The sequence below is a fragment of the Marmota marmota genome, unplaced genomic scaffold, assembly GCF_001458135.2.
Source record: "Marmota marmota marmota unplaced genomic scaffold, marMar, whole genome shotgun sequence".
Classification (NCBI taxonomy): domain Eukaryota; kingdom Metazoa; phylum Chordata; class Mammalia; order Rodentia; family Sciuridae; genus Marmota; species Marmota marmota.
In genome coordinates this window covers 58548705-58614917 of record NW_026000174.1, presented here as the reverse complement: position 1 = coordinate 58614917, position 66213 = coordinate 58548705, and the positions used below count along the sequence as shown (strand labels likewise).

General features: G+C 32.7%; 6 protein-coding genes across 6 annotated transcripts; 3 read left to right on the top strand and 3 right to left on the bottom strand.

The window, feature by feature from the left end:
• Positions 1 to 12790: 12790 nt before the first annotated feature.
• Positions 12791 to 13735, top strand: LOC107135322 (olfactory receptor 10AG1-like). The gene has a single exon (XM_015477207.1). The coding sequence runs from the start codon at positions 12791 to 12793 to the stop codon at positions 13733 to 13735; it is 945 nt and encodes a 314-aa protein (XP_015332693.1).
• A 7812-nt stretch (positions 13736 to 21547) lies between these two features.
• On the top strand, positions 21548 to 22492 carry LOC107159287 (olfactory receptor 10AG1-like). Its single transcript, XM_015505864.1, has one exon. The coding sequence runs from the start codon at positions 21551 to 21553 to the stop codon at positions 22490 to 22492; it is 942 nt and encodes a 313-aa protein (XP_015361350.1). The 5' UTR covers positions 21548 to 21550.
• Positions 22493 to 31197: 8705 nt separating this feature from the next.
• On the top strand, positions 31198 to 32142 carry LOC107135321 (olfactory receptor 10AG1-like). Its single transcript, XM_015477206.1, has one exon. It carries the CDS (start codon positions 31198 to 31200, stop codon positions 32140 to 32142), a length of 945 nt encoding a protein of 314 aa, XP_015332692.1.
• Positions 32143 to 39944: 7802 nt separating this feature from the next.
• LOC107135320 (olfactory receptor 5W2-like) lies at positions 39945 to 40883 on the bottom strand. Its single transcript, XM_015477205.1, has one exon. The coding sequence runs from the start codon at positions 40875 to 40877 to the stop codon at positions 39945 to 39947; it is 933 nt and encodes a 310-aa protein (XP_015332691.1). The 5' UTR covers positions 40878 to 40883.
• A 13396-nt stretch (positions 40884 to 54279) lies between these two features.
• LOC107159276 (olfactory receptor-like protein OLF2) lies at positions 54280 to 55218 on the bottom strand. The gene has a single exon (XM_015505856.1). It carries the CDS (start codon positions 55216 to 55218, stop codon positions 54280 to 54282), a length of 939 nt encoding a protein of 312 aa, XP_015361342.1.
• A 4998-nt stretch (positions 55219 to 60216) lies between these two features.
• On the bottom strand, positions 60217 to 61140 carry LOC107135318 (olfactory receptor 5W2-like; the record flags this gene model as incomplete). Its single annotated transcript, XM_015477204.1, has 1 exon — positions 60217 to 61140. A coding segment is annotated over exon 1 (921 nt), but the record flags the coding sequence as incomplete, so codon positions are not given.
• Positions 61141 to 66213: the final 5073 nt, after the last annotated feature.

Sequence of the window (66213 nt, the reverse complement as noted above, 5' to 3'; positions counted from 1 at the left end):
GATTTGCATTTCTCTGACTGCTAGAGATGGTGAGCATTTTTTCATGTACTTGTTGATTGATTGTATGTCCTCCTCTGAGAAGTGTCTGTTCAGGTCCTTGGCCCATTTGTTGATTGGGTTGTTGGTTATCTTATTGTCTAATTTTCTGAGTTCTTTGTATACTCTGGATATTAGGGAGCCTACATCCTGGGAACAAATCTTTACTCCTCACACTTCAGATAGAGCCCTAATATCTGGAGAAGTCTATTTATGTATCTTTTCTGAAGACCTCTTAATGATAAAATTTTTAAATTTTACTTCTTCCAAATTCTTCATTGATCCCTCAAACCATTAACTTTAACCAATGGATAGGTACCCAATAAGACATCTGGCCATTTTCCTTCAGAACTAAATGAACAACCAGAAATTCTGCTCAGAGTTCTTCCCCCTGGGGACATATCTCTGCACCAGTATCTTTCAGAGATGTCCCAGGAAGTGGCAACACTGTTGCATAGGTCAGTTTTGGGATGGCTTCAGAATGTCACACAGAAACAGGTAAACTAGGCCTATTTTTTATTTTGTTAAGTCAGCTTTCATGAGGTCATTAATATAGAATCAGGGAGAAAAAAATGTAGAAGGAGAAAGGACCCTGAGAATTTGGACTTTTTTCTCAAGTAATTACTTGTGTCAACTGGACCTGTTGAAGTCATTATACACCACTTCCATATGATATTTAGTGACCAGTCTTTTAGATTAAAAAAATAATGTTCAATTTTTTCTGCTAGTTAGGTATACTATACAAATTATCTATTTCATCTTGAGAAATGATAATATTTTGGGATTTTAAAGAATTATTTTTATCTAATTGGCATACTTTTAGTTTGAAAGTTATTAGGAATATTTTTATTAGTACTTCAATAATGTCTATGAGTTTCGATGTAAAATTTCCTTCAGATCCTCATATCTACATTTGTGATTTGTCTCGTTTTAACTTTATCAATCATAATATACATTCATATATATTACTGTACATCATAAAAGCCATACTTATAATTTTTTTGTTTTGATTATCTTTCTTTCTGTAAGTTTCCACATGTATGTATGTTAAAAAATATGTAGAATAAAGAACAATAGATTAGAGGAAGCCTAATACATAAAGGAGGAGGTGAAAGAAAGAGGAGTCACTAGGAACTCAAATGGATGGAATTAAATTGATGCTAGTATGAGTGTATCAAAATAAACCAACTATTATGTATTACTATAATTCAGTAATAAAAGCATTAAAATTGGTGAAATACAAAAGTGAATGTGAGAAGAAAAATACAATCATTAGTGAAGCCCTCTTGTATTTGTCTTTTTATGTGTAGAGATTTATTGATTTTTAATTCAATTGCTCATTAGAAGTTTATGTAAATATTTGATTTCATATTATTGCCCATCATTTTGGAAATGATGTCATTCTAGAAGTTGATTTGTCTGACTAATTGTTTTCTATAAAATTGTTCATATTATCTTTTACAGTAATTTTAATACTTTCAAAATCAGTTCTAATATATACAAAATCATAGGTTTAGATTGTTGTTTTAAAAACTACTTAAAGTATTTTAAGAGGAAATAAAAAATATGCAAATGCCATGCTTTATAATCACTGGTATAATTAGCTTCACAAAGGCTCTCACTTTTTTTTTATAATTTTGACTTGATCTATGATATCACTTCCTGTCAACTCAAAGACTTTATTTCATATTCCTCATAGCACAGGACTCCTAGCAGCAACCTGCTATTTTCAATGTTATTGATTTTGTTTCTTTGTACAAGTCATACTTTCTTGTTTCATTACATATCTTATAAAGTCTGGCTAACACTGAAAAATTGATTTAACATATTTCAGCAACTCCAGACTTTAGTACCATTTAGAAAGGGGTGTTGTTGTTATTTGTTTGTTTGTTTAGTCTCTTGCCTGGGCTAATTTCGTGAAAGCAACTTATGTTGTGAAACTATTGATAAAATCTGGTTGTTATTGTTTTTGTTGTTGTTATTATTTCAGTGCCTTAATTCCTAAGTATTTCTCATTGGTCAGTATAGCTTAGTGACCAGCCAATGATATTTATTGTATATTTTAATAGCCCTGCCAAGAAGACTTCCAACAACATTTATTTATAAATGAACTTGTGGCTGGCTTGGAAACTTGGAAAATGTATTAAAATTTCAGAAACTTTGCAAGTTTTTGATGGATTATACTCCCTGCATTTACATGGTCACATTCACTGGGGTCCCTCTTGGGACAGCCATGAGTGTATATGTTGCCTTGCACTTGCACCCAGTCATTCAAATCACTATGATAATTAGGATTTCAATAGTACCCATTTTATTTTCTCATTCTCCAGAAACTCCTGTTAAATTGTTGGCTAATCTGTACCGAAGTCTATGCACACCCCAGCAGAGCTATAATTTTGGCCCAACCCCGACAATGACTTGCTACTTAAGTTGACAGCATTTGTAATAATTCTGGAAATTTCTTTCCAATATGCTGCTTGAAATCACAGGAACCTCCCTCTGAAAAGATTTGAGAGCTGCTAACCTGTCTGGCATACAGTGTCCAGGTAGATCTTCCGTTCCATGTAACTGAAAGTGGCAATGGAAACTGTCTCATACAAAACACAGTGAATTTTTACTATTCTTATTTAGTTTGGTTTAATTTTCATAAGCATTTTATTATTGAAACTTAGTTGTTTGAGAAGGATGCAAAGAATTTTCTTGAAAAAATTGAACTTCTATGCAGAAAACCCTAAAACTAAAATTCTTGTCTTAAGAAATTATTGACTCCTTATTATTTACTTAGCTATATAGAATGTTAAAAATTCTTAGTGGTTGGAAGAAAATGTTTCAGAAAATATGCATGACCCTGTATAGGCATATATCAATGTTTCCAAAAGCACAAACCTTAAAGGAAAACCTTTATAAATCATACTTCATTGATATTAAATATTTTGTTCAGTGTCAACATTGTCACGAAAATAAAAATATAGGCTACAGACTCAGGAAAATATTGGCAAAGCACACATCTCTCAAAGGAAATATACATAAAATACATGAAGATCTGTGTAACTGAACAGTGTGAGAAAGACATGGCCTAATTAAACAATGTACAAGAGTCAAGTGAAATTTAAGACAAAAATTAATAATGCATTTTAAAAATTCTGATTTGTTATATATGACAGCAGAATTCATTACAATTTATATCATACATATAGAGGGCAATTTTGCATATGTCTGGTTGTACACAAAGAGAGTCACACCATTTGTGTCTTCATACATGTACTTAGAGTAATGATGTCCATCTCATTCTACTGTCTTTTCTACCCCCCATGTTCCTTCCCTTCACCTCACTCTCCTTTGCTCTATCTAGACTTCCACTAATCCTCACATGCTCCCACCCCAAACCCATTATGAATCAACATCCTTATATCAGAGAAAACATTTGGCATTTGCTTTTGTGGGACTGGCTAAATTCACTTAGCATTATATTCTCCAATTCCATCCATTTATCTACAAGTGCCATGATTTTTTTCTATCTTAATGCTGAATAATATTCCATTTTGTATATATACCACATTTTCTTTATCCATTTATCTACTGAAGGGCATCTTGGATGCTTCCACAGTTTAGCTATTGTGAATTGGGCTGCTATAAACATTGATGTGGCTGTGTCCCTGTAGTATGCTGTTTTTAAGTCCTTTGGGTATAGACCAAGGAGTGGGATAGCTGGGTCAAATGGTGGCTTCATTCCCAGTTTTCCAAGGAATCTCCATACTGTTTTCCATATTGACTGCAATACTTTTGCAATCCCACCAGCAGTGTATGAATGTGCCTTTTTCCCACATACTCGACAACAGTTTTCGTTGTTTGTATTCTTAATTCTGACTGGAGTGAGATAAAATCTTAGAGAAGTTTTGATTTGCATTTATAATTGCTAGATATGTTGAACATTTTTTCATATATTTATTGATTGATTGTATACCACCTTCTGAGAAGTGTTCAGTTCCTTGACCCATTTATTAATTGGGTTATTTTATTTATTTATTTTTTTTAGTGTTAAGATGTTTTAATTCTTTTTATATCCAAGAGATTAGTGTTCAATCTGGTGTGTGTAATAAAAATTTGCTCCCAAAATGTCAGCTTTAAATGCACCTCACTGATTGTTTCTTTTGCTGAGAAGAAGCTTTTTAGTTTGAATCCATCCCATTTATTGATTCTTTATTTTAACTCTTGCACTATAGGAGTCTTATTAAAGAAGTCAGGGCCTAATTCCACATGATGGAGATTTGGGCCTACTTTTTCTTCTAAGAGTCATAGTGTCTCTGGTTTAATTCGAAAGTTCTTGATCCACTTTGAATTGAGTTTTTGCATGGTGAGAGATAGGGGATTAATTTCATTTTGTTGCATATGGATTTCCAGTTTTCCCAGCACCATTTGTTGAAGAGGTTATCTTTTCTCCGATGTATGCTTTTGGCTACTTTATCTAATGTAACTGTAGTTATGTAGGTTTGTCTCTGTGTCCTGTAATCTATACCACTGATCTACAAGTATATTTTGGTGCCAATACCATGCTGTTTTTTGTTACTATTGCTCTGTAGTATAGCTTAAAGTCTGGTATACTGATGCCACTTACTTCACTCTTCCTGTTTAAGATTGCTTTACAATTCTGGGTCTCTTATTTTTTTCAGATGAATTTCATGACTGTTTTTTCTAATTCTATGAGGAATTTCATGGGGGTTTTGATTGGAATTGCATTAAATCTGTTTCGTGCTTTTGGTAGTATGATCATTTTGACAATATTAATTCTGCCTATCTAAGAACAAGGGAGAACTTTCCATTTCTAAGGACTTCTTTTATTTCTTTAGCATTCTATAGTTTATATTACAGAGGTCTTTCACGTTTTTCATTGTTGATTCCAAGTATTTTATTTTTTTAAGCTATCATAAGTGGGATAGTTTTCCTTGTTTACCTTTCAGAGGATCTGTCACTGATATACAGATATGCCTTTGATATATGTGTGTTGATTTTATATCCGGATACTTTGATGAATTAATTTGTTAGTTCTAGAAGGTTTCTGGTGAAAATTTTGGGTCTTCTGGATGTAGAATGATATCACCAGCCAATAGGGCGAATTTGAGTTCTTCTTTTCTTATCCATATCCCTTTAATTTCTGTCATCTTTTAGTTGCTCTGGCTAGTGTTTCAAGAACTATGTTAAATAGAAGTGGTGAAAGAGGGCATCCCTGCCTTGTTCCAATTTTTAGAGGTAATGTTTTTAATTTTTCTCCATTTAAAATGATGTAGGCCTATAGTTTAGTATAGATAGCTTTCACAGTGTTGGAATATGTTCCTGTTATCCTGAGTTATTCTAGTTTTTTGAAGAGGTGCTGTATTTTGTTGAAAGATTTTTCTTTATTTTTGAGATGATTCTTACCTTTAAGTCTATTGATGTGATGAATTACATTTATTGATTTCCATAAGTTGAAACAACCTTTCATTTCTGGCATAAACCCCACTTGATCTTGCTGCACTATCTTTTTTATATATTTCTGTATTCCATTTACCAGAATGTTATTGAGAATTTTTGAACATATGTACATTAGAGATAATGATCTCAAGTTTAATTCCTTTGATGTGTCATTGCCTGGTTTGGGAATCAGGGAAATACAGGCCTCATAGAATTACTTTGGAAGTGTTTCCTCTTTTTCTATTTCACAAAATAATTTGAGCAGTATTGGTATTAGTTATTTATAGATCATGTAGAATTCAGCTGTGTATCCATCCCATTCTGGGAATCTCTTTGTTAATAGGCTTCTGATGGTGTCTTCTATTTCATCACTTGGAATTGATCTACTTAAATTGTCTGTATAATTCTGATTCAATTTGGACAAATTATATGACTCTAGAAATTTGTTGATGCCTTCAATATTTTCTGTTTTATTGGAGTACAGGTTTTCAAAATAATTTCTAATTATCTTCTGTATTTCTGTAGTGTCTGTTGTGATAATAAATTTTTCATCACATATTTTAGTAATTTGAGTTTTCTCTCTTTTTCTCTTCATTAACATGACTAAGGGTTTGTTTTATTTATTTTTTAAAGAACCAATATTTTGTTTTGTCATTTTTTTCAATTCTTTCTTTTGTTATAACTTCATTGATTTCAGCCCTGATTTCAGTTATTTTTCTTTTTCTGCTGCTGTTTTGGTGTTGATTTGTTCTGTTTTTTAAGGCTTTGAGATGTAATGTTAAGTCATTTATTTGTTGACTTTTTCTTCTTTTAAGGAAGGAAATTCATGCAATGCCTTCATAGTGTCCCAGAGATTTTGATATGTTGTAGCAGTGTTCTCATTTACCTCTAAAATTTCTTAAACCTCCTCCTTGATGTCTTTTACAACACATTGTTCAACCAGTAGCATATTACTTAGTCTCCAGATGTTAGAGTAGCTTTTATTTCTTATTTTATCATTGATTTCTAACTTCATTCCATTATGATTTGATAGAATGAAGGGTAGTATCTCTACTTTTTTATATTTGCTAAGAGTTGCTTTCTGGCATAATATATAGTCTATTTTAGAGAAGGATTCATGTGCGCTGATAAGAAAGTATATTCATTCATTAAAGGTTGAAATATTCTATATATGTCAGTTAAGTCAAAGTCATTGATTGTATTTTTGAGTTCTATAGTTTCTTTGTTCAGCTTTTGTTTAGAATATCTATCCAGTGGTGAAAGAGGTGTGTGAAAGTCACCCAGAATTATTTTGTTGTGGTCTGTTTGACTCTTGAACTTGAGAAGAGTTTGTTTGATGAAAGTAGATGCTCCATTTTTTGGAGCGTATATATTTATAGTTTTTATGTCTTGTTAGTGTATGGTTGCCTTGAAAAATTTAAAGTTTTCTTCTTTATCCATTTTGAGTAACTTTAGCTTGATGTCTACTTTATTTGAAATGAAGATGGAAACCCCTGATTGTCTCTGTAGTCCATGTGAGTGGTCTGATTTTTCTGAACCTTTTACCTTTAGTCTGTGGATGTCTTTTCCTATGAGATGAATCTCTTGGAGGCAGCATATTTTTGAGTCCTTTTTAAATTCAATCTGCTAGTCTATGTCTTTTGATTGGTGATTTTAAGCCATTAACATTCAGAGTTATTATTGAGACATGATTTGTATCCCTAGCCATTTTTGTTTATTTTTGGTATTTCAATTGAGTTTGTTTCTCCTCTCTTTAGTTTTTCCTTTAGTGTAATACCTCTCTCTGCTGATTTTCACCATTGTTTTTAATTTCCACTTCATGGAATATTTTACCAAGGATGTTTTGTAGTGCAGGCTTTCTAGTTGTAATTTTTTTTAACTTTTGTTTATCATGAAATGTTTTTATTTCGTCATCAAATATAATGCTTAACTTGGCTGGATATAAAATTTTTGTTTGGCATCCATTTTCTTTCAGAGCTTGGTATATGTTGTTCCATGATCTCCTTGCTTTGAGTGTCTGGGTTGAAATATCTGCTGAGATAAAAATTGGTCTTCCCCTATATGTAAGCTGATTCATCTCTCTTGCAGTCATTAAGATTCCATCCTTTCATTATAATGTGCCTTTGTGTAGAGCAATTGTAATTTTGTACATTTGGTGTCCTATAAGCTTTATCTATTTGATCTTTCAATTCATTTCATGTTTGGGAAATTTACTGATACTATCTCATTGAAAAGATTGTATATTCCTTTGGTTTGAAACTCTGTGCCTTCTTCTATCCCAATAACTCTTAGATTTGGTCTTTTGATGCTAGACCATAATTCTTGAATATTCTTTTTATAGTTTCTAACTTTCTTCACTGTATGGTCAATATCTTCCAGATTGTATACATTGTCTTCATTATCTGATCTTCTTTCTTCCAAGTGATCTAGTCTGTTGGTTATGCTTTCTAATTAGTTTTTTATTTGGTTTATTTTTTCTTCACTTCAAGGATTTCTGACTTTTTTTTTAAAGAATTTCTATCTTTTACTTGAAGTAATCTTTTGTTACCTGCATTTGCTCTTTTATCTCTTTGTTGGAGTGATCAGTTTTTGCCTGTATTTGATCATATAGGTCATTCTTTAGTTCACTGATAATTTTGTAAACATTCTGGACTCCTTTTCTGACATTTCATCAAATGCATTCTCCATTGTTTCTGTTCTTGTAATATTTTGGTTTGTTAAGGGCAATTTCCTACCTTGTTTTTTTCATGTTGTCTATGTGTCTTTCTTGCATTATGGATCTGAGATATTACAGTTTCTACCCTATAATGTTGTAGTATCCACACAGATTATATGCATCTCATCTTGATATTGGGATTCCAGACTCTGCTGGTGTCCCACAATGTCTGCTACCACAACTAAAGGTGATTGTGGTAATAGTGTGGGTAACTCGAGATAGCAGTGCAGGTGCCTCAAGATGAATGCATTCTCTCTGAGATGGGGCTGAAAGGGTGAGCCTTACATTGGCTTTGGTATGTCTGCTCCAAGATATAGCTGCTTCTAGGCCCTGTCTGTTGTGGTAAGGTAGAGGCTACTGCATGGGGAAGGCTATGGCAATGGCTGCAGTGTCCCAAGATGGAAGTGTTTTAGGCCTGGGCTCCCAGGTGGAGGGGGGTGGCAGACTCGAACCTACCCTGGGCCCGGACTCCCAAGCAGATCGTCAGTGGAGGTGGATCTGCATGTAAATTTTAATGTTAAATTTAAATTAATCACAAATATTATCACTCAAAAATAGGTAGGTACATATATAACCCTTTAATAGTTATAGCTTTCAACATCTGGAAATGAGGAAGACATATGTTCTAAAGTATATTTTCCATTTATGTATTCATTATTCCTTATGTTTATATGCATATATTCCAAGTTCCTGTGACTTCATCTTATATTGTCTCCCTTGAACCTGTGAGTGTGTCTAAGTGTGCTTGTGTGGATGATTGGGCAAGTTATAGATACTTATCTTATTAATTAACACTCAATTTGAGGAGCTCCTTGAATCAATAATCCAGCAATAACATCTTAAAATTCTAGATTTTGGCAATTGAGGGCAACTAATGATAAAATAGTAAATCATACTTGGTTACCTGGCAATCTCACTAGAAGTTACATTTTACAGCCTCTTTTCCAGGTTGTTGTACTCCTGTCACTAAATTTTACACTGGGGATTACTTCTGGAAAGTCTGCATGACTTTTCCAGTTAGTGCACCTGAAAAGATAAAGTGAATACTAGTCTTAATTCCCCTTCTCCTTTTTCCTTTGTGTGGGGGATGATGAGGTCTAACTGTCCAATGCAGATTTACAGGAGACATACTTGTGTTGACGATGACAGGAATGTCTGAAGAATCTTGAACCTCTTAAAAAACTTTTTTTTTTTTTCTGGTAGTTTTATGCTTGGGAGGCAAGCACTCTCTCTACCAACAGAGCTATAGCCCCAGCCCTCTTGAAAACATTTACTGGCACATAAAAATATTTCTAATTGAAGGCACTGACCATTTGCAGTTTTGATAAAAAATTTTTGTTTGAATCATAACTAGCAGTTATTAACTGTAGATGTTCTAATGTTTATATTTATTAATAAGCACAAAAAGGAAGAGAAACTGAGAATATAAGGGGTGGTATAACCAGGCATGTTGTAGTGTGTTATATTAAACTCCTTGAATATCATGAAAAGTTTTCCTCAATTAGGAAGTTACATGGGAAAAGACTTATCCCCAAAGCAGGCACTATTTCCTACCTCAGGAGCACTGTTTTTTTTTTTTTTTTCTTCCTGGGATAGAATATATATAGACAATGCTTACCCTTTGATACAAATGCAGGTAAATTTCTAAAATACAAAAAGGACACACTTGTTTATTATTTTGGTCTTTTGCCATCATTAAAGGTAAGCATTATGTCTAACCCAATCCTAAAATGGATAAGCATGGAGTACTTTGACAAATATAGCATGTATTTTCATGGCTACTTTTAAGAACATGAGCAATTAAAAATATTTAAAATTTTAAAGGAACCATTTGTTGTTGCTTACTTTTTCAATTCCAAGATGCTCTTTCAGATAACATTTGTATTGCTGTGATTTTTGCCATTTTTAGGTGAACTGAAAGCAAAATGAAAAAATCTTTGCAATAAAAAGAGGCAGCCTCAAAGTATTTTCATCATCTTCTTTTGTGCTAATATTTGCTAAATAATTATGTGATAAGCACGTTTTAAACTATTTTACATCAACAAGACCTGGACTTCTTATCTGTTTCAAACCAAATTATATATATAGGTGAGCAAAATATTCAATAGAGTATTAAAATGGCTCTGCATTCTACTACTAAAAAAGTTTCCTGTTTTAATGGTCAAATCCATGATAAATGAATCTAAAACTGCTAGAGAAATATTAACATTTTTGTATATTTTTATTTTCAGAATCCAGGGGTACCCAACCACTTAGCTTCATACCCAGGGCTTTACTCCTTTTTATTTTGAGAAAAGTGTTGCTAATTTTCCCAGGCTGATCTCAAAATTTTCCTCCTCCTGCTTCAGCCCTCTGAGTAGCAGGGATTATAATATTCTTTCCTTTATATATAGTTGGACACAGACAATTACATTAAATACTCATAAAATTGTTGGTTCATTTTATTAATGGAAATTTAAGTCTCTCTCACCTAGGAAAAAGAAAAGAAAAGAAATGGAAAAGAAAGTTCACATTTCAGTAGGTATAAATAGAGCACAAGTTGTGTTCAGAGTGCTTTTTTTTCCTTATTAAATTTTGAAAACTTGGTTGTAATTTGCTTTATAAAAGTACCCTCCTTCTTGAACAGAGGGAAATGAGAGCAAAAGGAGATTACAATGTGCAAAAAGAATAAAAAAAATCGAGAACTAGTATAGCAAAAAGATAGAAGAAGGTGGCAATTTCTAAAAGTTAAGGTTAGATAATCAAATGTGGGCTCAAATATATCATAGTCCCCAATAAATTGTTGATTCAATCAATGGTTTTTATAAGTGTCAATTTATTGAGTTCTCAGGCTAATTAAATACAAGAATAACTGCTTAAAATTTTTTATGTTGAAAAATAAAATACTTTGTGTAAGAGTTTCACAACCTTATTATCGCAGTAAAGCCACTTTGAGTCTCAGTTACACATTTTTATATTGGAATATCAAATTTTCATTTAGAGTAATTTTATAATTATTGAAGAATTTTGAAGTACCTTTAGGATTTCAATATTTTGTAGAATATTGTAGATGTAGCAAGAAATTCTTATGTAACTTTGCCATGTTCAATTACGAAGTCCACAGGATGCCCAAGTTCAGCATGAACTGTTGATCTTTCCCCATTTGCAACTGTTTTAGAAGCTCAAATCCTGACAACTGTGCAAACTTAAAAATCTTATAATAAGATTAGAGGTATTCGTCATTATTGCATATAGTCTCTTTGCATTTAAATTATTTATTACTCATATGGAAATAACTTAGCAAATAATGAGATGATAGACTTCTTCTGAAAGAGTTAATGAGATATAATAATTCACACATAACCACAAAAAATACAAACACATGTACAAACACACACACACACACACACATACACATATACACAAGGCATGCATAGAAACTCAGAAATTCAGGAACATGTACTTAAGTCTTAGGCATTACTTAAATTATTTGACTCATTTTAATTTATCCAAAAATTCAGCCAATGAAAAATGTTTGGAAAACTATACTGTACCACATATAAAATAGTGTTTATAATATCAAATATGATATATTTCATAGGTCTAGAAATAAAAGGAATTCATTCATAATGTAAATAAATAATAGCATACAAACACACTCATATAAGAAACCACACATAAAGCAAGGGAATAGACTGAATGGAGCAAATGAACTCAGTAGAATAGCAGTCATTCCTGAGTAGGTGAGTGATCTAGGAAAATGTCCAGGAGAAGAGATATGCTAGATGTCTTTTTTATGCATAAATCTGCATTCAGAATAAAGAGGTGCGTAATGTAGCTAAGACCTGTTTCCTGACTGCAGATGTAAATGAAATTGCTTCTTGACTATTGAGCTTCCTTCTTTAGGAAAATCATGTTAAGTGTCCCTCATCCTTCTTGAGATCCTCAGTATCCTTCTGAATGTCAATTGTACTAGAAAATCTGAACAAAATTTGTGATTTCTGATTTCATAAACTTACAGTTAAATTAATATACAATTTTAAAGATTAAATAGTATTGCATTATATTTCATGGAAAATTAATCATTATTTTTTAATGGATTTTACAGAATATCAAAGCTAAAATGGTCTTAGAAAATATACAAAAATCAATTTCAAAGATTAAATACACTCTTCCCTAAATTTATTAGAAATGTCTTAAAGAAAATATTCTCATAAATTTAAGATAATTTTGAATTGATCATTGTACACTAAAGAATGTTGGGAGAGCAGAAAAATATAAACTAAATGAGTAGAATTTTTGCTCCACTTGAACCTAGACTCAGATTTTTTGAGTATTCAAATGAAAATTTAAGTGACACGCCTCATCACAGAAACAGAAAAAATCTGTAATAACCTTCAACAGAAAAAAAAAATACAACTTTCATGTAGATATACTTAGGAATAATTTTTTAAAAAAATATTTATGACAATTTCAGACCAAATAGAAGACATAGGTCTTTATCTTAAAGGTAACTGGGAAATTTGAAATCAGGCCGTCTTCAGTGTACACATAAGAAAACAAAAGGAAAATGTAGTTAATTTTCTACTTTTGATTGACTCTTCCCCATAGATGAAGCATGAAGAGATAGTAGTAGAAGAGAATGTCTCCACAGTGGTACGGTTTGTCTTGCTGGGATTTTCTGAATTTCCAAACATCCAAGGTTTCCTATCTGGGTTTTTTTCCATCATTTACATGGTTGTCCTCATTGGGAACTTCCTCATAATCATAATAACCAGGCTGGAACCTGCACTGCACAAACCCATGTACTTTTTCCTGGGACATTTTTCTTCACTGGAAATCTGTTATGTTTCAGTCACTCTCCCGAGGATTCTGGTCAGCCTTTGGACTCAGGATAGGAGCATCTCTCTACTGAGCTGTGCCACACAAATGTATTTCTTCCTTATGTTTGGAGCAACAGAATGTTTCCTCCTGGCTGTAATGTCTTACGACCGCTATGTGGCCATCTGTAACCCTCTGCACTATCCTCTAGTCATGAACCCAAAGAAGTGCCATCAACTGGCAGCTGGCTCCTGGTTTGGGGGAATGCCAGTCCAGATAGGGCAAACATGGCAGATATTCTCTCTGCATTTCTGTCATTCCAACCAAATCAACCACTTCTTCTGTGACATACCCCCCATTCTCAAGCTAGCCTGTGGGGACACTTCTGTGCATGAGGTGTCTGTCTACATAGTAGCTATGTTGTTTGTTGTAGTCCCTTTTATGTTGATACTTGCCTCTTATAGCAAAATTGGACTCACAATTCTGAGGTTGCCAACAGCCCAAGGAAGGGCTAAGGCATTCTCCACTTGCTCCTCCCACCTACTGGTTGTGGTTTTATTTTTTGGATCAGCTTCCATTACCTACCTTAGACCTAAATCCAACCATTCTGCAGGAACTGACAAAGTACTCTCTCTTTTATACACCATAGTGACTCCTATGTTTAATCCCATGATATACAGCCTTAGGAATAGGGATGTGATTGCTGCTCTGAAAAGATTCATGCTTAAAACATAGTATCACATATTTGTGTATGAATGTTTGCATTGCTGATATAAAAGTTATCAGAGAAATATTTCAGATCTTACATTTCCCCTTTGACATGCCAATCACTTCCATCTTAGCATCTATTTGTTTTACTTCAGAACACTAGCCTGAAATTTACTCAACCTGGATGTATCTTAGGCAAATCAATTTATTTTCAATATTACATATCTAAGGAAAAGTATTTTCTCATCAATGAAATTGCAGTGTACATCATATATCCCTTGAAAAATCTATTATCAGAATCCAGTACTATGACTTGTGACAGAAATAAACTGGCCCAATTTTTGCCTGAAAAAATTCTTTTGTATTCACAGCTGTAGTTGTTAGTTTTCCCGTTTGATACTTAACACCTGGAGTTGACAATTGTGGTTGAATATTAAATATTTATTGAGTGAGTGATCAAATTAGTGACAGTGTACTTGCATACTTCTTTTCCCTACCTCAAATTCCTGGCAAACTCTAGAGATTTTACAGCATTGCTCAGCTCTGATAACACTTTAACTCATTGTGTGTCAGTATACAATCCATTCAGAGGCAATAACAAAAGAAAATTTTATGAGCATTCAATTATCTTCATTAACACTTTCTATACTAGTACATAAAATACAACATGCCTATCTGGTGAGTTATTTACTGACTTAAACATCAAAAGCCTTTGATTAATATGAACTCTTTAGAATTTATTCCTCTATAACCTATGACTGACTGAATGCATGCTTTATGATGCATCAGTTAATTATTTTAACATTTAAAGATCTGATCAAATAAAACATTTATAGTAGTCATTCAATTTCACTGGAATATTGTGACAGACTAATGGTCCCCCAGATATCACCTGGTTCTAATTCATGGAATATGTGAATTCAATGATTTTATGACAAATAAAACTTTGCACAGGTATACCAGATTACCAGCTGTAAGACTAGGAAATTATCCAGGTAACACAACTGATGACATGAGCCCTACAAAACAGAGAGAAGAAAGAAGAATTTGTCAGAGAGGCAATGACAAAAGAGTAAGGAAAATTGCTGCCTTTCCAGTAGTAGACTATATGCCCAAGTAGTGACTTTGAGAAGTCACCAATGGCATTTAACTGACATTCATTGAGATAGCAGGGACCACAATTCGTGACCTCAAAGAACAGTATTCATAATAACATAATTGAGCATGAATGGATTCCCCAGGATAGCCTCCAAGCCTCCTGAAAACCATGCATCTTTTAGTTAATTTAAATAATATGTAAGCACAAAGTTTACATATTAATTGGGTACCATGTAGGATTTTGATACATACATAAATCATGTACTTTTACATTATGATGAATGTATCTATTTCCAAAAGCTTTCAGGATTTCTTTCTGGGAATAATTTTAAAATCACTTTTTTCTAAATATGGAGTATAGTATCGGTGTCTCTAGTCACCCCAATGTGCAACAGCACACCAGAATTCTTTCTCAAATGTAAGTGTAACTGAGAACACATTAATAAAACTTTGCCTTTATCTCACAACTTCCTGCTCTCCCTGAGTTCTGCTAACCAGAAATGTACTCTTAATGTTTGTGAGATCAACTTTTTTTAAGATTCGACATGTGAGTGAGATCATGTGGTATTTGGCTTATCTCACTTGGCTTATCTCACTTAATATAATGATCTATAAATATAACCACACTGTCACAAATGACAGCATTCTACTCTTTTAGTGGCTGACTCATAGTCCATTGTGTATATGGATCATATTTTGATTACTAATCCATAAGTTGATGGACACTTAGATGGTTTGTATTTCTTGGCCGTTGTGAATAGTACAGCATTAAACACATAAATGCACATTCCTTTAAATACTGTAGTTTATTTCCTGTCGAGATTGGTGACAGAGAATGGGACAGCAGTGCCTCAGATTGGAGTCTCTGATGACCTCATGCATGTGGCATACCTAGTGCCCTGGTATATCCCTTTGCAAGGGTGCAGGATGCCTAGCTGCTATGGCCATGTCCTGCAAGAGGAGTCTCTGCAGAAGAGTCTTATGAGCTTCAACTTTGATCTCAGACACATAGTTTTGGGAGTAGAGAAACTTCCTTGTTAGACAACCACAATGTTTTCACCAACTCTTACTTCTGAAGGTTCCTGCTTAACAGTAATATTAAAAAAAAATGGACTTTTTATTGGAGATCTACATAAAGCTCCTTGCAAACTATAGATTGTAACTGAGAAAATAATACACCTTACCTAAGATTTGTCAAGAGGCCAACTCATCTAAGTTAAGACTCTGCCTCTCACATTCCATTGTTATGAAAACCACTCATGTTAATTTATAGTTAAGTTTAAAAGAAAGATTTTTTAATTAAAATTATTGTAATCCTAAAATAAACAAAAAATGTAAATGTTTCTAGCCCTATAACTTTCTGAGTACAAAGAATAAACCTTGCATGACATGACCTTTAACCTGATGAGGAGACATATATAAAAAAAAGATTACTGGCATAACTTTTTAGACCTCCTTCTCCATCAGAGAAGTGTTCCCCCAAACCCCGGCTTTATCATCAAAATTTTTCACATGTGTGAGTCTTTGTTTTTTCCTCTCCCCCTTTGCCCCTCACTGAAACTGCAAGTTTGGCAGCTCTTGTAGCTCCATTAACATCCAGTGTAAAAAAAAAAAAAAAAGGAAATACAAGGTCCAAATAAGGGGATCTTTATGTGTCTATCCTTAAAAGTATGCTTAAAAGAAGAGCTAGTTCTATTAGAAGAGCAGAGTTGTTACAATTTATGAACTTTATTTCTAAAATTAGCCTTTGGTTCCCTACAGAGGGAATGGTAAATGTAAAGACATGGACAACTGGCACCTTACTTAAAGTAATGCTTAAAACTTGAGGGAAAATAAGAGGTGGGGCTCCCCAAGGAAAACATAAACTATGAAACCATACTGTAAGGGAAGAAAAAAAAAATGGTTACTACAATTGCACTTACTTCTTCATTTCTGCTGGATGTCTAGTTCTCCTAGGCTTATATTTAAACTAGAAATTACAGATCCAAAACCAGTGAAGACAAAAGAAAAAAAGTATCCCTTTTAAATCAAAACTGCTTGGCTACCAATCTTATCTGTTTTCAGACAGTTTTCTTAACCAGTTTCTCTCTATTGATATAGCACAGAATGACAAAATGTTCTATTTTTGATGTTTTGAGGAAGTTCCATACACTTTTTCATAAGTCTGCCCTAATTTAGAATCTCACCAACAGTGTGCAAGTGTTCCCTTGTCTCTACATCTGCACCAATTGCTATCTTTTGTCTTGTTGATCACAGTCATTTCTACTGAGGTGAGGTGATGTTTTAGTTTGCCTTTCTGTCATGGTTAGTGAGGTTGAGTATTATGTCATATAATTTTTGACCACTTTTCTTCTTTTGAGAAATATCTATTCAGGTCTACTGTCCATTTTTAATTGGGCTATTTGTAGGATTTGCTATTTGGGAGTTTCTTATATATTCTCTTTACCCAGAAGTAGGTAAATAAATAAAAAAAAATACTAGCATCATATATTCTTTGACAATTCATCACAAACTCTCAGTCAATTATGTATTTTGGGTGTATATTGTAGTTATTAGTTTTTACACTATTTCATATTTCTTTGTTTTTTGTTCTTCTTCCACTCTATGTTGGTGACACTTGCTGATATAGTCGATATGCAGGTAATTAATTCCCTTTCATTTCTGTGTAACATTCCAATATAAAATGAATCATAATGTTACTTATGTAATCAAAAGCTAAAGTCAGCACAATATGGCAATGCAATTTTTAAAACTCAAACAAGAAGTTACTAATGCACTGTTTATTTCTGTTTATATGATAGAAGATAAACCTGAGTGGCTGTGATAAAGTTCAGGGCTGCAGACCCTAACATATATGCATGTGTGAGGTCTGGTTTCAATTCCCAGCACTACACACACAAATGCACACATGCAAATACCTCTTCAGAAGATAATTTTTAAAAAATGGATATGTGTTAATCTATGGTATTGCTCAGTGCCCAATTCATATTAAGAAAGAAATGTACTGTGCACTCTATTCCATAGGGAACCTAAAGGGAATGTATTCTGGCTACAGTGAGAGTTATCTGGGCAAAATTAAATAAAGCAAATAAGCAGAAGCCTAAGAGCTGCTCTTAATTAGAAATTTAAATGTGTAGGTGAAAGAAGTCCTTGGAGTAGACAAAACAGCTGACATTTAAACCGCACTTTGTAAAGAACAATTATCTTAAAAGCAGAAGGAATATCTATAATGACATAAGGGGTCTCATTTTAAGCAATTTAAATATCAAAAGAGTTAAGCTTTACAGTGAGGGAAAAAACAACCCATTCAAGAAAGGTAAATATGAACTCTTTTATCCTGATAGCAAAATTTAATTCATAAGACAAAGTAAAAATTGATATTTAAAATATACTGAGAAGATATATGTTTTATGATAGCAATCAATATATAGTTCTTATTCTATTAAATTTAACTTGCAATGAAATAATAATTATAAGTTTTCTTACTTCATATAAAGTTTATGTGAAGTAAGAAAACTGTGCTGATTGTTGTGTTTTTAAGCATAGATAAAATCATTGGAAAATTTAATTTCAAGCTAACACCTTGTAAAAAATAAGGCTCATATATGTGTATTCAGTCTAGGTTACACTTTAATAGATGATTTAAAGTAAAATAATCTATGAAAAAAACTTAGAATCATTGAGGAATACAATAAATAGTACTATAGATGTGTAATTTTTAAAATAATTATTTATGATATAAAATCTTAGAGGATCAAATTTTTCTTTAATTTTAGTTTAAGGTTTAAGTTGTTAATGTACAAAAAATACACACAGAGAGAAAAGCTTAGGTAGCATGTAATAGTTGGGTGAATTTAAACATTATTACATAATAATTTAGTCTTTTGGATTTTTTGAGAAAATAAGGACCTGAATTTAAAATAGAAAAATTAAAACATTAAGATTTTTTACTTTTGGTTAAGGAAAACATAAATATTTGCCAAAAAAAGAAATAAAATCTTATTTGAAGATATTGAGGACATTTCTTCTCTTTCTACCTTGCTCCCTTTGAGTACAATAATATTTAATTTATGTACTAATTATTTCATAAAAAATGTTTGTTTTGTATTACATTCAATTATATTTTATTTATCACTAAAAATTATTTTAATAGTATAATTATTTTTTAAATATTGCCATTCACCATAAAAATACATAAAGTTTAAATCATTGTCCTTTTTTCTCTTCAGAGGGATAATTTTAATAGTATCTCTTACTTTGAATAATTTCTGAAAAATTACTGAGCACTATACAAGGTGGACAACATTTTTGAAAGATTAGGCCAAATTTCAACACACTGGGCTGAGGAGTGATTTGTATTTTGTATACCAGAACCACAGAATAAAGATGAGAATATAAACAAAATGTGACAGAGGACTACTGGATATTTCATCTTGAGACTCTGGGAATTTCAATTTATAAGATTGCTATAAGATCTCTCTCTATTCTTACAATAAACATATCATATAAATAAAAAATGATTTATATAATATTTTCCCATTGCCTGAAACAATTAATAAACTTGAGAGAATATTAATAAGTAGCATTTATATAGATTTGCATAAATGCCATAACCTCTTACAGCTGTCTTACATATATCTGGGTACAATTCTTAGCCTGCTTTTTTTGTTGTTTGTTTGGCTTTTGTTTGTTTGTTTGTATTTTTTTTAATCCTGTGTCACAGGGAATATAGTGATTTGTAAGAATCTCACAGCCAGCAGGAAAAGGATCTGTAATTCAATTCCAGGTCTTCTTAGTAGGATTCTGTCCCTACTGTGTGTGTGTGGGGGGGACCAAGTCCAAAGCACCAGGTTTGGAGGGATGATAAGCAAGGCTGGGATTAGTAAAGAGCCAGAAACCTTGGGTGCAATATCTAAAGTAGGCTTCACTTTCAGAATTGTACACTAACTAAATGCACCCTGAGAATGAGTGAGCCCTTCTTAAATATTTTATCAAAGAGTCAACTTCAAATTTCCATCATTGTGACACAAAAGAAAAATAAATAAGAATGGGATAAAGTACATAAAAAGCAGATAACACTATGCAATAAAAATTTCTAAGCAATGTGTTATCAACTGGGGGGCTAGTGACATATTAGCCTAATAAACAATAACTATAGTGTACACAATTATATGTATAGAACCATTACTAGATGACAATTCTTCAAAAGGGATCATTGATATTTTGCCAATAGTATATCATTTACTTGTCACAAATAAGGTAACTTAGAAATGTTAAATAGCTTTTTCTTATATCATAGAAAAAAAATAGTCAAGTTAGGATTCAAACCCAATTTCAATAAAAAAAAAATTCAATGAGAAAATGAAAAAAAAATTGTCTATTCTTATTGAGCCTCAATATGTTAATTTCTAAAAAAAAAACCATGAAAATAGAAAAGTTTGTAGAGTTTTTTGGTTTCTTTGGGGGTTTGTGTTTGCTTTATTTTATTTTTCTTCATGGAACAGCAAAGACTGGCATGGCATCTTGAAAATGGAGTTTACATTAGTGGACAGTATATTTTTTTTCATTTGTGCCACACATATACACCCTGTTGCATACCTCACTGACCACCTTGGTTTACTTCAGTACATTCTTAATTGATTCTATCTAGATCTATGCTGCAATACTAAATAAAATCCTCCAACTTTTCCCATTTACTATCCTACTGCAGGATACATTTTCCTTTTGTCAATAAACCATTCTCTATTTTTTCAAATCCATGTAATTATGAATTCAGTTAAAGACATTTATGTTAAAATCAAGTGATGGGAGGAGATGGAGAGGTGAAATATCCACCTAAAAATGTACTCTATATTTTAAAAAGTATGAATGAATGATCATGAAATTTTTTAAAATAAGGAAATAATGCTTTGAGAAAAAAATATGTAACATGATTTAAACATTACACAATGTACACATGTATGAAAACATACATGTACTCCATTGATATGTTTTAGAGGGGAGAGAAAGGAAGGGGAGGGGGTATGAGTGTAGGAAGTATAGTAGAATGAGTCAGACATCATTACTCTATGTTCATGTATTATTCCATTACTGGTATAATTATATATCATGTACAACAGGGAGAAGGGGAAGTCATATGCCATTTATATATGATGTGTCAAAATGCATATTACTGTCAAGTATTACTAATTAGAACAAATTTTAAAAAATGTTTTTAAAGTGAGGGCTGGGAGTGTAGCACAATGAACATGGGCTTGAGCCTAGCAGTACTAAAAAAATAAATGAAATTTATTTTTAATAGTGTGGGAGAAGATAATCTATGATACAGTCCTGTTGACAATGATTGAGAAAATTCATGGAGACATGCAAGAAGAGGATTTCTAAAAATGTAATTAATTTAACCTAATTAAATTTACTTAATTAAACCTAAGATACCAGGGCAGACCTATAGATTCATCTTTAATGTTGCCAATTGTACAGCTGCCTGTGCATAGTATGGATTATGCTGGGCTTTAACAGGAAACATCTGCAGTGATTCTCAAGCAATCTCAGGGTAATGTGTGCTGTGATCATGCATAGTATCTAATGCAATAAAAGGTGGAATGTGTAAGGAGTCATATTCTTACAGTGCAAACAATCACAGTGGTCTTGAGCATTGATGTGGATGACCAGATTCTTTTAGAGAGCAGGCACCTATTGCTGAAGGTCTATGAGAAGCACACGTTCCGTTTTTGCTTTCCACAGATGAAACACCAGGGAAAACCCCCAGAAGGAAACCTAACTGCATGGAAGGAATTTGTCCTTTTGGGGTTTGCTGAGGTGCCCCAGCTCCAGTGGTTTCTGTTTGGACTGTTCTTTGTCATCTACATGATCATCCTGCCGGGCAATGGAACTATTTTGGTAATAACAAAAGTAGAGCCTGCTTTCCAGACTCCCATGTATTTTTTCCTTGGCAATTTTTCCTTTTTGGAGATCTGTTATGTTTCAGTTACTCTCCCCAGAATGCTCGTGAATCTCGGGACCCAGAGAAGGACCATCTCTTTGGTTGCCTGTGCTACACAAATGTGCTTCATTCTTGTACTGGGGGCCGCAGAATGCTTCCTTCTGGCAGTGATGGCCTATGACCGCTATGTGGCCATTTGTAACCCTCTGCAATATCCTCTGGTCATGAACCACAAGGTCTGTATCCTGCTGGTGGCTGCCTCCTGGATCAGTGGAATTCCTTTTCTGGTAGGGCAGACTTACCAGATTTTCTCCCTGCCATATTGTGCTTCCAATGTAATCAACCACTTCTTCTGTGACATCTCCCCAATACTTAAGCTGGCCTGTGGGGAAACCTTCACAATTGAGCTGATGGTCTATGTGGCTGCTCTGTTGTTTGCCTCGGCCCCGTTTCTGTTAATACTCATCTCCTATACCAAAATCATCTCCACAGTCCTTAAACTACCATCAGCCACAAGCAGAGCCAAAGCCTTCTCCACCTGCTCATCTCATCTTACAGTGGTGGTGTTATTCTTTGGATCAGGCATTATTACATATTTAAGACCTGAGGCTAGTCATTTAGCAGAAACTGACAAAGTGCTTTCTCTTTTCTATACTGTTGTGACTCCCATGTTCAACCCCATGATATACAGTCTAAGGAATAAGGATGTTATAATGGCATTGAGAAGATTATTAGGTAAATAGTTTACTTGATTCAATGTAAGTTATATTTTTAAGACTTATTTTTGTCTGTATCTGTAATAAAATCTTCAGTGGTATCCATCTTTAGCTCTGTGTCTTAAGTATCTCTTCAATGGAAACGCTTTTTAAATTAAACATTATTTGTGATGTTGAGAGAAGCTATATAGGTGACATGTGTCACAAAATTCCAAATCATATTTCATTGATATTTTTTAATTTTTGTGTGTGTGGGAAACATGTTTTCTAATGTACTACTGATAGCTTTAATTATAATTGTACTAATAATATTACAGACTCCATCCTATCACTTTTTGAAAATCATGTCATTCACATCCATAGATTTGTGACAACTATATTTAAAACAGGCACAAAGTGGACATTAAATGAAAAATACACAAAGTGACAAACACACATACCCACATATGTTTTGACCAACAATGACCATTCCGTGAAACCACTTGTTCTAGAAAAAAAAATTAGTTTCATAAATGATGTTGGTGAATATTATACCTGGCTTATGTACTTTTAAAGTTAATATTCCTATGTAGTAATCATGATATGTTATAATAAATCTTACTAAAACCACACAAATAATATGGAGAACTGGGAAAAGGAAGAATATTGTGAATAACTGACAAGTATTATTTTATTGAATATTGAAAAGTTATTGTTTTTCAAGTTAAAATTTTCTTGGGGAGATAAAAGATACAGTAGAATTAAGGAAGAGGATTTCATATTTTATAAAGCATGTATTTAATATAAAATCACAGATACTTCACACATACTTTTGCACAATAGTCACTGAAAATGATGAATTAAAACCTAATTAAAGTTAATGGTAGCTATCTCAGAATAAATTTTTGTCTTATGTCTCTTTTATTTCACTGATATTTAGAGCTTTTGCCATTAATTGGTGTTATTTATGTAATAAATAAAAGTGAATTGTAAATTGTATACACTGAGGATAAGAAACATGTAAAAAGTTTCATGTGCTATTTTCTCATTCATATTCACATAAGTAAACTTATTATTATTACTATACACAAAAGTAACATATTTCTGAGAAATTTGTCCTGTTAACAGATTTATGATTAAACAAGTATGTTGTAAGGTTTGCACCTGCTATTAAAGGAATTTGTCTTTAAGTAAGTAATACCTGTTCTTATCACACTTACATGGAGATAGGTATCACCAAGGGGAGACAAAATGTGGTACTACTTTCTGACTAGCAGAAGATATTCAGAATATGTGTTAATAAATCAAATGATATGTCCAAGAAATCTACCCCAGCTGAGATCAAAGAAAGGCATGAATAAATCACCCATAATTTCACATAAAGCCTCTATCAGAAGCTACTAAAACCTAACATAAATGATTGGTAATAAAAGAATGTTAAAAGAAAGAAAAATATACTAATTATTTTTCCAGGAAAATAATTTCAAGACAGAAATTGGACAAACCAGAAGCTATTGCATTTAGAATTAGATGAGGTAGAAATTGAGGAGACTTTTTATTCTCAGTGTCCCTCCTGTGAAATACAGAAAAAAAAATATTGTTTGAAAGAAGTGAGTTTTGGAAGAAGCAAGCTCTTAGTAAGAACACAGTGCTTCTCTTTTTGTGATGGAATAGGTCCAATGTAATCAGCCTGCCATTAGAGAATTGGAGGGTCAGTGGAAGAAATGTTGTCGTATCAAGAATTAGATATTCCTCAGTGACTCTAATCAGACTGAGGATAATGATTTGAAGTTCATGTGTCTGTGTCCATTCATATCCTTACCCTACGTCTGCATGATCTCTTGGCACAAGAGCCAGTGGACAATGCTAACAGTAACTGGGGACAGAGCCTGGGTGGTAACCACAGAAGGGATTTTTCTACCCATTTGAATATCCAAAACTTCCTCAATTGAGGTCAACCTTTGATAAACATTCACATGGTTCACAAATATCTTCACTTTTTTTGATCATTAAGAAAAGTCTATTTATGTATCTTTTCTAAAGAACTCTTAATTATCATTTTTCAATTTTACTACTTAAAAATCCCTCACTGTTCTCTCAAACTATTACCTTAAGCCCACGGATGGGTACACAATTACACATCTGGCCATTTCTTCTTTCAAGCTAAATGAACAATCAGAAGTTCTGCTCAGAGTTCTTCTCCCTGGGAATACATCCTCTCACCAATCACCCTCAAAGATATTCCAGAAAGTGGCTACACGGTTGCTGAGGTCAGCTTTAGCGTGATTTCTGAATGCCACACAGAACCAAGTAAACCAGACCCATAATTTCTTTTGCAAATCAGCTTTCATGAGGTCATTAATGTAGAATTGGAGAGTAAATAATGTAGCAAGAGAAATGACCCTAAGAATCTGGACCTTTTTCTCATGTAAATTACTTGTGTCATCTGGACCTGTTGAACTCCTATATACATCATTTCCATTTGATACTCAGGCCTTTTAAATAAAAATTCAACTTCCCTGCTAGTTAGGTGGACTATGCACATTATCCATTTAATCTTGAGGAAGAATAGCATTTTATGGATTTTAGGAATGATTTTCATCTACATGCCATATTCATAGTTTTAAAGTCATTAGGAGTATTTTTATTAGTACTTCAATAATGTCTATGAGTTTTAATGTAAAATTTCCTTTTGATCCTCATATCTACTATTTATGATTTTTCTATTTTTATCAATCATTTAAAATACACGCATATGTTATTGAGCTTCATAAAAACAGTTTATTATTTTTTTGTTTTGATTATCTTTCTAAGTTTCCACATTTATGTATATTAAAAATATATAGAATGAAGAACAATAGATTAGAGGAAGCCTAATACAGAAAGGGGGAGGGGAGGGAATGAAGAGGCACTAGGAACTGCAACGGATGGGATTTAAATCCATACTACTATGAATATGTCAAAATAAACTCAACTATTACATATGAATATAATGCAGTAATAAGAGCATTAAAATTTATGACACAAAAAACTGAAAGAAGAAAAATAGTGAAACCCTCTCATATTGACTTTTTGTGTATAGATTTATTAATTATCAATTTAATTACTCATTAGAAGTCTATGTAGATATTTTATTTCATATTAATGCACATAATTTGGGCTATGATGTCATTTTAGAAGTTTGTTTGTCTTAAGATAATTTTTTCCTATAAAATGTTTATATTATCTTTAATAGTGATTTTAATCTTTAAAAATCAGTTGTAATATATACAATATCACAATTTTAAATGATTATTTAAAATTATTTAAAGGGGAAAAAATTATGCAAACACTTTGCCTTATAATTACTGGTATAATTTGCTTCATAATGGCTCTCTTTGTTTTTTTATTTTTTTTAATTGTGATTTGATATATGGTATCACTTCCTTTCAACTCAAAGACTTTACTTAATATTTCTCATAGTGCAGGTCTCCTAGCAGCAAACTGTGATTTTTTTCAATGTTATTGACTATGATTCTGTATATAGGTCATACTTTCTTCTTTCATTGCATATCTCATAAACTCTGGTGAAAACTGAACAACTGATCTAATATTCTTCAGCAACTTCAGATTCTAGTAGCATTTAGGAGGGGGTGTTGTTGCCTTTTGTTTATTCTCTTGCCTGAACTAATTTTGTGGAATTAGTTTACATTGTTGTTGTTGTTGTTATTATTATTATAAAATCTGGTTATTATTATTATTATCATTAGTAGTAGTAGTAGTAGTAGTAGTAGTGAATTTTTACTATTCTTATTTAGTTTGGCTTAATTTTCATAAACATTTTATTAGTGCAACATAGTTGTACATAGTTTTTTGAGGATGAAAAGACTTTTCACTAAAAAAAATGGACTTCTATGCAGAAAACCCTAAAACTAAATTTCTTGTTTTAAGAAATTCTTGACTTATTATTTACTTAGCTATAGAATGTTTAAAATACATAGTTATTGGAAGAACATGTATGAAAAAAATATGTGTGACCATGTATAGGCATTTATCAATAAATGTTAGCCAAACCACAAACCTGAAAGAAAAATCTTTATAAATCATACTTTACCAATATTAAATATTTTGTTCTGTGTTAACATTGTTAAGAAACTGCAAAATATAGGCTACAGTCTCCTGAAAATATTAGCAAAGCACATATTTCTCAAAGGAAACATACATAAAATATATGAAGACCTCCCTAACTGAGAAAGACATGGCCTAATTAAACAATGTACAAGAGTCAAATTAAATTTAAAACAACAAAAAAAATAATATTTCATGTATATTTTAATGCTAAAATTAAATTAATCCCAAATAATATCACTCAAAATAGGTAAGTACATATGTAACCCTTAAATAATCATAGTTTTCAAAGTTTGGAAATTAGGAAGCCATAGTTCTAAAGTATATTTTCCATTTATATAATCATTATTTATTATATTTGTTGACATAACATTCCAGGTTCCTGTGGCTGCATCTTATATTGTCTCCCTTGAACCTGTGAGTGTGTCTAAGTGTGCTTGTGTGGATGATTGGGCAACTTATAGAAACCTATCTTATTAATTTACACTCAATTTGAGGAGCTCCTTGAATCACAAATCAAGCAATAACTTCTTAAAATTCTAAATTTCTACAAGTGAAGGAAATTAATGATAAAATATGGAACCATAGTTGGTTACATGGCCATCTAGTTAGAAGTTATATTTTATAGCTCTCTGACCGGGTTTCTATAGTGCTGTCACTAAATTTTACATTGGGCATTATTTCTGGAAAGTCTGCGTGACTTTTCCAGTTTGTGCACCTGAAAAGGAAAAGTGAATATTAGTCTTTATTCCACTTCTCCTTCTTTCTAAATGGAGGATGATGAGATTGAACCCACCAATGTAGATTGATAGGTGGCAGAATCATGTTGAAGATAATGGGAACATCTGAAGAGACTCGAACCTCTTGAGAACTTTTAATGACAAAAACTTTTTTCTATTTGATGTCCTGAATATTGATAGAATATATTCATTTGTATCACAACTGCTATGCAGTTATAAATTGTAGTTTTTTCAATGTTTGTATTTATTAACAAGCACAGAAAGGTAGAGAGACTGAGAATAGAAGGGGTCGTATAGCCACGCATGTATTAGTATGTTATGTTAAACTCCTTGAATAAAATGAAAATGCTTTCCTCAATTAGTAAGTTACCTGGGAAAACAATTATCCCCAGGACAGACAATATTTTCTACCTCAGGAGCACTGCGTTTTTTTTCTTCCTAAGAGTAGAATATATATAAGGCAAGGCTTACCCTCTGTTACAAATGAAGATAAATTCCTAAAATATAAAAAGGACACACTTCTTTATTATTTTGTGTATTTTACCAATCATTAAAGGGTAAGAATTATGATTAACCTAATTCTGAAATAGATAAGCACAGAGAAGTTTGACATGCAGAATGTTTTTTATTGTCTACTTTTATCTTTAAGAACATGAGCAGTAAGAAATATTTAAAATTTAAAAGGAATCCTTTGTTTACTTTGGTTACTTTTTCAATTCCAAGATGTTCTTTCAGATTACATTTGTATTCTTATGACTTTTGCCATTTTTAGGTGAACTGAGAGCAAAATGAAAAATCGTTTTCAATAAAAAGAGGCAGCATTAAAATATTATCATCATCTTCTTATGTGCTAATATTTGCCAAATAATTACGTGATAAGCATGTATTTAACTATTTAAATCAAAAAAATCTAGACATATTATCTGTTGCAAACCTAATTATATATACAGGTGAACAAAATATCGAATACAGAGTATTAAAATGGCATCCTAGTACTATAAAAAAGCTTCCTGTTTTTAAAGGTCAAATTCATGAAAAATGAATCTAAAACTGCTAGAGAAATGTTAGCATGTTTATATCTATATCTATCTATCTATCTATCTATCTATCTATCTATCTATCTATCTATATTTAGTGATTTCTGTTAGAAGGACATGTTTCTGACTTCTGTACCCTTGTATCTTTTATTTCTTAGTTTTAAAGTGGTTCCATTAACTTACTATAAATATAATACATATGAGAGAAGCTCTTAATAATTGCACAATATTTACACAAAATGAAATAATTGTTTCATTGATAAAAGGGGGATAACAGTTAAATAAACAAGAAGTATATGAAACAACAACAACAAAAAGGTAGCTATGTTTAACTGAATTACTAATTACTTTCTCACTTACCAGTATAAATAGAAATTTCTAAAGATTTCCCAAAGTCAGAAATAAGCAAGAATATTGGGTGATTTGAATAAATTTGGTATGCCCAATTGTGTCTAGAATTTAAGAACAATTTGAATAATTGTAAGTAATTATATCATTTCTCTACTTTTAGGTATTGAGTCTTGAATCCAGGGGTTCTCAGCTACTGAGCTAAACACCCAGGGCTTTATTCCTTTCTATTTTGAGATAAGATGTTGCTAATTTTTCCACACTGATCTCAAAATATTCAACCTCTCGCCTCAGCCCTCTAAGTAGCAGGGATTATAATATTCGTTCCTTTATATGTATTTAGACATAGAGAATTACATTAAATATTCATAAAATTGCTGGTTCACTTTACAAATGAAATTTAAGAGTCTCACCTCTGAAAAAGAAAAGAAATGGAAAAGAAAGGTTTCATTTCAGTAGATATAGGTAGAGCACAAGTTGTGTTCACAGTTTTTTTTGTTCCTCATTACACTTTGAAAGCTTGATTGTAATTTCCTTTATAAAGGTACCCTCCTACTTGATTAGGGGGAAATGATTACAAAAAGGAGATTACAATGGGCAAAAAGCATGAAAAATAAGTGAGCTGGTATAGGAAACAGATGGAAGAAGTTGGCAATTTCTAAAGGCTAGGGTTTGATAATCAAATATGGTCAAAATATATGATAGGCACAATAAATTTTTGATTCAATCAATGGCTTTTACAAGTGCCCATGTATTAAGTTCTCAGCTTAGTTAGATACAAGAATAAGTGTTTATAATTTTTTATGTTGGAACATAAAATAACCTATGGTAGAGTTTCATTTCCTTACAATCACAGTAGAGTCACCTCTATCTTATAAGATAGTTTGTGTCATTGTAAAGTCTCAGTTACACCTTTAACATTGAAATATCAAATTCTCATTTAGAGTGATTTTATAATTATTGAAGAAGTTTGAAATACCTTTAAGACTCCAATATTTGGTAGAATATTGTAGATGTAGCAAGAAATTCTTATGTAACTTTGCCATGTTCTGTTACAAAAATGCACAGGATGACCAAGTTCAGCATGGACTGTTGATCTTTCCCCATTTGCAACTGTTTTTGAAGCTGAAATCTTGACACCCATGCAAACTTAACAGTCAGAATAAGATTAGAGGTATACAACCTTAATACATTTTTTGTATTTAAATTATTTATTACTTATATGGAAATTATTTAGCAAATAATGAGATGATAAACTTCTGAAAGAGTGAATGAGATATAATAATTCCCACATACCCACCACAAGTACAAACACATTTATACACACACACACACACACACACACACACAGCATGCTTAGAAACTCAGAAATCCAGGAATCTGTACTTAAATCTTTGTCATTAATTCAATTATTTGACTCATTTGTAATTAATCCAAAAATACAGCCAATGAAAATTTTTGGAAAAAGATACTCTACCACATATAAAATAGTGTTTATAATATCAAATATGATATGTTTCATAGGTCTAGAAATAAAAGGAATTCATTCATAATGTAAACAAATAATAGCATACAAACACACTCATGCATGAACCCACACATAAAAGTAAGGGAAGAGACTGAATGGAGCAAATGAACTCAGTAGAATAGCAGTCATTCCTGAGGATATGAGTGATCTAGGAAAATGTCCAGGAGGAGAGATGTGCTAAATGTCTTATATATGCTTAGATCTGCATTCAGAATAAAGAGGTGCGTAATGTAGCTATTACCTGTTTCCTGACTGCAGATGTAAATGAATTGTTTCTTGACTATTGAGCTTCCTTCTATAGGAAAATCATGTTAAGTGTCCCTCCTCCTTCTTGAGATCCTCAGTATCCTTCTGAATGTCAATTGTACTAGAAAATCTGAACAAAATCTGTGACTTCTGATTCATAAACTTATAGTTAAATGAATATACAATTTTAAAGATTAAATAGTATTGCATTGTAGTTCATAGACAGTTAATCATTATTTTTTAATGTATTTTACAGAATATAAAAGCTAAATTGATCTTGGGAAAATACAAAAACCAATTTCAAAGATTCAATGCACTCTTCCCTAAATTTATTAGAAATGTCTTAAAGAACATATTCTCATAAATTTAAGGTAATTTTTAGTTGATTATTGTACACAAAACAATGTTGGGAGAGCAGAAAAATATAAACTAGAAGAGTAGAATTTTTGCTCCACTTAGACCTAGACTCAGACTGTTCAAATGAGAATTAATGTGACATGCCTCATCACAGAAACAGAAAAAAATGTGTAATAACCTTCAGCAGAAACAAAAATACAACTTTCATGTAGATATGCTTAGGAATATTTTTAAAAAATATTTATGACAATTTCAGACCAAATAGAAGACATAGGTCTTTATCTTAAAGGTAACTGGGAAATTTGAAATCAGACCATCTTCAGTGTACACATAAGAAAACAAAAGGAAAATGTAGTTAATTTTCTACTTCTGATTGACTCTTCCCCATAGATGAAGCATGAAGAGATAGTAGTAGAAGACAATGTCTCCACAGTGGTACGGTTTGTCTTGCTGGGATTTTCTGAATTTCCAAATATCCAAGGTTTCCTATCTGGGGTTTTCTCCATCATTTACATAGTTATCCTCATTGGGAACTTTCTCATAATCATAATAACCAGGCTGGACCCTGCACTGCACAAACCCATGTACTTTTTCCTGAGACATTTTTCTTCACTGGAAATCTGTTATGTTTCAGTCACTCTCCCGAGGATTCTGGTCAGCCTTTGGACTCAGGATAGGAGCATCTCCCTACTGAGCTGTGCCACACAAATGTATTTTTTCCTTATGTTTGGAGCAACAGAATGTTTCCTCCTGGCTGTGATGTCTTACGACCGTTATGTGGCCATCTGTAACCCTCTGCACTATCCTCTAGTCATGAACCCAAAGAAGTGCCATCAACTGGCAGTTGGCTCCTGGTTTGGGGGAATGCCAGTCCAGATAGGGCAAACATGGCAGATATTCTCTCTGCATTTCTGTCATTCTAACCAAATCAACCACTTCTTCTGTGACATACCCCCCATTCTCAAGCTAGCCTGTGGGAAAACTTTTGTGCATGAAGTGTCTGTCTATATAGTAGCTGTGTTATTTGCTGTAGTCCCTTTTATGTTAATACTTGCCTCTTATAGCAAAATTGGACTCACAATTCTGAGGTTGCCAACAGCCCAAGGAAGGGCTAAGGCATTCTCCACTTGCTCCTCCCACCTACTGGTTGTGATTTTATTTTTTGGATCAGCTTCCATTACCTACCTTAGGCCCAAATCCAACCATTCTGCAGGAACTGACAAAGTACTCTCTCTTTTATACACCATAGTGACTCCTATGTTTAATCCCATGATATACAGCCTTAGGAATAGGGATGTGATTGCTGCTCTGAAAAGATTCTTGCTTAAAACATAGTATCACATATTTGTGTATGAATGTTTGCATTGCTGGTCCCACGGTTATCAGAGAAATATTTCAGATCTTACATTTCCCCTTGAGATGCTGATCACTTCCATCTTAATATCTATTTGTTTTACTTCAGAACACTAGCCTGAAATTTACTCAGCTTGGATGTATCTTAGGCAAATCAATTTATTTTCATTATTACATATCTAAGGGAAAGTATGTTCTCATCAATAAAATTGCAATGTACATTATATTTCCCTTGAATAATGTACAGAATCCAATACTATGACTTGCAACAGAAATAAACTTGCACATCATTTACCTAAATAATTTGTATGTATTTACAGCTATAGTTGTTAGTTTTCTCCTTTGATACTTAATACATAGACTTGCCAATTTTAGTTGAATATCATATGTTTATTGAGTGAGTGATTAAATGAGTGAAAATATAAGTGCATACTGCTTTTCCCTACCTCAAACTCTTGGCAAACTCTAGAGATTTTGTAGCATTGCTAAATACTGTTAGCATATTTAACTCACTGTCTGTCAGCATAGAATTACTCCAGAGACAATATCAAAAGGGAGGCTTATGCACATTTAATTTCTTCCTTAAATAAAACTTATGCAAGTACTTAAAATTCAACTCTCTTGCCTGGTAAGTTATTTACTCTACTAAACATATAAAGCCATTGATTACTATGAACTCTTTAGAATTTACTCCTAGGTAAGCTATGACTGCCTGGAATGCAATATCATATGATACATTAGTTAATGATTTTAACATTTAAAGATATGATCAAATAAAGCATTTAATGTAGTAATCATTCCATTTCAATAAGACATTGTGATAGACTAATGGTCCCCCAGATATCACCTGGTCCTAATTCATGGAACTTGTGAATTCAATAATTATATAATAAATAAAACTTTGCACAGGTACACCAGGTATCAGGTATGAGACTAGAAGATTATGTGTAGGGATTCTGATCGTTGAAATATAGAGGGAAGCATTCCTTTGGTGAGCAAACTCCTATGGAATAACAGGAACCCTGTTTTCCATGCTTAGGATGCTCTGCAATTTCTCTTATAACCAGTAAGATGACTAATATATGTGCATTGTCGAGCTGCTGTTGCAATGCCCTGCATGAAGAGGCTCTGCGGGGCTTGTCATTGATCTCAGGCATACAGCTCCTGGGAAAAAGGAACTTGCTTGCCAGATAACTACAATGTTTCACCAAGCCTGCTGCTCCTGGACCTGCCCACACTAACTTCTTATGTTCAGAGTCACTTGAGGCAATGGACTTTCTTGAGAGCTGCACAAACTACTAACTTTGCATTTTGTAACTATAGAATGTAACTGTAGAATAAGTAACCTTACCGAAACAATAAACAATAATGTAGTTATGGTACCAATGACCTAATGTAACCTATTGGTTTAAATAAAGGTGGCCACTTGGAAAAACAGCCATCTTTCCTGCCTCTGCATCTTGTCTCTGTGTCTCCTTTTTTATTTTCCTTATAATTATCCAGGTAACACAATTGATGACATGAGCCCTAAAATATAGAAAGAAGAAAGCAGTGTATTTCAGAGATGCAATGATGAAAAAGGAAGGAAAATATAGGGATAAGAAGAACCCAATTTGTCTTTGCTGCCTTTCCAGGAGTGGGATCACATGCCCAAGTGGTGACTTTGAGAAGCCACCGGTGGCATTTAACTGACATTCATTGAGAAATCAGAAACCATAGTTTATGTCCTCAAAGAACAGAATTCTTTAATAATACCATTGAGCATGAATGGATTCCCCAGGATAGCCTCCTAGCTTTTTGAAAACCATGCATCTCTGATGATACCTTTATTTAAAAATAAATAAAGCCACCTCAAAGAATTATAGAATAGATTAATTTCAACTCAGAGCTATAAAGTGATCAATAGAGTGAATAAACAACCTACAGAATGACAAAGAGTATTATCAAACCATAAAGGATTAATATCCAAAGCATACAGAGAACTCAAAAGCTCTATGAATGAAAACCAAGAATCTAATTTAAAAATTGGTAAAACATGAGCACACATTTCTGAAGGCATAAAAATGGACAGTTAGGTGAGATAAGTACTCAAGGTTGTTAGTTGCCAGAGAAAAACAAATTAAAGGCACAATGTGATATCTCTTCACTTTTGTGGAATGATGTCACCAAAAGGTGAAAGAAAAAAAAGCATTGGTCAAGATGTGGAGAAAATTAAACTTTGAACACTTTTATATAAATATAAAAAGAATATAAATTAATTCAGTCATCATGTAAAAGAACATGGTGGCTCCCCAGATGATTAAAATTAGAACTACCATAGCATGCAGCAATCACCTACTAGATATGTGTCCAAAGGAAATTAATCAATATGTTGATGTACCTGTACCGCCATGCACATTTCAGCAAGCTTTACAATAGTGAGGGCATGGGGTAAGCCTAACTGTACCTCAACAACTGAATAGATACATAGAACCTGGCATATCCTGTCATTTGTGCCAATGTGAAAGAACTTGGAGGACATTAGAGTAGGTGACATGTCAGGCAAAGAAGGAAAAACACATCATGATAGCACTCATAAGTGAAATTTAAAAATGTGAACTGAGAACCAGAGAGTTGAATGGAGGTGGTGACGTAGGTGCTTGGGGAGCAGAGATTGCAGAGATGATGATCAGAGCAGGCAAAACGACTTAGAGGAAGTCTAAGTTGAAGAGATCTCCTGTGCTTCATGTTGAGTGTAGTCACCAAAAATGACATAGGTTTATGAATACATTTTGTTTTTAGTTAATTTTAAATGGCATATAAAACCACAAAAGTTTACTTATTAATGTAGTACCTATAATGTTTTGATATATACATGAATTATGTACTTTTTTACATCATGATAAATGTATCTGTTTCTAAAAGATTTTATCCTTTCTTTCCAGGAATAATTCCAAAGTCTCTTTTTTTTTCTAGGCTTTGAAATGTGGAGTACAAGATTGTTATCTCTCTATTCACCATGATGTGCTATAGCACAAGGAAACTCTTTCTCACATGTAGGTGTAACTGAGTACCCATTGATAAAACTTTCCCTTTCTCTCACAACCCTATACTCTCCCCACTACTCCTAACCAGCAATGTAGTCTAAATATTTGTGAGAACAACTTTTTAAGGACAGAACATGTGAGTGAGATCATCTGGTATTTGCTCAGCTCTTGGCTTATCTCACTTAACATAATGATCTCCTAATATATTCACTTTGTCACAAATGGCTGACTAGTAGTCCATTATACATATGCAAAATAATGTGGTTACTCAAATCATTGTCAGTTGATGGACATTTAGGTGGTTTGTATTTGTTGTGAATAGGACTGCAATGAACAAATGAATTCACATACCCTTTAATACTATCATTTCATATCCTCTGATTATATACTCAAAAAAGGGACTGTTAGATCCCATGATAGCTCTATTTTTTAATTTTTTAAGGAAGACTCATACACATTTTCATAATGTCTGCATTAATTTCCAATTTCACCAATAGTGTGCAAATGTTCCATTGCTTCCATATCCTCACCAACAATTATTTATTTTGTCTTGTTGCTCACCATCATATCTACTGAGATGAGGTGATGTTTTACTTTGCATTTCTTACATGATTAGTGAGGTTGAGTATTTTGTCACATACTGTTGAGCATTCATCTTATTTTCAGAAACATCTATTTAGGTCTATTGTTCATTTTTATGGGGATATTTGTAAGCTTTGCTATTGAGTTTTTGTTTTTTCTCATAAATTCGGTTTACCCAGAACTTGTTCAATAAAGGAAAATCATTATCATCTTGTAATCTCTGCCAATTCATCATGAATTGGCAATCAATTTTCTATTTTTTATCTGTGTTGTAGTCATATAGTCTTTACACTATTTTATGTATTTATTCTTTTGGTTCTTCCACTTTACATACATTATTTTGGTGATATATCCTGATGTGGTTATTATGCAGGTAATTCATTCGCTCTCATATCTGTGTAACATTCCACTCTAAAACATATCATAATATTATTTATTAAATTGAAAGCTAAGGTCAGCACAATATGGCACATTCATTTTTTGAAACATAAAAATGAAGTTTTTAATATATTTCTCTTTATATGACAGAAGGTTAAACCTGAGTGGCTTTGACTTAGAATTCAGGATTGCAAACTCTAACATACATGCTACCTGACATTTTAAAGAAAAGCTTGTTGTCTTGACATAATAATTTTTTTAAAAAATTGAGTTGTTTCCAATTGTATGCTATTACAAATAAAGCAACAATGAAAACGTTTGCATGTATTGGAGTATTTCTGAGTGTAATTCTGTGGAGCATGAATCTAAAAAAAGAAACTAACTAATGAGGCATTTGTATATATAGCTACAGTAGAAATGGTCATGCATGTTATGAAATGTCAATTCCCACTCCACTGTCAAGAGATTGTTGCACATTTTTAGCAATTTTTTTATATTTTGAATGTTTTCACTTTGGCTTTTGTAAATTAGTCATAGTCTTGCACAATTTTTTTTATGCACTTTGGCACAAAATAAGTTCTGCATCCACTATGATATCATGTCTATGCAATTTCAATTTTGAATAAGAGACCAGTCAAAAGACCTGTGTTGACCGGTTTAGGGCCTTATGATATTCATGCTACCACTACCTACCTGACACCTTTGTTCTTTTGACTCTTAGTTCAAGTCAAAAGAATGAGAGACATTGTTATGATTTGGAAATGAGGTGTCCCTCCTAGCTCATGTGAGAGACCAGGCAAGAATTTTCAGACATGAAAGGACTAGATTATGAGAGGTATAAGCTAATCAGTGTGTTAAATCACTGATATAGATTGACTAGGTACTTCCAATAGTCAAGTAGGGTGTGGCTGGTGGAAGGAAGTTATTGGGGGCAAGCCTAGGCAGATTATATTTTGTCCCCAGTCTATAGACCTCTGTCATTGCTTCCTGGCTCTGATGTTCAGTACTGCTTTCTTCTGACACTCCATTCCACAGTGATGTTCAACCTCACCATAGTCCCAGATTTATGGTGTTGGCTGACGATAAACTAAATATATAAAAACAGGAGCCACAATAAACATTTCCTCCTTCAAACTGTTCTTGTCTGGTCTTTTGGTCACAGCAACACAAAGTTGATTAAAACAGATTTAAAACAAACTTTGTACAAATAAGAAGTCACTCATCTCTTTCAAATCATTTCAGTACTGTTGATGGGTTCTCGTGAGAATAGAACAATAATTCATAGAGATAGAATATTGTATCTGGAAAGGACATTGCAAATAATCGAGATTAAATCCCTATTTCATGTATAAATTGATTGAATTATATTGTGTTGTACATATACAAGATATCCCATTTCTTTCTCTTTTGTATATTTAGGAATTTCAGCAGCAAAGATGAAGAATAAAGTCAAGATGTGAAAACATAACTATGATAGTAATTTTCTCTCCACAATCACTGGTACTACTCTATTTAGGAAATAAGACTTGCTGCCAGTAATTGGTTTATATGAAATGAAAATCTTATTTGAACAGATGTAGAAGAGAAGAAAATAAGGCATGAACTAGACAGTATCAAAGGGATCATAGCATTTGATGATGTGCACTGTATAATTTTGAGATAGAAGAGTCATGACCATCTGCCAAAGTTTCTACTTGTCACAAATTCCCCCAAACTAATTATATATAATTGATACTCCACTTTGTAAATTAAAAAAGTCATAATTAATCAAATCAGTTCACTCTTTTGGAATACCCTTGTACAGGATTTTAATTTTCCTTCTCTTTAGTTCTTACTCACTGACTCTAATAATAAGGGAATTTGTGAAGCCCCAAGCAGTCTGTAGATGCTATAAGAAATCTGAACATGTGAGAAAGAGATGAGTTAATGTGGAGGAATATCTGCATTTTATAAATTATTGGCAATCCACTGTCAATCAGTTTTGCTAATGTTTTAGTATAATTCAGACAATGTTCTTTGGCCATGTTTCTGTTAACCTCAATGTGTTTGAGGGACTATAATAAATACCACAAATACCTTAGCTTATGTTTTAATCAGCTAATGCAGCCCTGTGACCAAATGTCCTGACAAGAACAATTTGGAAGAGTAAAAGTATATTTTGGCTCACTATTTCAGAGTTTCATTCCATTATCAGAGAGTTTCAACTCTCTGGGCCTCAGGTAAAGCTGAACATCATAGTGGAAGGGTGTGGCAGAGGAAAGCAGCTTTGTACATGGCAACCAACAAGCAGAGAGAGAGAGGTCCACTCACTAACTATAAAACATAAACCTATAAAAAATAAAAAGCATGCCCCCAGTGACTTCCTTTCTTCAGCCAAACCCAGTTAATCCATACTAATGGATTAATCCATGAATTTAGACAATAGCTCCCAAAATATAATCATTTTACCTCTGAAATTTCTCATATTTTCTCAAACATGAGATTTTGGAGGACACCACATACCCAAATCATAACATTTTACCCCTGACCCAAAACCTCATGGCTGACACATAATGCAAAATGCATTTCATCAATTGCCAGGAGTCCCAAAGTCTTAAGTGTTGCAGCATTGCCCAAAAGTATAACTCCAAAATCTCATGAGACTCAAGGTAAGCTCTTAGTTATGAGAGTGAAAATCAAAAGCAAATTGCATATATCTAATATACAATGGAACCAAATAAATATTTCCTTTCCAGAAAGGAGAAATAGGGGTATAGAAAGAAAAAAAAATGGGACCAAATCAAGACCAACATCCAGCTGGGAAAACATCTATTATGTACTCACAACTACTTTGCTATTTGGCATTTTTATTTTAATATTTGTTTGTTTATCTATTTGCATGTTTATACAGACATGAAGAAGTGTTTGAAATAACTTGGATGGAATGCTCAATCCTTAGGCCCAATATCTCATATTGGAAATATTAATTTAAGAAACATGGTCACATTATACAATGCTTTGAAGAAGTGAATGTTTGTAGAGGACAGATGATCACTTGACTGGGGCTGACAGTGTGGAATAAGGAAATGAAATCTTGAAAGAAGTGATGGAGATGAATTTGATAATTTCATTACAAGATATTCTTTACCAAGGTCATTTTAATTCCTTTTTATAGCTTTATCAAGTTTGACTTTTTTGCTTTTTAAATGTTATGATTGTCCGTCTGAAGACTTCTCTAGTTGTTCAACTCTCTGCCTAGATTTATTTTCTCTGAGTTATTTTCAACATGACACTGACCTTTGCCATCCAAGGGAGACTTTCTTCTGCACACCGCATTTAGATATTTTGCTTTCATCATCTCTTTTTATTCCAGGGTTGTTTTGAGGCCAATTGTCACATTTAATTCATGTTAATAAATTAATGTATTAATTAATTAATTTAACTAGAATTTAATATTCACTAATTTATAAACTCATAAATTCACAATAAAACATAAGGCACAAAAATATGTAAAAGGCAGTTAATATGCATTTACTAAATTATAATATAACTGAAGTAATGCATGAATAAAAGAACAAGCAAATAAAACTTTGAGAAAATTAATATGTGAGGATAATCTTTTCAGAGATGAATATAATATGTTAATTCAAAATGAATAATCAAGCATAACATGTTTGTACAGCTGCAACATTTTCTTATAATTAGACTTTAGCCAAAACTTATTCAATAAACCATGTGAAAAAATTATTCTGTGTATCATGCAATATATTAAAAAGTTTTCACATTAAATATGCACATATGGACAGATATTACGATTACTTAAATCCACCTTTTCTTTTTCACTCTTTGCAGGGCCTCTTTCACATCCTTGTTGCGTAGGCTATAAATCAAAGGGTTCAACATGGGAATGATGAGGGTGTAGAACAGTGAGGCCATTTTGTCTTGATCTAGAGAGTAGGAAGAACTTGGCCGGAAATACATGAAGAGTATAGTGCCCTGGAAAACTGCAACGGTAGTCAAGTGGGAAGCACAGGTGGAGAAAGCTTTGAGCCTCCCATTAGCAGAGCGGATCTTTAAGACTGATGAGATGATGTAGCCATAAGAGACCAGGACTCCAGAAATGGTACTTAGTTCAATGAAACCAAAAATAGTGAATATTGCTAACTCGTTGATCTGTGTGTCAGAGCAAGACAGTAACAGGAGAGGAGGGACATCACAGAAGAAATGATTAATCTCATTAGACTCACAGAAACATAAGCGGAATGTTAATGTCGTGTGTATCAAAGCATCTCCCAGGCCCACAAGGTAAACTCCAGCCATGAGCAAGTAGCAAACCCTACTGGACATGTTGACTGTGTACAGCAAAGGGTTGCTGATGGCCTTATACCTATCAAAGGCCATCACTGCCAGCAGCAGACACTCGGAATCAGCAAAGGTACATAAGATCAAGAACTGCAGAGCACAGCCAATGAAGGAAATTGATTTGTTCTTGGCAAATATGTCCACCAGCATCTTAGGTCCAATTGCTGTGGAATAGCAGAGGTCACAGAAAGAGAGGTGGCTGAGGAAAAAGTACATTGATGTATGAAGCTGGGGATCCATTCTAACTAAGAAGATCATTCCAAGATTTGCCACAAGATTAATGAGATAAATAAATAGAAACACAGCAAATAGAGTGCTTTTCATCTCAGGGTTAATAGTAATTCCCATGAAAATAAATCCAGTCTGTGAGGAACAATTTCCTCTGTCCATTCTTCTTTGCCTAAACTTTTGAGAAAATCATTTAAAAAAAAAAGATTCATGTTTCATTCTTTACATACAGACTGTACCTATATAGCAGAACACCGTTTGTTTCTGATATTTTTCTTTTTAGTCTCAGAAAAACACCCATCTATTTGTCACTTTTTAAAAAACAATTGCATCTGCTTGACAATATTCATAATAAATATGAGACAGCAGGTGAAAAATTTTGATTTAAATTTGAATGTCATTCAAGAAACGTATGACTTTCTACAACTTCATTACTTTCTCTGGATTTTACCTTCTTATGTTAAGAGTATATTTTTACTCTACTGAAACCTGTATTCATCTTCCAAATAAATGGAAGAAACACTAGATAAACTATTGCAGTTGGAGAATTGACAACATTCACATTAGACTAAAAGGGTAATTTCAATGACATCAGTTTTAAAAAATCATTTTCGATTTAAAAGATCATTGTAGTAGTTCTAGGAATATTAAGCGTATCACTGACTACTGAAACTGAAAAATGTTATTCTACTGTTATTACATGTGGCTTTTAGTATTTGTGAAATATAAAATAAATATTCATTTATTTCTGTATTTTTTAAAATGTTGTATGATTTTACCACAATGATTGTTGCCTCTTTTTAGAGATAATATGGAATTAAAGGATAACCTACTGACAATGCAAAGAAAAATGCTAAAAAGACAGTAAAACCACCTTAATTTAATACATATATTTACATTTCAACTAGATCTTAAATGGGCACATATATTTAAAAAAAAAGAAAGAAAAAGAATAAGGATTTTTGACTAGGCATGTTTTACTTAAGCATAAGTGAATTTATGTACTTGTAAAGTAATTGCAAGTGTGTATGATTCCTAACTGGAATATGAGAAATAGTGAGGGATAGATATAAATGGGATTTTTGTTTTTATGCTTTGGGACTAAGTAAAAATATTATATGACTCATACAGAGTTGAAATTACATATATGATTACTTGTAATGCAGTACTTCAAATATCTATTAAATAAACAACAAAACAGAAAAATAACAACAAAACCACTTAAATTGATGTAAATACCTATATAGTATAAAGCAAGTAAATATTTGTTTATAATATATATTAAAATAAAATTAGTAAATAGGAAATTTAATGGATAGGAGATTTACTCATGTCTTCCAGTTTTGAGAAGAAATCATCATTTTTGATCATTAAGCCAGAATTTATGGAACACAGTAACCTGGCATAAAATGATTCATTTACAGATGTCTTTTTTTTTTTAATGTCATTTCTTTAAACCTCAAGTCTTTGAGTTTGGAAACTCAGGAACTTAATCTGACATGAACTTACCTGACATTCTTTGATAACTGAACCTTAAGCAGGTAGCATGGAATTATACCAGGTAAATTTTGGGACTTAACTCTCTGAGGCTATTCCCTCAGGCTTTGTTGTTATGCAAACTTATGACTTAATTATATTTATGACTCTTTATTTTCCCCTCTGAATACATCCACATCTTTATGAAAGATTGAGTTTTTATTATTGACTATCATCAGCAAACTGATCTATGACAGAATGAAAGCTGCGAGTAAATTTTATGGCGCAAGATACATAAAATACATACATACCTTTTACTATAAAATATGATCTATGTCATCCTTGTCTAGTTAAAGCAGAATTTGAGGGAATTCAGCCCCCCCCAAGTTAGTCATTTCAAACACCTTTCTTTTGTTCATTTTTCTGCTTTTTAAAATAGTGTCCATAGTCTTAATGAATATGTAATGACTAAGTAACTTTACTAATATTTAATGAAAGTATTAGTTCCTTTCCGTGATAATTATAATGAGATATAATTCATATTTTATAAATCGTACACTTATAATATAAAAATTTTCTTGGATGTAGTATATCCACAAGGTTATGTAGCCTTTAACACTCTCTGCTTCCAAAACATTTTTTAACACCTCAGTAAAAAACACATCTATTTGGGGTCACTTGCCTTCTCTCCTAACCCTGGTCCTTAGAAACTTTACTTTCTGGTTCTATGTGTTCACTTATCCTAAGCATAAACAGTCATCTAATATATGCCCTTTTTTGTCAGTCTTCCCTCATTTAGCATATCTTTGTCAGAATATATCAATGTTGCAGCTTGTTTCTGAATCTCGTTCCTTTTTATGACTGCATAGCATTTCATTTTATGAATAAGAGACCCTTTGATTATCTGTTTCTACTGGATGGATATTTTGGGTGTTTCTATTTTATTTGTTTTAGTAATAATGCTGTAACTACTCATATCAATAGCAATAATAAAGGCCATATTTTTCACCCACAATTGTCACATTCCATCCCAACCATGTGCCATCCATCCACATATCTTAGATTTTATGATTATGGTGCATACTCTATAGTAAATACACTGCTTTTTGAATTATGTGTAATTCATCTATATGAGGATTTCTCTACTAAATTTAAGCCTCAAGGATATATATATATATATAAATATATATATATATATATATATATATATATTTGTTTGTATTCTCTATAATCAGCACTAAAAGATTTCATAGAGTTAATTGCTTACTAAATGTTTTTTGGCTATTTTAGAGAACAGTGATCAAAAGTTAAATGTATACTGTGTTTGCAGGATTTTTTGTATTAATATACTTTATATGTGTAAGAATGATTCACTTAAATATTGTACATAGATAAAATCTTCCTAAAAAACAGTTACAAATGTTTTGTGAAAGTGATTTCATTTTCTACTATTCATACTAATTCTTTGCTAACTTGGTTAATACTGGAAGACTGAATTCTATATTCTTCAAATATCACATATCAAGAGATTATTCATATTTCTTGAAAGTTGTTCTATCACTGAAATATTTTATTTGACTGGGCTACCTCTAAAGGATCCAGAGCCAACCCCTGCTTCACATTGATCTGATTGAAATTTCTTACATTATTCTATATAGGTGTTATTAAATAATTTGTTTGGTTTTTGCACAGCAGAAACAAAAGGAGATCACGCATATAGTCACTTTTATTTAAATGTTAATTAAATGTTAACTTAGGAATAGAAGAAGTTAAAAATTTCTGCAATTATAATTTTCACAGATTAAAAATATCTATAAGCATTCAGATGCATCTCCTTAGACCACAGTGTCAATTTAGCCTCCCTTCAAAGTTTTGTTGTCATTTACTTGCTCTGACCAAAAAAAAAAAAAAATAGAAATCATTCTAGGTCATGCTATTTCCAGTCTTTAAGAAATTATACTGAGGGTGTAACAAGCTATTACCTAATGAGCTAAAGTATCTGTGTGAATCACTCTGTGACTCCATGGGGAGTTCAAGAGGACCAGATGAGACTGTCTTTCTAGAGACATTCACATGCTTATGTCACTTGTGTGACACTTTTTCACCTCTCTCAGATGTCTACTGAATACCATAGTCAATAAAAAGACCAGCAGAATAATGAAAGTGGTTATTTTGAGCCCTCTGTTCTAGAACTTTATATAGCAAAAGTTACCTATAACAATGTGGAAAGAATATAATTAGATATACACTTTTTCAGAAAGTACTTATTTTTAACACTAGCTCTATATAAGTATATACACATAATCTGTTATAGTGCATGGATTTATGGAGATATGCATGTGTCTGTTTTGTCACAGACTGAAGAAAGCATTTGACAACCTTATATCTGACAAAGGACTTGCAGTCAGAATATGAAGAACTCACAGCAATAATAAGGAAATAACCAATCATATAGAAAAATGGAGCAGAGATTTCAATAGAAACTTCTCCATAGAAGATCTTTGGATGGAAAGTTAATGTATGAGAAGATGAAAAGCATCTATCATTATTAGGGAAGTGATAATTAAAGCCAAAATAAGATATCATGACATACCTGCAATAATACATGAGCTAAAATTTTAAAAAATCATATGTACCATTAATGAAACTACTGTGGAATATGACCTTTCATGAACTTCTGGTGGGCAGTTATAATGTTGCATTTTGGAATACATGTGGGCAATTTCTATGAATGTTACCCAGACTTGTGCTGCAATACAACTATTTTGTTTCTGTGTATTACCTAAGTCAAGCCCCATGTTCATACAATGTTTTCTTAATGGGCATTTATAGCTTTGGTTTCTAATAACCCAAACGTTGGGAATAACTCAAATCTATCAATGTGAGTGGTTGCACAAAGTGTAGAATATTCCTATACTACAAATATACACATAAATAAAAAGGATAAATCACAGAAACATGCAATAGCATGAATGAATCTCAAAATAATTGTGATGTTTAGGAGAAAACACACTTGAGATATATATATATATATATATATATACTGTATACTTCCACTTATAAAAATTATATCAGAATAAAATCTAATCTATATAGGTGACAAATTATGTATCAATGCAAAATGCTTATAAAATGCATGTGGTTTCCTGAGGTGATATGAAAAGAACAGATAAAAAAATGGTGCAAGGAAATTTTAGGTGATGATTGATTTTTTCCTTGTCTTATTGTACTCATATTTAAAACAAAAATATATGGCAGAAAGAAAACTGAAAGGAAAAACTAGTGAATAGGATTGATTAGTATCTTTATATTCATCCAATAATCTCATTTCATTCTTTAAATGGAACCTGTTAGAAATCTGGTAGCCTGTACTTAACTCAGTTGTTTGGTTAAGTCACTTAGTCTGATTTATCTGAAAACTATTCAAATACTTGTTGCTTAGTTTCCTTACCAAAAACAACTGGTCTAAAAAATTCATAAGAAAATTTCCAGCAGTAAAAGATGGTGAATGAATTCCAAAAGCAAGGTATGTAAGGCTATAAGATTTAGAAATTATATGAAATGATAGCTATGTGAACCTACTTTCTATAGTAATCATTTTACTACCAAAGGTTTCTGGTAACATCATACATATATATTAAATATACATAATAAAATTTATTTTAAAAAATAATTTGAAATTTTTTTCTAAATTTGCACTAACAGGGAACATAGATGTGATTTTTGGAGACATTTGGTTTCCATTAATGGTCTTAATAAATGTAATAATGTAAAAATATATAGTTTGAAATTAGTGCAGTAATATTAAATAAAAGATATTAAATAATTGTCAGAATTCACTTTATGGTTCTTTGTTTTTTAAAGCCTAACTAAAATATTTTTATAATTAAGATTTGATATATTTGCTACTTTTTAATACCGCTTTTAAAAATTTTCTTTTACAACGAAGGATGCCACAGTAATACTCTAAAATATTATATTCTAACATTGAGGTTCTGGGAGAAAATTCATTTAATACTTGAAATGAATCAGAAAGATTATGAAAATGAAACTCTCTGAGAAGTTGACCTACCCAAGGTTTCCTAACTACTGACAGATAGGTTTAAGGACCAGTCATTTAAGTAAGGAATTCAGCATCTTTGTTCTATTTTAGCCTAGATTTCACACAGCTCTAAGGAATTCCTTTCTTCTTTAGAAGGGAAAATAAAGACCTGTTATTCCAGAAGTACTTTGGATTAGGCAGAAGGAAGTGAAGGAAGGGGATAGGGTATGGGGGTAGGAAATAGAAGAATAAATAGGACATTATTACCCTATGTACATATATGATTACATGAACTGAATGATTCTACATCATGTACAACCAGAAGAATGAGAAGTTATACTCCATATATGTATGATGTGTCATAATGCATTCTACTGTCACATATAAGTAATGAGAATAAACTTAAAGAAAAAAATCACAGTTATGACTTCTTAAGAATAGGATAAATTACATAGTGAATAGTGATTTTTGAAGCTAACAAAGAGGATATACATTGATTGAAGTTTATCCTTTACATTTGTGAGGCAAAGAACAATAATTCTGTCACAGAAGAACTGTGAAATCTGCTGATGCTAATATAAGCAGAACCCCAACCTGTCCTTACAAGTCTGTACCATTACATATAATACTATTTATTTGCAAATGAATCAATAGAATCAGAAAACAACTGCTATTTCTGTACCCACACACTAAGGGGAACAGGTGCGATTTGTGCAGCTTTTACAAGGTGATTAGTCACTATCACTTGATGCTGATGACAGATGAAAGACTTTAGAAAATTGAAGATAAAGCTCAGATTCAGAGTCGGAGCATTTTGAGGGTGTTGTTATTTAATGTGAGAAACACTAAGGACAGAGGTGATCAATTTTCAATTAAATTTTTAAAAATCAAAACTCATGCATTGAACTGCACTAATCATAGACATGCTTAGTTTTTATCAATCAGTATATTCACTGGATTTAGAATTTATTCATTTTATAGGGTTTTTTTGGCTTTTGTCAGTACAGATTATTCGTTTATTTTATTTCATTTATTTATTTATTTTGGTGCATCTCAACTATACAAACTGGTATTTGTTGTGGCATATTGCAATATATGAATCCACAATTTGATCAATTTCACTCCCCAATAATTCCCACTCTCTGCCCTTCCTCCTCAGAACCCCTGCCTCTACCCCAATTGTCACCCTTCTACTTTGATGGAGTCCCTTCATTTCCCTATGTTTTCCATCTAGCTTGCACATCTGAAGGAAAACATACAGTATTTTCTCTCTGACTTATTTCTCACAGAATTATGATTTCAATTACCATCCTTTTTTTCTACAAATGACAGAATGCCATTCTTATTTGTGAATGAATAAAACCCCAGTGTGAATAGAGAACATTTTCTTTATCCATTCATCTGTGGATAATCACGTAGATTGAAATAATAACTTAGCTATTATTTATTGTGCTTCTATAAACATTGGTAAGCATAGACCACTAAATTTTGCTGATTTATTTATTTATTTTTTTGTTTTGTTTTAGTGTGGAGGAGTGAGGTAGCTAGGTCATATAGAAGATTTATTATAGCTTTTTGAAGCTCCTCTACATTGACTTCCATAATAGCTGTACTAATTTATATTCCCACATACAAGATAGTTCCTTTCCTCTGCATCCTCACCAGAGTTTATTGTTATTTGCATGCTTGAGGATTGTCATTCTAATTGAGGTGAGGTGGATCTCAGTGTAGTTTTGATTTGTATTTCCCTAAGGGCTATACATAATAAGAGACAAAAATGGTAAAATTACAACAGATACAACTGAAATCAGAAGGAATTTATATACTACTTTGAGGTATTATGTTCCAATAAATTGAAACATATGTAAAAAAATGGATAAATTTCTAGACACATGTGATTCACCAAAACTGACCAAAGACAACAAAGAAGATATAGAAAACCTAAAGAGACCAATAAAAAGATGGATTTATAGCTGAATTTTACTAGTTGTTTAAAGAATTAATTCCAAGACTCCTTAAATTACTCCATGAAATTGAGAGAAAAGGAATGCTTCCAACACCATTTTATGAAGCCTGTATCACCTTGATAGCAAAACTGGAAAAGAACACTTTAAGAAAACTACAAACGAACATTCTTGATGAAAATAGATGCATAAATCCTCAATAAAATATAAGAAAAGAGAAAGAGACTTCCACAACACATTTGTTATGGTTTAGATGTGGGGCGTCCCACCTAACTAGTATGGGACAATGCAAGAAAGTTTAGAGGTGAGAAATTGGGTTATAACAGCATTAATTTTATTAGTCCATTAATCAACTGATAGGGATTAACTGGGTGGTAACCGTAGGCAGGCTATTGGGAGCATGCCTTTAGGATATATACTTTGTCTCTGGTAAGCAGAGCTTAGTCTTTCTCTGCTTTCTTGCTGTCAGGTCCTGACTACTTTCCTCCACCAAGCTCTTCTGCTGTGATGTTCTCCCTCTATGGCACAGAGCAGCCATTAGCCATCTATGGATTGAGACCTCTGAAACTGTATTAACGAAACCTTTAAAATTGTTCTTCTCAGGTCTTTTGGTTACAGCAGCAAAAAAAAGCTTACTAAAACAACATTAAAAAATCATATACCATAATCAAGTTGACTGCAGTCCAGGGATGCAATACAATGCTGGTTCAATGAAATCAAATCAATAAATGCCATACACCACACAAATAGAAACAAGGACAATAAAAGGAAGAAGAAGAAAAAAAGCAGGATAATTTCAATAGATAAAGAAAAAACCTTTGACAAAATATATCCACTATTTATGATAAAAACCTTGAAGAAAGTAGGGGTAGAAGAAACTTACATGAATACAATAAAGGCTATGCATAACAAACACAAAGTCAACATCATATTGGATGGGTTAAAATGAACACTATTTTCTCTAATATTGGGAATAAGATAAGAATATGCACTCTCACATTCCTATTCAATATAGAAGTTGAAATTTTAGAACACTTACTCAAGATAAAGAAATAAAAGGGATACAGATAAGAAAGAAAGAAGTCAAATTATGTCAATTTGCAGGTTATTTATCCTATGGTTAGAAGATTAAAAGTTTCACCAAGAGTGTCCAGGGTATTATTAACACTTTCATCTTTACTCTGTCATGGTTCCATCTAGGAGCACCCTAGATAATGAAGTGGGAATGTGACACACTGAAGATGGAAATCCTTCTCCTGGGATTCAGTGACCATCCAGAACTTCTAAATCTTCTTTTTGCTGTGTTCTTTTCCATCTACTCTATTCCCTAATGGGGAATATTGGGATGATTTTACTAATCCCCACCAGTTCCCACTTGCCCATCCCAGTGTACTTTTTCATCTGCATACTGTTCTTTATTGGTGCATGTTACTCTTCTATCATTGCCCTTGAATTACTGTGGGCTTGATTTTTGATATGAAAACCATTTGTTTCATTGACTATACTGCAGAGTTATATATTTTTTCTGTTTTTTGATTGACACAGAATCCTTCTTCTTGGCCTCCATGGCTTATAACAGGTACATAGCAATCAGCAACCCACTGCTTAATACTATTATTATCTCCAAGAGGTCTGTTACAACATTGTGCTCAGAGCACTTTGTTGGTGTGTGTGGGATTCAATTCTGACACTGGCATGTTTGACATCATTCTTGTGGTCTTGTGCTAGCTTGGTAGAGGCAATCTGTTTTCTAACAGTTCTCCTCTCCTATGCCTGCGTTTTGGCAGCCATCCTTAGAACAGATTCAGCATAGGCCAGAAGAAAAGGCTTCTCCTTCTGTGCTTCCAACCTGATAGTGGCCACTCTCTACCATGGCTCCCTGATCTTCATTTATTTGTGGCCCAGGACAGGTCATTCACTGGATATTGACAAAGTGACCTCTGTGCTTTATAAGTTGATTATATCTATGCTGAACCCCTTAATATAAAATCTAAGGAACAAAGATGCAAATAATTCCTATAAAATAAACATTAAGATTGCTCTCCTTTGATAAAAGGAATCAGTCCTGTAATTTTCAAATATGTCTATTGTTTGACATTTTTTTCTCTCTGTTGCAAATGTCAATTAATAAGGATATTTCTCCAAGCTGTGGATAATGAAACTTCCACAAAAGAAAAGACCAGAGCCCAACAGTGGAGCTATACTCTCATTTTATTTATATCATCACTATCTGTTATTTCACAGTTGAAATTTTTCATATTTATTTCAGGGAAAGATTTACCTTTTCTTACATGTTTGTGTCTCTTATTCTTACACATTTTCTGTTCTTAGTCTTTAACTTTTTTTCCACAATTTTTGTCAATAATTAATAAGTCACTGAAATAACATAATGCTCCTTTTGTGAAAGAAAATTAATGACATTAACAAAGATTATTTGCCAATTAATTTTAATTTTCATATAAATATATGTTCATTGTACTTTACCTATCCAAATTTCACTCATTCTAAAAAGACTTCTTAAATATTATTGTCAAAATTTTATTCTGAATCCTCCATTACAATCACAGGGTAGTTTGTACTCTAAATCTCATAAGAATCATAGGTGTACTTTGAGTACTCTATTCTCATCATTTTGTGTCTTACATTTATTTATGTCTGTGTTCTATTTTCCTACAAAAGTTATTTATAAATTTTGATTTGTTATTTGTATCTTTTGCATTTGTTTCATAATGTCTTCCTGGTTTATATTCTGAGTAAATTTTATGAAAAAAATACAGGTTTACTATTGATTGTTTTCAGTTCTTGCCATATATATCTGACATGAAAAAAAATTGTTATTCCTTTTACAATATTTTTAGTTCATTTTCCACAGTGGTACCATATGCTTGGATGTCCATTACAAGTTATTACCAAGTAGGATGTCTAAAAAATAGGTCAATTGTTAACAAATTTGTGTATATAGAATAATATAAAGTCTGGTTCTTAGACTGTTTCCTAAAAAGTCGAATGGGTACGAAATTTCTTGATATATAAAGTACAAAGCAAAAATTTCTGAGGGATTCTTTAGTGTTAGGGTCAAGACTGGGCATTGAAGCCTGAAATTGGTGGGGTTATGGCTTAGTTGGCTGCTGGAAATGACCTTTACAGAATATGTGGATGAGAAGTAAAAAAAAAAAAAAGTTAAATCTGAAGATGAGGTTAAATAATTAGAAAGCCAATGAGCAAAGAGGAAGACTTTCTGACAGGGAAAATATATGGTGGATTGTAACTTACAGCCACAGTTTCACTCACTATAATGGGATGTATTTTTGTAAAAAAATAATTTATCCATAATGATCAGTAAGAATATGGCATTCTGAGACTGAAGAGAACTAAGTACTTCAACCTGAGTACTTAGCAATAAATATTTTTTGAAGTGCATGGATGTTTCAAAATAGATGGCTATTGATTCTTCATAGCTGCCATTTCAGCAAGAGCTTTTAGGATCAGCTCCTCAGGGTATAACATAAAATGAGTTGCTGTGGGATTAATTATCCAAATTTCTTGGAAATGTGGAGTCTGGGACTGAACTCCTTATTGCAGTTTTAGGCCCCTGATCTGAGCAGCATAGAGATGTGCTTGGCAGAATGTCAGCAGAGGTAGCATGAGGAGCCTCTACTCAGCTTTAGCCAGGAGCAAAGGCAGAGTCAAGAAAATAGGTCATGAGGAGGATAAGGAGAAAGCTGCACACATGATGGAAACCATATTCTAAAGCTGGATTCTGACCAGCTAAGGGAGACAGATCCTAGAGAACAACTCATGACGTGGTTCTATCAGCAACACCATCCTTTCTTGGAGCACTAGGAGATCAGTTCCTGAGAGCTTACTCAGTAGACTCATAGAGACTGTCCAGAACAAAATCATATGTATGTCTACTATCCTTTACGTATGTAACTGATAAATATGGATATACAGATATAATCAGAGAATGTGTATATTAAACCCCTGTTTCACAGATGAAAAATCTAAGACCTGAACGTAGACACATAACCACCAAGTAATGAGAGCACACAGATTTGAAACCAATACCTGGCTCACTTTAAGGTCCAAATTTTATTCTTAAATTCTCTCTTATTTTTATCATTTTTAATAATTAAAATAAAACAATAAAGTCAAAAATTAAAGACTGTTATATATCTTTCTTTAAAGAAAAGCTGACAAAATATATGAGAAATACGTAGCAAAAGGAATTCACAATGTGTGTTTGCTTTTTATATATGCCAATATATTGAATATGTTTTCAATAAATCACATTGAGTTGGGAAACTGGACAATGATTAAGAGCTCCTTATAAGTAATATATTCCATGAACAATATGTATGCCACCTGAGATTATAGAGACAAGCAGATATATAAAAGATAGGACACTGTTGTTTGTTTCTTTTAAATTATTCAGCCAGTAATACGAGATATACATTCTGAGAAAATTACATATTTTTATAAATTTGTTCATTTCTATAAATTTTAATGTAATAGTTTTTAGCACATTTTATAAACAAAATGATGTATAAAAGTAGGGAAGAGGATTTTAATGAAAAACTTGCATAAATGCTATCTTCCATTTATAACAACAACCTGAGATAAGATAAATGCTCTTGAAAGCTTGAAATTCTGTGATATTATTCATCACCAGATTAACCAATGAGTGATAACATTGACAACATTCGCCACCAATTAATTTAACTATTAGAATATTTATAGTATTTTCTGATACTCAACCACGCTTAAATGACCATTATTAACATTGTTTATAATAGAGTTTCAGTTTATTTTTCAGACATAGAAAGAACCAATATAAATCATTCTAAAGGAAATAATAATGTAAATGTTACTTTTTTTATATATATTTATGTTAATTCTTCTTCCTTACAACTTAAACTGTACCAATTGGTCATTACCATTGTTCTAATTTTAACTAACAATAATATATTATAAAATGCTATGAACCCACTGAGAGAGAAGGAGGCACCTTTCCAGATGCCTTTGGAGAAGGTCCTGGTCTTAAATCTCTGGCTTCCAACTGTGCAGCACCACATCTGTCCTCCAATCTGAGGGCAAAGAGGGAAGTCCACTCCTATGCCCAGACTACAAGGTGAAAGGAAAGGCTCTAGCTTCTGGTTCAGGGGTTATTACTGCTAATTAAGGCAGACTGGAGAAGAGTGGATGTGAGCTAAGAAGTTCTGTACATTAAATGCCCTCTTTTACTGATATTTTCTTTCAGTTTAAGCAGAAGTCAAGAGGTGTGGAGAGGCTTCCTCTAAAACAAAATAGTTCATGAAAAGTGAGGAAGGGAGAACCTTTAAATTTACAAATACTCCTTTTTGCATTTATTTTGCAGGAGACACTGCTTGGTTTATTCCGTTACTGTTTTCAAATGGCTCTCTGAAGCCAAACACCCCAAACAACAGAGCCAAAAATAATGGGAAAGGAACCAGACAAGAACATTGCCTTAAAAACTGTGTCTAATGTGCTCCCTCTTTTTCATTCTTTAGTTTTCAGCGGACACAACATCTTTGTTTGTATGTGGTGCCGAGGATCGAACCTGGGCCGCACGCATGCCAGGCAAGCGCCCTACCGCTTGAGCCACATCCCCAGCCCAGCCCCTCTTTTTCATTCTTAATTTTTTATTTACTATTTAGTTATTCTAAGTGTTATAATGGAAATTTATAGAAACACATTAGTGCTTAGGAAGGAAACCACGAAGACTGAGTTTTACTCCCTCAATTTTCCTCCAGTGTGTCAACTGTGTCCACTAAACCCATATTTGAAGTTGAAACCTTAAGGAGGGTGTGTTGAATTAGCAAGGCGTCTTTCTGGCTCAAACATCAACAAGGTGGGAGACATTAAAGGACCCTTTCTGCAAAACACCTCAGTGATGTTCTTTTGCTCTTCACTTAAAACAGGAAGACCAATAATTACAGCTACTTAATCTCAATTTCATCACAATAGATATTTCCAAGTTTCTACTGATAAGAACCTATGTCAATGCATTTATGTTTTACTCTCAAAATCTGTTGATGTCTTCTGAGTGTGAAACATGATTTCACCCAGAACACAAGTTAGTGCTGATAGCTTTGCTCAGAGCACCCTTTACATCCTTATTTCTTAAGCTGTAGATCAGCGGGTTCAACATGGGGATAACAACTGTGTAGAAAACAGAGGCCATTTTATCTGTGTCCATTGAGTAACTCGAGCTGGGTCGAAAATACATGAACAGGAGTGTGCCATGAAATATGGCCACAGCTATAAGGTGAGAGGCACATGTGGAGAAGGCTTTGCGTCTGCCCTCAGCTGAGTTCATCCTAAAGATAGTCGTGATGATGTAGCTGTAGGAGAGGAGGACAGTGACAATGCTGAGTCCTACAACACAGCCAATGAAGGTGAACATCACTATCTCATTGATGGAGGTATCTGAGCAAGAGAGGGCTAGCAAGGGTGGGTTGTCACAGAAAAAGTGATTGATGACATTTGAATTGCAGAAGGACAATCGAAATGTCAAGCAAGTGTGGATTGCTGAGTCTACCAAGCCTACAAGGTAGGCAATTGCCACTAGCTGGGTACAGATCCTCCTGGACATTGCGATTGTATAAAGAAGTGGATTGCAGATGGCAACATAACGATCATAGGCCATGACAGCCAACATGAGACATTCCACATCTGCAAAGGCACCAAAAAAATACATTTGGATGGCACATAAATCATATGGAATTTCCTTTTGCTCAGATAAGAAATCAGCCAGCATCTTTGGAGAGACAGTGGAAGAATAGCAGATGTCACAGAAAGACAGATTGCTCAGGAAAAAATACATGGGTGTGTGAAGTCTGGGGTCTACCTTGATCAGCAAGATCATCCCTAGATTGGAAATCAAGGTTATGCCATAAACAAGGAAGAAGAACACAAAGAGCCCCTTTTGCACATCCTGTCTGCCAGATAGTCCCAAGAAGATGAACTCAGTAAACAGAGTGAAGTTCTCAACTGCCATTGTTCATATCTGGAAATTCCTGTATATGTAAAAACAAAGTGAAAGTGAAGGTCATCACAATCTTTCCTTAGTACTAGTTAATCTCCTGGCTCACTGAATTTTCTTTCTCTCTCTCCCTTCCTCCCTCCCTCCCTCCCTCCATCCCTTCCTTGATTTCTTCCTTCCTTCCTTCCTTCCTTCCTTCCTTCCTTCCTTCCTTCCTTCCTTCATTCCTTCCGTCCTTTCAGTAATCATAGAAGAAAGAATGCTACAGTTCTTTAAGATAAGTTTTCTCTACTGGAAATATGTCCATTTTAATTTAAATCAAGAGAATAATGGTACCTCTTATATTTATCTTAATCTGTACAAAGTTATAATATTCTTTCATCTAAATTATGCCTGATGCTTTTATGAAAACCTATGTAGTTCTTGGAAATATTTTTGTTAGTTCTTTGTATAGATTAATAAGTTGATGTACTTATAATTTAATGTAATAGTTCCTACAATTAGTTGGTCCAGATATCCACATTTTCTGAGGAGACTGTTGTTGATTTCAAATTTGTAGAAAATTCTTCATCCTGTAAGAAAGAATTTTAGTTATGTGAAGATGGAAATAAAGTATACATCCCATTCTTGTTCCCTCATTATCTTGGATACCTGGGCTAGTAGCAATTAGTCTTACACTAGCTTTCTACCTCTCCTTTACGTTTTTAGTGCCATTTAGCTGCTATCATATGTCTATATGCTATTGTCACTGGGAAGAAGATTGTGTGTAGATGAGGACTCACTAGGGTAGGAAGGTTAGTTGTTTCTGGAGAAGTAGATAGTCTGGGTTTCATGAGCAGTAAACTAGCATAGGTAGAAGGAAACATGCCAGAGTGCACCATTTTTCCCTTTTAAAGTGGTTATGGTCTGGCTGAGATTCTAAAGGCATTGTGAACTTAATTTCAGAGACATTGGTAGGGTAGGTAACATAAAGGAAAGAAAAGCACTGTAGTTTACTAGATGAGTCCTTTCAATTAACTAGTATCCACATGATATGTTCACTACAGTTCATATGATGAAAGTAATACATGATGAATATCTTATTTGTTCACTGTCCCATATCCTCAGAGAGATTTGTCTCTGAACTGTGTCTCCCCAAATTTGTTATATGTTTTATTATTTTCATTGTTCCCTGTTTCTGTTTTATACTAATGAATTCTGCTAATTTTTATTTAAAAGGCCAATGGAATTATAGGTCCCACTGTCATATTTTGTCAAAACTAATTGTACATCTTATAATAACATTCCTGTGACCTTTGACCAGTGAAGATATAAGAAAAGTCTAGTTGAAGGTAAATGAAGAAAAATGAAAATTTGAAACCTTACCAGGAGTACAATGGTCAATGTGCAGGTCTCTGTATCTCAGCATAAACTCTTTTAAATATTTACTACTATTTAAAGATCTCTAAAAGCAGTGATTTTCTTTGTAATATGAGAAGGTTTTAAGATATATAAAAATGCATGAAAGAGGTTAAATGACAAATGATATTAATTAATAATGCTACACGGTATATGGTATATAATTACCATATACCATGGTAGCATTTAGTGTATTCTCTGCTATATTTGTATTATTTAAATTGCTAAATAAATAAAGTAATTATAGTAAATGTTTGCATCAAGTTTCATAATTTTCTTCTGTTATATAACAATTTTACTTTTATTTCAAAAGTGTTACAAAAAACTAAAGTAATATATAAGATAGAACAAAAGTAAAATAAAAAATAAAAAATAAATTCAGAACCTGATTCTGAGCTACAGACCTGGTATCTGGATGCACCTAATCCTTCCCAAGGCTATTCATTGTCTTCAGATTGCCTGGGATTTTAAAGATCTCTGTGTTTGACCCCTGGGTGCTGAGCACTTTATCCCTTGGGAATAAGTTTAGCATCTGATATTTTAAAGAAGTAAGGTAATTGGGAAATAAATGCAGACCTGTTTTTGAAAACATAAAAAAAATGTTCTTACTTTCTTATCTAGTTTAATGCCCAATATTAGGTCATGTAACACTAAAGTGGCTGCAGTCAACCAACATTCCATATCTCAGTGTGCCAGTTTATTTGTTTTAATGACATAAATGTAAAATCAGTGAATCCTTAAACATTTACATGGACACGAACACACAAATATTCTTTATCAAACACATTCAAAGATTATGGTGGCCATGGTGACGCATGCCTCTAAACCCAGTGGCTTGGAAGGCTGAGACAGGAGAATCATGAGTTCAAAGCCAGCCTCAATAACAGCAAGGCACTAAGTAACTCAACAAGATCCTGTCTCTAAATAAAATGCAAAATAGGGTTGGGCATGCAGATCAGTAGTCCAGTGCCCCTGAGTTTAGTCCCTGGTACTAAACTTTTTAGGTAAAAAGAAATAAAAGACGAAAATAGAAATAATTTTACAAGGGAGCAAAAATGAACAGTTTTCACATGGTCTTATGATAACTAGGTTTTGTTTTCTATACTAAGGAGTTTCTCATCTTCAACAAAAATAATGTCAGATAAACATGTCTTGCATACAAATAAATATTGTAATTAGATATGATGCTTTCCTTTCTATTTGCATCCATTAATTTATTTAATCTCTTCTACTAATGACCATTTTTCTTATATCTAATTTTCATATTATAAAACATCTACTTATAAGTAAAATTATGCATACATAATTTATCATGTATAAGGGTTATTTTTAAACATATATTCTAAGAAATAGCCTATAAGAACAAATAGATTTCACCTTCAAAAGAAAATTTTAGCCTTCTCAACCTAGTCAGGCATTTTACATTATTTAATTATCACCACAGATTGTCATATATATCAGGCACTGAGTTGTCTAAAACCCATAAGTGAAAGAGTCAACTTATAGTGTTTTGTAGGCATTATTTCACTGAATCCATAGAAATTTCTCATGTTAGATTCCTGAAAGAAGCACAATAAAATATATATCTTAAAAATTACTTTTTATAATTTCTCACAGAAGTTAAAATGTGCTGATTTTAAAGCAATATTTGAAAACTTACAAAATTAGAGAGCCAAAGAACCTTCAGAGGCCATTAGGATCCATTTGTAAACCTAGGCAGGATCCCAACAGTGACTGAAAAGAAAAGAGAGCAAATAGCAAGGGTTTCCACACTGGCGGACCATTTGTTTTATTTCTATCAACTTGGCTGGAAATCATTAACATTTTTACTAATAGAAAATAGTGTGGAGGGCAATGGCATTTCACAGTTCCAGGAAGAAAATAAATTAAACAGTTAAACTCATTCCTAAGTGCTCTGTCATGATTTTATCACCTCTCCAAGACTTTGATTCTGAATAGCATCCTTTAGGTGGCATGACGTCAGGGAAACAAAGAATGACAGTGCTTATAAGTAAACATTGCAAAAGAGTATGTATAATCAATTAAAACAAACAAACAAAAATTTAAAAAGAGTAGGGGGTTAATTGATAAAATATGGAACAGGTGGAAATATATGAAGCCTTTTGTTAAGGATGTTGCATAGGTATTTTCCATCAGGATGTCTTCTCCTAACTTGTCAAAGTGTTTCACATGCAACTTTGGAAGCAGAGGTCTTTGGATCTTCATTTTAGCCTATAGTATTTTCACAAAGAGACATATCCCTGAGGCAGCTGGAAAACCAGAGAGACACAGTGACTTTTGCTTCCAAAATTGAAAAGGATAATTAAGCAATGCCTTGTGTTTTCCAGGGCTCTTAAAATGTGGCGATTCACAAGAAGTTAAATCAGTACTTGAGTCATGAGAAAATCAACGTACAGAATATTGATAAAAGCAAATATCAAGGATATACACTTATATAGGCCATTTACTTGCTATTAAGTTGATATTCATGTCACTGTGAATATTTTGGATTTGTATACACAACAATTTTATGTACTTTCTTTAAAGATATTTGGGATGTGGTGTGTGTGTATGTGTTGTGTGTGTGTCTCTCTCTCTATATATATATACCATGCCACTGATTGTTTTCTTTTTCTTTAACAGCATCTATTATGTACTCAGAACTACTTTGCTATTTAGAATTTGTTTACTTTACCCATTTTGTGTCCCAGATTTCAGGCAAGTATTTTAAATAGGATAAAATGCTCAGTCCTTAAGCAAATATGCTCACAATCTCATATTGGAGATATTGACTTAAGAAAAAAAATTAATTATACAATTCTTTAAAGAAGTAAATGTTTGTGGAGGACAGATGATGACTTGACCGAGAATGGGGAAGAAGGAAGAGAAATAAATCTTCCTGGAAGAAGTTACTGAGGAGATGAACTTGATAATTTCATCACAAAATAGTCCTTAACAAGTTCATTTTAATTCTTTATTGTATTATTTGCTTTTTAACTGTCATGGATTTGTCCATATGAAGACTTCTCTAGTTGCCCAAATCTCTGCCTAGAATCAGTATCTCTGAAAGATTTTAAATGTGAAACTGACCTTTGCTGTCCAAGGAAGATTTTTTTCATGCACATTATATTTAGGCATTTTGCTTTGAAATGTAACTCATCATCTTTTTTATTTCAGAGTTTTTTGAGGCCTATTATCATAATTAATTAATTGACTGATTTACCTAGAATACAATGTACACTCTTATATAAACTAATAAATTCACAATAAAACATAAGGCACAAAAATATATAAAAGGCAGTTAACAAGAGTTTACTGTATTGTAATATAATTGAAATAAAGCACAAATAGGAGAATGAGCAAATAAAACTTTGAGAAAATTAAAAATTTGAGGATTTTTTTTAAAATGGAGATAACATATTAATTTCAGGTAAACATGGGAGCAGAACGTTTGTACAACTGAAACATTTTCTTATAACTAAAAATTAGTACAAATACTTATTTAATAAACTATGTGAAACAATTTTCCTTCTGTGCATCATGTAATATTTTAAAATAACCCTAACTATAAATATGCAGACAATGTCTAAATATTATAATTATTTAAGTCCATCTTTTATTTTTGAGTTTTTCCAGGGCCTCTTTCACATCCTTGTTCCGAAGGCTATAAATCAGGGGGTTCAACATGGGAATCACAATGGTGTAGAACAGTGAGGTCATTTTGTCTTGATTTAAAGAATAGGAAGAACTGGGCCGAAAATACATGAAGAGCATGGTGCCCTGGAAAACTGCAACTGCAGTCAAGTGGGAGGCACAGGTGGAGAAAGCTTTGAGCCTCCCCTCTGCAGAGCGGATCTTTAAGACTGATGAGAGGATGTAGCCATAAGAGACCAGGACTCCAGAAAAGGTGCTCAGTTCAATGAAACCAAAAAGTGTGAATATTGCTAACTCATTGACCTGTGTGTCAGAGCAAGACAGTAACAGGAGAGGAGGGACATCACAGAAGAAATGATTAATCTCATTAGACCCACAGAAACATAAGCGGAATGTTAATGTCGTGTGTATCAAAGCATCTCCCAGGCCCACAAGGTAAACCCCAATCATGAGCAGGTAGCAAACCCTGCTGGACATGTTGACTGTGTACAGCAAGGGGTTGCTGATGGCCTTGTACCTATCAAAGGCCATCACTGCCAGCAGCAGACACTCAGAATCAGCAAAGATACAGAAGATCAAGAACTGCAGAGCACAGCCAATAAAGGAAATTGATTTGTTCTTAGCAAATATGTCAACCAGCATCTTGGGTCCAATTGCTGTGGAATAGCAGAGGTCACAGAAAGAGAGGTGGCTGAGGAAAAAGTACATTGGAGTGTGAAGCTGGGGATCCACTCTAATCAAGAAGATCATTCCAAGATTCGCCAGAAAATTAATGAGATAAACCAGGAGAAACATAGCAAATACAGTGCTTTTCATTTCAGGGTTATTAGTAATTCCCATAAAAATAAATTCAGTCTGTGAGGAACAATTTCCTCTGTCCATTATTCCTTGTTCTTACCTAACTTTTGGATAAATCATTTAAAAAAAAGATATATTCATGTTTCATTCTTTACATTCAGACTGTATCTACGTGGAAGAACACCACTTGTTTCCTAGATTTTCTTTTTAGTCTCAGAAAAACACCCATTCATGTGTCACTCTTTAAAGAACAATTGTATCTGCTTGACAATATTCATGATAAATCTGAGAAAGCTGACAGAAAATTTTGATTCAAATCTGAATGTCATTTAAGAAATATGTGATTTCTACAATTTCATTACTTTCTCTCCATCTTTCCTTCTTATGTTAAGGAGAATATTTATATTCCACTGAAATCTGTGTTCATCTGCAAAATAATATGGAAGAAACACTAGAGTAACTATTACAGTTAGAGAATTGACAACATTCACTTAGACCAAAAGGGTAACTTCAATTACATTGGTTTTCAAAAATCATGATTGGTTGAAAAGATCATTGTAGTAGTTCTAGAAATATTAAGCATATCACTGACTAATAAAAATAAAAAATTCTTATTCTACTGTTATTACATATGGCTTTTAGTGTTTGTGAAATATAAAATAAATATTCATTGATTTTTGTATTTTTTATAAATGTTGTATGATTTTACCACAATGATTGTTGCCTCTTTTTAAAGATATTCTGGAATTAAAGATTAGCCTACGGACCATGCAAAGAAAAATGCTAAAAAAACAGTAAAACCACCTTCATTTAATACATATATTTACATTTCAACTAGATCGTAAATGGAAGCTTACACTTTAAAAAAAAAAGAAAAAGAATAAGGATTTTTGAATAGGCATGTTTTACTTAACCATAAGTGGATTTATGTACTTCTAAAGTGATTGCATGTGTGTATTATTCCTAACTGGAATATGAGAAATAGTGGGAGATAGATATAAATGGGATGTCTGTTTTTCTGCTTTTGGCCTAAGTAACAATAATATATGATTCATCCTGACGTGATTTTGCATATATTATTATTTGTAATTCAGTACTTCAAATATCTATTAAATAGGAAAACAGCAAAAAAAATAAAAACAAAACCACTTAATTCAATGCAAATACCTATATGGTATAAAAAAGTGAACATTTGTTGGTGAATCTATATTAAAATGGAATTAGTAAACAGGAAATTCAGTGGTAAGGAAATTTACTTATGTCTTCCGGTTTTGAGAAGAAATCATCATTTTTTATCATAAAACAGAATTTATGGAACAGAGTAGCTTGGCATAAAATGATTTATTTACAGATGTCTTTTTTTAAATGTAATTTCTTTAAACCTCAAGTCTTTGAGTTTGGAAACTCAGGAACTTACCTGTCAAAAATTTACCTGACATTTCTTTGTTAACTGAACCTTAAGCAGGTAGCATGGAATTATACCAGGTAACTTTTGGGATTTAACTCTCTGAAGCTATTCCCTCAGGCTTTGTTGTTATGCAAACTTATGACTTAATTATATTTATGGTTCTTTATTTTCCCCTCTGAATATATCCACATCTTTATGAAAGATAGAGTTTTTATTATTGACTATTATCAACAAACTGATATATGACAGAATGAAAACTATGAGTAAATTTTATGGTGCAAAGTACATAGAATACATACATAGCTTTTACTATAAAATATGATCTATGTCATCCTTGTCTAATTAAAACAGAATGTCAAGAAAATCAGCCCCTCACATTAGTCATTTCCAACACCTTTCTTTTTTTTTAATTTTTTCTGCTTTTTAAAATATTGTCCATAGTCTTAATGGATAAGTAATGACTAAGTAACTTTACTAGTACTTGCATGGAAGATAGAAGGATATCCTCATTGTTATACAGAATATATGTATGATGATGTGAGGGCGAAAATAAAAAGTGTGTCACATTTGATTGGGTAGAGAGAAGTGATAGGAGGGGTGGGGAGAGGAAGGGGGAATGGAAGGACAGCAGAATAAAATAGACATTATCAATGCTGTGTGTATATATGTGACTACATGAACAATGTGATTTTGCAACCTGTACACTCAGAAAAATGAGAAATTATATCCCATCTGATTCAAATGTATGATATGTCAAGATCATTATACTGTCACGTGTAACTAATTAAAACAAATTAAAAAAAAATGTTAAAAAATCTATGGGGGGTCACTTGCCTTCTATTCTATCCCTATTCCTTAGAAACTTTACTTTATGGTTCTATGTGTTCACTTATCCTAAGCATAAACGTCATCTAATATGTCCTTTTGTATCAGTCTCCCCTCATTTAGCATTCCTTTGTCTGAATATATCCATGTTGTAGCATGTTTCTGAATCTTGTTTTCTTTTATGACTGCATAGCATTTCATTTTATGAATAAGAGACCCTTTGATTATTCATTTCTACTGGATGGATATCTGGGTTGTTTCTATTTTTATCTGTTGTAATAATAATACTGTGACTACTCATATAATAAGAGCCATATTCTTCACCCAGAATTGTCACATCCCCACTCCAACCATGTGTCATCCATCCACATATCTTAGATTTTACAATTATGTTGCATGCTATACAGTCAATACACTGCATTTTGAATTATGTGGAATTCATCCATATAAGGATTTCTCTAATAAATTTAAGACTTTAGCGATTTTTTTTTATGTATTCTCTATAATCAGTACTAAAAGATTTAACAGAGTTAATTGCTTACTAAATATTTTTGGCTATTTTAGAGAGCATTGATCAAAAGTTAAAAGTATAATGTATCTGAAGGATTTTTACACATATAGCTTACATGTATTAGAATGATTCACTCAAATATTGTACATAAATAACAATCTTCCTAAAAAACAGTTACAAATGTTTTGTAAAAGTGATTTCACTTCCTACTATTCATACTAATTCTTTGCTAACTTCCTTAATACTGGAAGAGTGAATTCATTACACTCCAAATATCACATAGCAAGAGATTCTTCATATTTCTTGAACCTTGGTGTACTACTGCAGTGTTTGATTTGATTAAGCTACCTCTAAAGGACCCAGAGCCAACTCCTGCTTCTATATTGGTCTGATTGAAATTTCTGTCTTTCTTCTATATAGGTGCTATTCAAGTATTTGTTATGTTTATGCACAGTAAAAATAAAAGGAGATCACACACATAGTCGCTATTTATTTAAATTGTTAAGTTAAATGTTAAGCTAGGTTGTGAAGAATTTAAGAATTTCTGCAATGATAGTTTTCATAGATTAAAGATAGATGCATTTTCTTAGAAACACAGTGTCCATTTAGCCTCCCTTCAAAATTTTGTTGTCATTAATTCCTCTGAGCAATAAAACATAGAAGTCATTCTAGGTTGTACTATTTCCAGTCTTTAAGAAATTATAGAGGTAGTCACAAGCTGTTACCTAATAAGCTAAGCTATCAATGTGAATCAATCCGAGACTACATGGGGGAGTTCAAGAGGATCAGATGAGCCTGTCTTTCTAGAGATATTCACATGCTTATGTCACTTTGTGACACTCTTTCACCTAGCCCAGCTGGTTCCTGAATACCACAGTGTGACCTCAGTCATTGGGAAGAGCAGCAGAATAATGACAGTGGTTATTTTGAGCCCTATGTTCTAGTACTTTATATAGCAAAAGTTAACTAGAGCAATGTGGAGAGAATATAATTAGATATGTGTTTTTTCAGAAAGCACTTGGTTTTAATATTAGACACTATATCTGTATATACACATAGTCTGGTATAAATGCATTGGTTTATGTAGATATGCATGTGTCTGTTTTCTCACGGTCTGAAGAAAGCATTTGACAAAATTAGATCTGACAAAGGACTTGTAGTCAGAATATGAAGGACTCACAGGAATAATAAGACAATAATAACCAACAGTATAAAAAATGGAGAAGAGGTTTCAATAGAAACTTCCCCAAAGAAAATCTCTGGATGAAAAATTAATGTATGAGAAGATGAACAGCAGCTGTAGTTATTGGGGAAGTGATAATTAAAGCCAAAATGAGATATCATGACATAACTGCAATAATACATAAGCTAAAATTTTAAAGAATCATATGTACCGTTAATAAAGATATTGTGAAATATGAACTTTCATGAACTGCAGGTGGAAAGGTATAATGTTGCATTTTGGAATACATGTGGGCAATTTCTATGAAAGTTACACAGACTTGAACAGCAATACAACTATTAAATTCCTGTGTATTCCTTATACTTAGGTATAAGTCAAGCCCCATCTTCATACAATGTTTTCTTAATGGGTGTTTATAGCTGTTTTATTTCTAATAACAAAAACATTGGGAATAACTGAAATATATCAATGTGAGTGGTTGCACAAATTGTAGCATATTCCTGTACAAGAAATATACACATAAATAAAAAAAGGATAAATTAGAGAAACACGCAATATTTGGATGAATCTCAAAATAATTGTGATGTTTGGGGAAAAAACACACTTGAGAGAATATATAATGTATAATTCCACTTATAAAAATTATATCAGAATAAAATCTAATCTATACTAACAAAGTATGTATCAATGTAAAATGCTTATAAAATGCATGTGGTTTCCTGAGGTGATATGAAAAGAACAGATGAAAAAAAGTGGTGCAAGGAAATTTTGGGTGGTGATTGATTTTTTCCTTGTCTGATTGTACTCATATTTAAAACAAGTATATATGGCAGAAAGAAAACTGAAAGGAAAGACTAGTGAATGGGACTGATTAATATCTTTATATTCATCCAATCATCTCATTTCATTCTTTTAATGGAATCTTTTAGAAATCTGGTAGCCTGTACTACACTCAATTATTTGGTTAAGTCATTTATTTTGATTTATCTGAAAATTATTCAAATACTTGTTGTTTAGTTTCCTTACCAAAAACAATTGATCTAAAAAATTCATAAGAAAATTTACAGCAGTAAAAGATGGTAAATGAATTCCAAAGGCAAGTTATGAAAGGCTATAAGAATTAGAAAAGATATGAAATGATAGCTATGTGAACCTACTTTCTATAGTAATAATTTTACTACCTAAAGGTTTCTGGTAACATCATACATATATATATATATATATATATATATA

Excerpts from the sequence above, each read along its gene's own strand:
- LOC107135322 (XM_015477207.1), top strand. The coding sequence starts at position 12,791 with ATGAAGCATGAAGAGATAGTAGTAGAAGAGAATGTCTCCACAGTGGTA.
- LOC107159287 (XM_015505864.1), top strand. The coding sequence starts at position 21,551 with ATGAAACACCAGGGAAAACCCCCAGAAGGAAACCTAACTGCATGGAAG.
- LOC107135321 (XM_015477206.1), top strand. The coding sequence starts at position 31,198 with ATGAAGCATGAAGAGATAGTAGTAGAAGACAATGTCTCCACAGTGGTA.
- LOC107135320 (XM_015477205.1), bottom strand. The coding sequence starts at position 40,877 with ATGGACAGAGGAAATTGTTCCTCACAGACTGGATTTATTTTCATGGGA.
- LOC107159276 (XM_015505856.1), bottom strand. The coding sequence starts at position 55,218 with ATGGCAGTTGAGAACTTCACTCTGTTTACTGAGTTCATCTTCTTGGGA.